The sequence below is a fragment of the Symphalangus syndactylus genome, chromosome 12, assembly GCF_028878055.3.
Source record: "Symphalangus syndactylus isolate Jambi chromosome 12, NHGRI_mSymSyn1-v2.1_pri, whole genome shotgun sequence".
Lineage (NCBI taxonomy): Eukaryota > Metazoa > Chordata > Mammalia > Primates > Hylobatidae > Symphalangus > Symphalangus syndactylus.
In genome coordinates, this window is record NC_072441.2 from 67,720,737 (window position 1) to 67,792,825 (window position 72,089).

General features: G+C 43.1%; 1 protein-coding gene across 4 annotated transcripts; it reads right to left on the reverse strand.

Moving 5' to 3' along the window:
- Positions 1-697: 697 nt before the first annotated feature.
- TSPAN2 (tetraspanin 2) lies at positions 698-44,331 on the reverse strand. 4 transcript variants are annotated; one of them, XM_063624640.1, is made up of 8 exons: positions 44,179-44,331; positions 27,691-27,793; positions 17,066-17,163; positions 15,409-15,483; positions 13,822-13,920; positions 12,485-12,556; positions 6,413-6,496; positions 698-3,252 (listed from the first exon to the last, which is right to left on the reverse strand). In XM_063624640.1, exons 1-8 carry the CDS (start codon positions 44,245-44,247, stop codon positions 3,187-3,189), a joined length of 666 nt encoding a protein of 221 aa, XP_063480710.1. In that variant the 5' UTR covers positions 44,248-44,331; the 3' UTR covers positions 698-3,186. The 4 variants fall into 4 exon arrangements, with proteins under 4 accessions (XP_063480710.1, XP_063480709.1, XP_063480711.1 ...); XM_063624639.1 differs by having other exon boundaries at positions 6,421-6,496; positions 44,179-44,306; XM_063624641.1 differs by lacking the exon at positions 15,409-15,483 and having other exon boundaries at positions 44,179-44,318.
- Between the last annotated feature and the right edge of the window lie 27,758 nt (positions 44,332-72,089).

A 72,089-nucleotide genomic window follows, 5' to 3' on the forward strand; every position in this document is an offset into this window, starting at 1 on the left:
AGGAGTTATAAAAATTGATCTCATGGAGGTAGTCAATACAATGGTGATTACCAGAGGCTGGAAAGGGTAGCAGGCAGGGAGGGATGAAGAGGGGTTGATTACTGGGTACAAAGATACAGTTAGATAAAATGAATAAGTTCTAATATTTGGTAGCACAATAAGGTGACTATAGTTAACAACAATTTATTATATATTTTAAAAGGCCTAGAAGATCTGCAATGTTCCCAACACAAAGAAATGATAAATGTTTCAGGTAATAGATATCCCAATTACCCTGATGTGATTATTACACATTGTATGCTAATATCAAAATATCACATATATCCCATAAGTATGTACAACTATTATGTAAAAATAAAAAAGTAAAAATTAAAAAAATAAAGTATATGAGAGGATATGCATAGGTTATATGCAAATACTACACAATTTTATACAAGGGACTTGGATATCTGCGGATTTTGGTATCCACAGGGGGTCCTGGAACCATTCTCCTATGAGTACTGAGAGATGACTGTACATGCAGTAAGAGTCCTTAGGGTGTTGCTTTTAAGTCAACTACCAATAGTAAATTATAGAAGGGTTACCACTCTGTTTTTTTTAAAATCATATTATTTGATTGGTAGTTAGACATTTAGATAAGTTGCGTGAAGGTTTGTAGAAAGATATAATAGGACTTTAACATAAATCAAACAAACAATTTCAGTATATAGAAAATTTAATATGAAATCACTTAAAATATTTCAATATTAAGAAGTTTTAATTTGGTGCCTTGGCATGAGACATTTAAAAGCATGTTTGGGTCTAATCTCAAATTAGTTCAGGGGAACAGAAATAACTGAAAATTTATGTATATGTGTATGTATATATATATATACACATATATATACACACACATCTGTATATACATACATGTATATATTCAAATTATATATGTATAAAGATATTTGTAGATTCAAGATATATAGTATTATATATCTATATATACTATATGTGTGTCTATTTATACAGCTATATATATATATATATATTCATCTTTCTGTGTGTGTGTGTATATATATCCACACACACATATAAAATCTATTGTTGCTTAGTGGTGGAATTCTCTAATTTTACTCATACACATATTTTGGAAAGCTTAGCCCCAAAAGGGGCACATTAATCATACATGAAACAGAACCCTTCTTTTCTACTTTAATTAATTTCTTTTTAAATTTATTTCTTTCTATTCTTCCACTTTTAACTATTGTAGTCTCCTTTAAAGTTGTTAATTCAGATAGGAAACTAAACTCACTTTTGTGGAATCAGAGATGATTCTGAGTTGGAAAGAACCCGAGTATGCACTTGGGCCTGTTTCCTGTCTTCACGCAGAGAGATAAACTAAAGCTAAGAGAGATGGACTGCCTGTTCTTTGCCTAAAAGGTCACATTTCTCAACTACTGGGGTACAAACTATATTTCATGAAGTAATTTTTGTAAAACAATTTTTCTTTAGCTATAGACACAGTAAAGTAGCCATGTATAATTAAGTTTTTAGCTTGCCTCAAATATGACCTTTGTTCTTCTAGAAAAGTTTCCTCCAAAATCAGTAGCAGTAGCAAGTATGGCAGAAAGAGAAATGTGGTTCTCCATGGGAGAGAGACTATTTGAAGCAGTTATATCTTTTTAGCAAAATGTTTTGTGAGTTTTTTGGGAGTGTGACACTTTTAGTGCACACTCAAAGACTTGTGTTTTCCCATGTATAGAAGTTCACCTGGGGGTTTCCAAAGCCTTCTGTATTTTCACTGATGTATGGCCTTATAAAATGTAGTTTTTAAAAAATCTATGGTTGACTAAATGTAACACCTCAAAAATTACTGAAAAATTTGCCAATGTGAATCCTAAATGTGGGTTTACTAACTTAAAATGAAGCATTAAGACCAAAAAAAATTGCAAATTTTATTTTCACAGGGGATTTGCATAAAAAGAACATTATTTTTGTTCTGTGTATATATAAGTATTTTTGTTTCCTTAACTTGTTTCTGTTGCCCACACACAACTAGGAGAAGATGCTTTTCTTTATTTTGGTTTGGCCAAAGATGCTAATGGTTAAATTATGAAGGACTTTGTTTATGTGGTGAAAACTGTAGTTCTTAATCTATGAAGAATTCTCTAGGTGGGTATACAAGAAAAATACAAAAAGTTAGGAAAACATGTAAACGTAAGTTATGAGGTATTTCATAGATACAGTGCCCATAAAAATTCTCTTTCCCACAATTTTCAATTGCCAGATCTCTTGCTTTAGTCTTTTTTCCTTATATTTGGAGAAACAGACAAGTTTGAGATAAAAGTCCCTTTGAGGATGTGAGGATTGCAGTAGTTTACAGCAGGGTCAGAAAATGAAAGTAATAAAGCAATATTTACATGTTTTTGTATAAGAACAAAAATATTTCCTTAAAAAGTTGTTAAAAGTTTTTTAGTCCTATAAACATTCACTTTTATAGGGCACGTGATTGTCTGTGTGACTTCTCTTTCCAGAGGAAGACTTTTTTATTTTTAAATTCTAGGAAAGCATGAATTATTCAAATTAGATTTTCCATGCTATATTTACTTTTACAGATGTGTTTAGTTCTAAAACTGTGGTTTACTGTATTCTGGGGAGAGCATGTATATAAAAAAAACCCAGGAAACCCTTACACTCAATTTAGATACAGTCAGTTTTAACATTCCACTGTGATCTCTCAATTCTTACAGCTTATTGCTTCCATTAAGAAGAAATCTCTGAACTCTCTGCATCTAATTTTCAACGGCTACAGTCTGAGAAACTGATCCATTATCACTTTTTCTAAATAGCCAAGTTCTCAAAGTTTCTGAAAGCTCTTTGATCTTTTTTTTTCTGGGAGCGAAATAGGTTGTTCCTCTTATATAACAAGAATCAGGAATTCCCAGCAAACAGATTTCATTATGTATATAAAGCATATTCCAGGAACACTCAGATCACACATGAATATGCTCTCAGTCATCATAAACAGGCATTCACTCAAGGGGTAAACCAGTAATCAGCCAAACATATGTACTCATGCAAATGTACAATTGACAGCAAATTATTTTAGATCCTAATGTCACTTCAGTATTAAAAATGAGCTGGGAGACAGCTCCTGTGACATTTGGTATGAAAGCTTTAGATTGCAATTTTCATGTAGAAGTAGCTTCATATCACGTCTCGTGAGTTTCGTATCGCACAGCAGAGGACCATGCTGAATATCATGCCAAAGATCTGAAACAGAAGGAAACACTCATCAGTGACTTTGAAATGGGTACTGATTGGTAAAAAGTTCAGCAGACTTCCTGGGTATCTAACTCAAGTTAACAAATAATTATAACCAATAATTACCAGTCACAAATGACATTTTAGTATGTTACTTAAGGTTGGCTATGGGGTAAATAATTCTAGATTAACTGTTTAAATGTGTATTATTATTGTTAACAGGTAACAAGGCTCTGCTTTAAAAGAACCTACCCTGCTTCAGAATTAGAGAACCGTTCTGAATACTTGTGAAAGACAGATACAATACTGGCTTTGGAATTTTATATTTCAGGTTAATCCCAGATCTCTTTTATATGTTTATTTTGAAAATTGTGTCCATAACCACTTGTTGTTTAGATATGCTTGTGGTCTAAACAATCTTCTATTGCTGGAAAAGCTCTGATTTTTTACAACAGTGTCCATATATCAAAAAATGGAGTATCAGCTGGGTGCAGTGGCTCATGCCTGCAATCCCAGCACTTTGGGAGGCTGTGGTGGGAGGATCGCTTGAGCTCAGGAGTTCTAGACCAGCCTGGGAAACATGGTGAAACCCTGTCAGTACAAAAAATACAAAAATTAGCTGAGCATAGTGGTGTGTCCCCGCAGTCCCAGGTGCTTGGCAAGCTGAGGCGGGAGGATTGCTTGAGCCCAGGAGGTCGAGGCTGCAGTGAGCTGTGATCACACCACTTCACTCCCTGGTGACAGAGCCCCTGTCTTACAAAACAAGAGAAAAAAAAAAAAAAAAAGTGGAGCATCACTTCATTTTCGGTCCATTTTTAAGGGAGAACAATGCTTCACTGTTAAATTCAATAGTTTTAGCAAAGCATAAACTAAAGGGTTTATACTATGGTATTATTGACTTTTACCTTTTGGATAGTTCTCTGAGAAGTTAAATACTTGAGCAAAATCAATATCCACTTCCACGGTTTGAATAGAAGAATGCCAAAGATTCTTCTTGTCCGCAATTATTTCCCCTACAATTTTGTACAGCCCATGGAACCCTATCTGTGGGCACCATTCTATAAACTACTGTCAATGTTTATTTTAAAAAATGGGTACTATGACTTTCTGGTTCTCTCCTCAATTCCATCCTAAATCAGACTAGGACCTATAAGTGCTAAATTCAATAAGATATGAATGATCAGTTGTTTTGAAAAGCGAGGGGCAGAAGCAGGTAAGGGCATGGCCAGGAACAGGATTTCAAGCTTCTGGATGACAGGACTCAGTACCAGTGTGTAGCACAGGCGATACCCAATGGACATTTAGTTAACTGATTACATTGTGCAACTCTCACTTTACAGAGAAAAGAACTAACGAAGAGGCCGGGCGCAGTGGCTCACGCTTGTAATCCCAGCACTTTGGGAGGCCGAGGCGGGCGGATCACGAGGTCAGAAGATCGAGACCACGGTGAAACCCCGTCTCTACTAAAAATACAAAAAAATTAGCCGGGCGTGGTGGCGGGCGCCTGTAGTCCCAGCTACTCGGAGAGGCTGAGGCAGGAGAATGGCGTGAACCCGGGAGGCGGAGCTTGCAGTGAGCCGAGATCGCGCCACTGCACTCTAGCCTGGGCGACAGAGCAAGACTCCGTCTCAAAAACAAAACAAAACAAAACAAAACAAAAAAAAAAAATAAGAACTAACGAAGAAAGCCGGGGGTGCCGACTCAAGATAGGCTCACTATGGGCATTTCCCCTTTACCATTGCCATAAGTTTGGATGTAATCCCTACCCATCCTGGTTTCGGTGAGAATCCTTCAGTCTCAGCCTACTGCTGACACGAGTCAGGGGTGAATGCTTCTAGGCTACTCATTTGCTGAGATTGTGAAACTCTCCATTATGTAGCACACGCTCAGACCTGCCTCAGGACTGTCCTTTGGGGAGCTGCAGAACTGCAGCCAGGCTATCCGCAGAGGAGGTGGGGAGGACCTGAGAGATGTCCCTTGATTTGGAGGGCTTCAGCAGAGTATTTGCAGCCACTTCCCCACCCCTCTGTGCTTTAAATACAGAAAAGGGGAAGGCGCTTGTGTGTCCCCTGATAACTGCAAATTCATTGATTTCCTCACAATTCCCACAGCCTTTGCCTTAGTTTAGGCCATGAATTAATCTACATAGAGGGCTAGAGACTAAGTGCCATCTTAGCATTAGCTATTATCATCCAACTCCTGGACAATGGAAATCATCCTTTAAGCTGCCTCCCAAATCCAATCTTGCCTCCCTCCAACCTTTCCTCTATCCTCTACGACAGGTTCTTCCAACTCTTGGTGTCTCCCCTTTCCTTAAGGATGAAGCCCACCGTTTCAAAGGGGCATACAAAGATCTCAACGTTGTAGACCCAATACTCTCTCCATTACCATCTCTCGCAACTCCTGCCGTACCGGTCCGCTGCTATCCATTCTTTCCACACACTCTTCTTTTGTACTTTAGAAGTACAGAGCCACCTGGTGGTGGTCTGGACGCACAACGCTTAATACCTTCTATGCCATTGCCTTTGTCTGGTAGATTATGCAGAGAGCTGGCATTTGTTGAGTGCTGTATGTCCCAGACACTTTATCTGTATTAATTTGTAATACTACTTTATATGTAGCATCCCATTTAATTTTCATGGCAATCTTATAAGGTTTATATATTAACAGATGAGGAAATTGAGGTATAGAGAAATTAAGAAACTTTCCTATGATCTCAGAGCTTGCAAATGGTGGAGCCTAGAGTTAAATCCAAGCCATGTGATGCCACAGCTTGCCCTACTAATCGCTATGCTCTGCTGTCTCTTCAAATCGTAGGTGAGAGAGATTAACCTGATATGTTGCATTGAATTTGTAACAGTAGAAAGAGACCCAGAACTGAAAATCATTTATCTAGGTTATGGATGGTAGCCTTAAAATGGGAAGTTAATAGCAATGATACACTCAAGGTCATAATGAGTTAAAGTTGAAATTTCTATTATATTTTAGAGGACAAACTATTAATATATTTATGAGCTTTGTTCTTAGAACATATAATACATTGTGAACAAAGGTCTTTTTTCTTTATGAGAATTCTCTCTTAAGATACTACCACACTTGAAGAGAAATAAGATGCAAAGTTTCAAGGCTTCTTAGAGGGCAAAAAAGATAAGTTCTAGAACTTTCTCACCGTCAGACCTGCAATTCCAATACCGACAATTCCAATGAGTTGGAGCTTAACACTGATTATGGTCTCAATTTCATCGATGCAATTCTGTTTTGAGGAAAAAAAGTCAGGAATAAAAACTGATTGTATGTGTCAGTCATTACCCTGATACAATCCTTTCCATCTCTACAGTTCATTCTGTGAGAGTTAATCCATGCCAGCTTCTACTCATGTTTCAACAATTCATCTTTGATAACATCATCTTAATAAGCTTAATGCAAAAATGCAGTTTGGGGGAAAAAAATAGAAGCCTCTCCTTCGGGTGAGATTTTCATGTTTAGGCCAGTGGCTTCTTCAGAGCCCTGAAATATAACTGGAGGAAGCTATTTGTCTGGTTCCGAGGAATCTAAAAATTTGGAGCCACTTCTTACTTGTAGCAAATAAGTAAAATACCCTTAAAACAATAACTCTTTGTTTTCATATTGTCATTTACAGTTTAAAATACTTTCTATGTCTTTGATCCAATTTACTATGCAAGGTAGGCATGACCTATTAAGAAACTAAAAAGTCTTAACAGGTTCAAGTTAAACAAAGGAAATCCAAGAATTAGAAAGCCAAGTCTTGGGAGTTAGAGGACCATTCTCTTCTGTGGTGGCTGGGCTGGGCTGGGTGAGTTCCTATCCTTTCATCTGTGCCCATAAGACACCTGTGCAGCATAGATTCAAAGGGCCTTCATGGATGTGGGGAAACTTAGACAGAAAGCCAAATAGAGATCACCTGTAACTATTATTAGTTTCCCCAACTTCAAACACTCCTATTTGGAGTGCTCTTAAGTAAAGGATGCTCTCAATCCAACTGTATCCTCAGGTTGTTCAGATCTGTTCGCTTGTCACTGGTTGGTTCCTTTGATACCATCTGAGCTATATAAAACCCTCAACTTCTCTCTTTGTATTTCCTATCACACTTCATTCATTCAACAAACATTTCTTGAGCATCTACCTTGCATTAGTCATCAGAAGAGGGGTGGTAGATGCAGAGACAATAGGATATGGTTTCTCCTGCTTTCTGGGAATTTACAGTTTAGAGAAGGACACAGATCCACAAGAGATACCTATAACGCATTCTGACAAAAGTTTGAAAACTACTGTTCTATAGAGTGGCTCCCTTACTTAGTGGAAAAAATGAGAGTCAACCTATAGCAATTCTTTCACTCTTCCTCTCCTTCTCCTGTACACTTAGATGCTCCCTTCCTTCAGTGCCAGGCATTGCTGTAGGTAGCAAGCACACTCCTGACTCCTTTTTCTCTAATCAGAGCCAAAGAGGTGCCCTTCTCTGTTGAAAGTTAACCTCATGGCTGGGCGCAGTGGCTCACGCCTGTAATCCCAGCACTTTGGGAGGCCGAGGTGGGTGGATCACCTGAGGTCAGGAGATCAAGACCAGCCTGGCCAACATGGCGAAAACCCATCTCTACTAAAAATAAAAAAATTAGCCGGGCATGGTGGCACCTACCTGTAATCCCAGCTACTAGCAGGGCTGAGGCAGGAGGATCACTTGAACCTGGGAGGCAGAGGTTGCAGTGAGCCGAGATCGCGCCACTACACTCCAGCCTGGGCAACAGAGTGAGACTCTGTCTCAAAATAAATAAAATAAATAATAATAAAAGAAAGTTAAGTTCATATCCTGCTTTGGGTCTTTCTCTCAGCTCCTCAGGAAGCCTGCACTGCCGCTTACTTTTTTTCCTTCTTATACATTCAGCCTCTCCTTATCCACTGACATTTCTACTTATCCTATCACCATGCTCAGGTTCTTCAATCAAAAAAAACAAAACAACACTCTAGACTGTCCTCCTCTAGTTCTGCCATTGGGCCCTCCTTCCCTTCACTGTCAGCTTCTTTTTGTAAAAAACAAATGTACAAAAGGTATATTGGCTTTAGTCACAAAAGGAATACATGCTTCTTGTAGAAATCTGGAAGAGATTTTTTTTTTTTTTTTTTAAAAAGAAACATCTGTATTCTCACCACAAAAGGTAATAAATTTGTTGGTGATACTTACACACACAAACACACCTACATCCTTAGGTCATTCTTTATATTCAACAGTGAGCTTTTTAAACTTAATATTACAACTTTAAAAATGCCTGTTTCACTAAAAATTTCTTTGAAATCATGATGATTATTATTATTTTTTGGAGACAGAGTCTCGCTCTGTCACCCAGGTTGTAGTGCAGTGGTGTGATCTCGGCTCACTGCAACCTCTGCCTCCTGGGTTCAAGTGATTCTCCTGCCTCAGCTTTCTGAGTAGCTGGGATTACAGGCACACGCCACCACGCCTGGCTAATTTTTGTATTTTTAGTAGAGATGGGGTTTCACCATGTTGCCCAGGGTGGTCTTGAACTCCTGAGCTCAGGCAATCGGCCTGCCTCTGCCTCCCTAAGTACTAGGATTACAGGTGAAATCATGATTCTTAATGGTGGTAAAACATTTCATCATATGAATATACTACAACTTATCTAAACAATCCCCTATTGCCACATATTAAGGGTCTGTCCAGTGTTTGTTCTTATGAATAACATGTAATGAACAAGGTTTGCACAAAAGCATCTGTCTGCATTTCTGATTCTTTTTCCTTAGAATAAACTCTGAGAAGTGGAATTTCTGGATAGAAGGGCATAAACATACTTAATCCTCTAGTCTTAATAGTCATACTGACCTTTAAAACTATTTACTAATTTATCTGAAAATGCTCATCACATCACGTTTACCAGAACTGTGTATTCTTATTAAGGGAAAGGAAAAACACTTGGTCAATTTCATACGTTAAACAACAGCATCTCTTCATTTTAATTTGCTATTAATTTTAAACATTACTTTCAATTTCCTATATTTTCTATATGTTTAATGGTAATTTGGACTTTGGCTTTTGTAAACTTTCTTTTTGTGTCCTTGGCTCAAATCCAAACTTCTTGAAAGGATGCTCTCTCTCCTCACATCTCGCTCTCTGAAACCTGGGCTCTGTCCTCACTCCATCCCTCACAGCACATCAGCAGTTGGTTCCTTACATGCTAAATCCTGCCAGCTTTTCAGCAGTTATTAGTAGACCTTCTTAGGCTTTCAGTTCCCCACACAAACCATGGCATTTCTGCCTCTGTGTTGTTGCTTACACTGGTCTCTCTGCAGATAGGCCTCCCCCTCCCGCTTCCTGCCCAATGCTTGCATAATTACTTTCCATTCTTGAAGATTTAGCTGAGACATCATTACCTCCAGTCAGCCTTCCCCATCCCCCAGCCGCTGGCCTCTCCTAAGTGCGTTTCCCTCTGTGCTTTCGGAGCACAATGCACATTCCATGCATTCCTAATCACTGGACTGTATGGACTCCATGTTCATCCCTCCTATTAGACTGCAATGCAAGCTCCTTGTGAGTAGGAACTTTTGCTCCTTCCCCTTTGCATTAACAGTGCCGAACATAAGGTAGACAGCTGATCAATACTGAATTGCCCTCAACAGCAGCACCTGGGCCTGGTGACCATTCCCTCCCCTTCCCATGGTGTCTTCTCACTTGTGTCTGGCCACCCCTCCCGGTTTCCTTCTTTGGCACCTCTTCTTTTGCCCACCCTTAAATTGTTCCCCAGGGCTCTATCCTCATCCTTCTTTTCTTCCAAGTCTAATGGATCAAATCTGTATTTATAGCTTTAAGTTTCCCATCAAGTACTGACACTCAGACATCTCTCCTGAGCCACAAACCAGATCTTCCAACTGCCTACTGGATATTTCCATTTGGAAGTGCCACTGGCTCCTCAAAATCACCATGTTAAACACAAAGCTCATTTTCTTTTCTCCACAATTGGCTCCTTTTCCTCTCTCCCTCAGCTCCGTAAATGACACCATCATCTATGTAGATGGTGAAGCCAAAAACCCAGTAGTGGATTCTCCTCTCTTCTCTGGTCACCACTCCTGTAGATGTCACTTTCTAAAGGGCCCTCTTTAACATCTCTTGCTAACAACAAGGACAGCAGCCTTCCCAATGGGTATCTCAGCTCAACGCTATTCATTTTCCATCAATCCTCTATGCTGCCACTAGAGCAAATTCGGTAAAATGCAGATCCCATCCCAGATTCTACCTTCAATGGCTTCCTAAGCTAGCAGCATGAAGGCTAGACTTTTGGCCTCACAAGAGTGTCCGTGGCCCTTTGAGTATGGGTCCCTCCTTTCTGAAGTACTCATCTCCCATAGGCAACCTGGGCTTTCGGCCACTTCCACTGCTGGCACTCGCCTGAAGACAGCTACCTTTTCTCTCCTCCATGCCTTTGCTCTGTGTTTCTGCCTGAAATATCCCACTCTTTTTTGTTTGCATCAGGGAAGCCTCCTGCAGACCCAGGTTCGTCTGCTGCGCTCTGTCCTGTGTAGCCTTAACTCAGCCCACGTGCTGTCCATGGCTCCTGTGCAGGTCTCCCCTGCCAGACATGAGCACTTTGAGGGCAGGGCTGTCTTTTTCATTTCATCCAACTCAGAAGGACCCAACCAGTGTTCAATGGGCAATTCGGGATGCAAGCTGGAGCTAAAATCTCATCTACCCCATTCACAGCTGAGGGTCTAAGAACATCTATATTATTGTCTCCAAAGTCTCATAGTTCCCTCTCTCATTCCCACATTGCATTTTTCTCCGATTACTTCGCCAAAACTGTATGGCAAAAGTCATTAATGATATTCTAACCAACAAATCCAACAAATTATTTTTGGTCTTCATTTACTTGTCTTTTCCCAGCATTTGACTTCATGGGTGAACCATCTCCACCTTGGCTTCCCAGGTAGACTCTGACTCCTCCTTCCCAGTCTCTTGTGCTGGCTTCTTGGCCTCAGCCTGCCCCTGAAATGAGGGAGCCCCTCCTCCTTCTTTGTTCTGTTCACTCTCCCTGGTGCTCTCGTTCACTCCGAGGGCTTCGGCTAAGGCCAAACTGCTCAGTTTCCCACACCGTGTCTTCATCTCAGCCTACCTGTAAGTCGATAGGCACCTAAAATACAAACTTGACCAAAACCAAAGTTGTCATCTGTCTCCAGGATCTGCCCCTTTCCCTATATTCAGGGAGTGGAGCCTCTATCCACCCAGCCACCCAAGCAGAAGTCTGGAAATCTTAGCCCCCTTCCTTCCACTCACTCACCACTTATACCCACTAAGTTAGCCAGGCCTGTTGATTTTGCCTCCTGAATGTCTCTTCAACTGTCACGTCCTTTCCATCCCTACTGTTTGTGACTTGCTGTGGCCACTCATCCTCTATTATCAGGGTGACCACAAGTGCCACCTAAGTGGTCTTCCTCCATTACTCTCCAACTCTATCCTACCCTTCATACCCCAGTGGCCTGAAAATACTTTCTACAACTCAAAGCAGATTTTGCTCATTCTCTGCTAAAATCAGTGGCTTCCTCAAACTTCCAGGTGTAAAATCCTGCTTTTGCCTGCTTCTCTCAACACGTTGCCCAGTTCTCTCTGTGGGCTCCCTGTTCTCCTGCAGTCCTGGAGTTTTTCACGCAGCCGTGTCTGTGTTCCTGGTGCTTCCTGGGCCTGGAATGATCTTCCTTTGTTAGAACTCAGCTTGGGGACCCGCTCTTCTATGAATCTTTCCTAAATCTACTGCTTTAGGGCACCCTGTTCAGACTTCTTACACCGCACTATTGCCCTTGACTAAGTCTGTGAGGCCGCTGAGCACAGGGACCATGTCTTTTTCATCGCAGAGTTCCCAGAAACTGGCATAGCGTCTGACACACAGCACTGAATAAAGGATGCATTTATCAGTGCTGCGACTCCCACGGAGAGGTGTGGGGTAACATTCTTGGGCATAAACTTCAGCCCTGGTGTCCTTAATTAATACCATAAGCAGGTGGCATCACTACCAGAAGTTGGCGTACCATCTTTCCCCAGGGCATCAGGGGACTGTGACTCTGCTTTGCTTCACTTATTTCACATGGAATAAGGGCAAGCCACAGAAGTCACTGGGAGAGGGCCTCCCAGAATCCCTGAGGTAGGAACTGAGCCCCTGGCCCTACCCTGAAGGCAAAACCATCTTGTACCACAGGTAGAGTAGGAACCTTGGTAGAAGCTTACCTTGTGTCCTAGAAGCTCCTTTGGGCATGTAGGTTGGACCTGTTCGGAGCTTTCTTTTCCACAGCACTGAAACTAGAGAGTCAGAAAAGAGACTTCAGGACCAGGTGGGAGGAGTAGCAGCTACAAGTCTGGGCACCCTGCTAAGGACTGGGGTGCCAAGGCGGCAAAGCAGCTCCGAGGCCCAGTCACTACAACCCAGACTGCTATTTCTGGAAGGAGAGCGAAGAATCACATAATCATGCTGGCAAACCAAGAAAATGACTTTGCTAAAGCCATCTGAGTTTATGATGGGAAGACTCAAGGCAACCCAAACAAGGCAAGAAGCTAATTGACAGTGTCTGTGTAAATTGCTACTTTTTAGAAAGGGGTTGGGGCTTTAGATTCCTTCTTTCAGACTGGGAGTCATTTAACCTGCTAGGGAGCTCAAGTTTTATGAGCTGCAGAAGGACTCATTAGCTGGGAATAGTCTGGGAAAGAGGGGAGACGTGGCTGCAGGAAATTCCAGGGTCCAAAAGACCAGATGTGAAGATTGGCCAGCAAACAGGTGTCCTGCCTTGGGCTAGCTGGCCCTTTAAGACAAAAGAACCTGTGTGCTGCTTCAGGTCCTGGGGGCAGCTGAGGTGAAACTGTATAAATGTATAAATGGTGGCCACTTTCCAAGACATACTTGTCCTAGACAAGAACTAGGTAGCTGAAAACACCTGGCCCAGGAATTCATAGCTACTTCTTCATATCACAGTGTCTAAAAAATCAGAATAATTCTGGCCTGGCCCATCTCCTCTGTAAGCCTTCCGTGATTAACTGCATGTAACTCTGAGCACTCCACGGACAGCACAGTCCCACTGAATATTCCAGAAGGGAGTGTAGCCATCTCCCTTCATTCTACAATGAGGGAGCTGGGTGGGTATCAGGGAGGCCAAGTAACTTGATCAAGGTCACAAGTCTGTTAAGTGGCAGAGCTGCAGCTAGAAATTAGCTTTTCTGACTTAAAGGTCACACTTGTTTCTGTTACACCACAATGCTACCCTCTGACAGAGCCTGCTATTTATTTGGGCTCCTTTCTCCGTAACCTTGTTTGTGCTCTTTTGTCTCTTTGGGGCATGTGTCTTTTGGATTCATGCTCTTCTGTCTCTCTTGTGAACTCTGTGTGATAGACATCTTTCCCTTCTAGGGTTCCACACACAATGCAAACTCTGGCCCTCGAAAGGGCTAAAATAGGTGGTGCTACTTGGCTTCACTGAATTTATTTTTATTTTTAATCCTGGTGATTGGTGAGAACCTGGCTCACATATAATCTTTAGAAGCTGTGTTTTTAAGGAAGAAGTGAAGTTACTCACTGTTGAGTGGAAGGTGATGAGCGTCCCATTGCCTTTTCCCCTGTCTTTAAGGTAATCATTGTAAGCCTCTTCATACATGGTCTGAACATGTCGGATAGCCTGAAGAAATACGAGGAAAAATGAGGGACTTCTGGGTGGGAAGTTTCAAACATTCTCCTTTCATCAAGGAAAATCCCCTCTTCCACACCTTTCAAAAATACTGCCTTTCTCATAAGAATGATACAGTGGACTTTGGGGACTCGGGGGAAAGGGTAGGAGTGAGGTGAGGGATAAAAGACTGCACATTGGGTACAGTGTACACTGCTCGGGTGATGGGTGCACCAAAATCTCAGAAATCCCCACTAGGGAACTTACTCATGTAACCAAACACCACCTGTTCCCCACAAAACCTGTTGAAATAAAAAAAAAATACTGCCTTTCCATAGGTATTTTAGGATAATTCTGCAACATATGGAGAAGATTATAGTTTCTGAAGTTTCTAAGATGCTTTTGAGGATGGAAGGACAGACTAACCAGAACAGTTTTCATGGACTAGAAAGATTTCTGACAGTTCCCAAACCCAACTGGGCTTCAGCATCAACTGGGCCCCAGATTCCTGGGCTCCACCCAGGTGATTCGGATGCATAGCTAGGATCTGGACTTGTACATTCCTGTTACCCCATTGGTTAAAAGCATTCAAATCTTTTTATGACATGATTTAAAAGATATTCATCACCAAGGAAAACTTTCTACATTCAAATATCATATAAAGCTTACAGAATGCTTTTTCTAGTATAAAAACTTGTGATTTCAAATCCACAGATATCTCAACAGGTCCTAAGATCCCAGTCTACTTCTGTATGTAGCTGAATTTAAACTAACCTATGAACACAGCCAGTTACTTTAGAAAAATTCAAAAGGAGGTGACATTTACTATTCTACATGTTTACTGTTTTATAGTCTAAAATAAGTTCAGAAACATAATATTAATGACACAGGAGTTAATGTGAAATACAGCAAACCTAAGTTTCCATTCTTTCTCCTTTTCCATTCCATTCTCTTCTATCCCACAGTGTGTTTTACAGAGGAAGAAAGGCTACTTCCTCTGTGTGTCCTCCTGATAAGCTTTTCTGGACACCTAGATTTGGGCAGCAAATATAAACTGGCTTCACTAGCCCACAGCAGGGCAGGCCCTGCTCTTTGAGAATGAAATGGACCCATCCAGGCCAATCCTTAAGGACAAATGGCAGTCTGACAGGGGATGAGAATCTAGATTCTTTCTCAAGTCTGTACTCTAATTCTTACCCCATTTCACAATGGGGAAGAATCTTAAACTAGAGATACTTTTTTTTTTTTTTTGGTTTTATTATAGACCACTTCATAAGTCTAATGGAAGATATTAACTATCTCCCCAGAAAAATGTGAGCATGTATATATGCCTGCACACTCATATATGTATATGCTTAGTTCTGCACACCACTTCTAAGTTAAAAAGTTCTGTTTAAACTATAATAATGGGGATTATTTGGTTTCTTAACAATATTGTGGGTATCAATATTCTAACACTTTTAACCATCATAGAAAAACATTACAAGTAATTTTACTTACTACCCCCTTGCCTATAAAAGCAAATACTCCAGTGGTTACTTCAGCAGCAAATATCACCAGGAGGCAGGTAAAAAACTGTAGAGGAGAGAAAATACTAATTTCATTAATTTAATACCTTTTCAATTTATATATTTTGCACCTTAGTTTCCTTCTGTAATGGCTAAATCGCTTTCATGTGGTTCATTCATTCATTCATTCATTCAGCAATTGTTTATTAGGCGTTTATTCTGCACCAGGTACTGTCCTTGGTGCTGAGTATTCAGTGGTGAACAAGATAATATCCAAATGTCTCTGCTATCACCGACCTTGGATTGGACAGGGGAATATACGATAACTGTGTAAAGAAGTTAAAAAGTGAATAAGTTCAGGTAGTGATGTAAAAATCCCACCACCTAGAACACCACCTGGCACCTACGTGCTCAGTAAATACTTGATGAACACAAAAGACCTAGAAAGATATAAAATAAGGTCAGGAGAGGGAGAATCACTGATGCAGCCTGGGCATGGGGAAGGGGGTGACTTGAGACTCTGTGGTCTGGAAAGGCTTCTTTGAGGAGATGAGTTGAGGGGGTGTCCTTCTGGATGGATTTCTATGGTCTATGGATTTGCTCTGATCAAACTAAGTTCAGTGATAAACAAGACAGAAATGTGCTCAGCAGTAGGAGAAAGAGAAGGAATGAATGGCAAAGAAATAAGTTGGACATTTCACATAGCAAGAGATCAGAGGCTATGGCCAGAGTTAAAAATCCAAAGATCACAATGAGTAATGAGAAATGAGAGGCTGTGTATTAAAACTGCTGTTTCTGACTCCCCACGGAGAAATATCAACACTTTCTCTCCTTCTGCCCCTCTTCTTCCTTTCTGTTTCTCTCAGGCTACACTGACATTGAATGTATAGCAGTTAATTGAAATTATTTGATTTTTTTTTAAACAGAGGTTGCTTGTTAAAATAAGCCACAAGAGGGATTTTGGTTGTTATTGATCTCAAACATAAATGTTTCCCTTGTAGATAACAGCACTTCCCTGGCTATAGAAACCTTTCAGCTGCCTCACCCACTGTGAAATATTTTTTTTAAAGAACAATCATAGTCACCCCTTACAATTACTAAGTACTTTTACTCCCAAAACATCTTTACACCAATGACCTCATTTCTTTTCACACTTCCCATATGAGGCAGGAACAAAGATAATATTATTTTTTTCTTTTTTCTTTTTTCAAGACAAGGTTTTGCTCTGTCTCCCAGGTTGGAGTGCAGTGGTACAGTCATGGCTCACTGCAGCCTCCCAACTCCTGGTCTTAAGTGATCCTCCTGCCTCAGCCTCTTGCGTAGCTGGGACCACAGGTGTGTGCCATCACACCCGGTAGAGACTAGGTCTCCTGTGTTGCCCAAGCTAGTCTTGAACTCCTGGGCTCCAGAGATCCTCTTGCCTCAGCCTCCCAAAGTGCTGGGATTACAGGTGTGAGTCACGGCACCCGGCCCTAGGTAATATTATTCATATATAAGAGATGGAGAAACCAAGACTGAGGAAAAGTGTGTGCCAAGGGCTCAGAGAGTCCACGTAGGAGCTGGAGCCAGGGGCCAGAGGCACTGACTCCCTTCAGATGCAGGCTGCTCCCTCACCCCCACCCCACCATTTACCCCCACGCCCCACTTACTGATCCAAGCACACATTGCGACTCCCTCATGGCTCCGCAGCACCCGAAGAACCCCACGGCCATCATCAGGGCCCCGGCTCCAACCAGAACATAGAGCCCTGTGGGGAAGAGGTCAGAGGAAACCATTGAGAGCCAATCGAGTGCCTCCACGACCAACTAGGCTTAAGACTCTGGGCACTGCAGAGCATTCTAATAGTACCACAAGGAGGTGCTATTCTTACTGCCATGTTTGACATGGAGGAACTGGGCCCCAAAAGGTAAAGTGATTTGCTTAAGGTCATAGAGCTGGTGTTTGGCAGAGCCGGGAGAAAAATAGCGATGAGCCTCAAAAGCCTGCCCAACACTCCAACTCTGTCCTGCATCTCTAGTGATGGAGGCAGCCATCATTCAGGTGGGGATTTCATTTACTACTTAGGCAAGCCCCAGGTACAGTTCTTACAGAGAAAGAAAAGGGCAGAAATGCTCTGGTTCTGAGAGAACTAAGCCAAGCCTTTTTGTATTTCCTTCTGTGATCCTGAGATAAGTTAGAATACAGTATGGGACCTGGCACTTGTCTTACTTGGAATCATGTTAATGGTCTCTATTTCATTTTTTGCATTTTACTCATATGAGTCACCTGGAAACCACTCTCATTAATAGAGAGGGTGAGGGCTGGTGCCCTGCCTCTGTGGGGAACCCCTGGGCCCGGCATTCAGGGTGCTTCCTGGGGCTCCTCTGGGTTGCTGATGGTGGTTTGTGGGCAGATCTGGCAGTTTACAGACCTAGTAGGAGCCACAGGCGAGGCTGCTCTGCTTCCTGCCCCACCCGGACCTGGCCTCAGCGTTCTTTTCAGGGCCCTGAGGCCTTGTTGCTCTGCAGTCCCAAGGTGGGTATTTATTTCCTGCTGTTCCAGCTCTACCACCTCCTCCCTTTCCCTTTTCTCTAAAAGAATAATTTCATGAGGGAATGGATGTGGTAATGTGAGAAATGATATCATATTAAAAATAATGGTGTTGTTGGCCCCACTGCCTAAACACTTTATTGTTTTTAAAAATGTCTTTCACCAAAGGTCTAATATCCAGAATCTGTAAGGAACTTAAACAAATCAACAAGCAAAAGGCAAATAACTCCATTAAAAAGTGGGCAAAAGACATAAACAGACAATTCTCCAAAGAAGACATGCAAGCGAGCAACAAACATGAAATAATACTAGTCATCTCTAATCATCAGAGAAATGCAAATCAAAACCACAATGAGATACCATCTCATACCAGTCAGAATGGCTTTTGTTAAAAAGTCAAAAATAACAGATGTTGGCAAGGGTAGGAGTAAAGGCGACACTTTATACACTGTTGCAAATGTAAATCAGTACAGCCACTGCGGAGGGCAGTTTGGAGATGATTCAAACAACTGAGTTGAACTACCACTCGATCCAGCAATCCCATTGCTGGGTAAAAACCTAAAGGAAAATAAATCATTCTACCAAAAGGGTACATGTTCACTGCAGCACTATTCACAACGGCAAAGGTATGGAATCAACCCAGGTGCCCATCAATGGTAGATTGGATAAAGAAAATGTGGTACGTGTACACCATGGAATACTATGCAGGCATAAAAAGAACAAAATCATGCCCTTTGCAGCAACATGAATGCAGCTGGAGGCCATTAACCTAAGCAAACTATTACAGGAACAGAACGTCAAACACCACATGTTCTCACTTATCAGTAGGAGCTAAATATTGGGTACACATGGACATAAAGATGGGAATGATAGATACTGGGGACTATTAGAGGGGCTCAGGGGTTGAAAAACTAACTATTGGGTACTATATTCATTACCTGGGTGACAGGTTCAGTCATACCCCCAATCTCGGCATCACTCAATATACCTTTGTAACAAACCTGCCCATGTACCCCCTGATTCTAAAATGAAAGTTGAAAAAGAAAAAAAAAAGTCATTCACTGTGTTGCAATGTTTTCAAAGCTCTCACTTCCATCATCTTATTGGCTTCTCAAAACAACCTGGTTAGGTAAGCAAAGACTATTATTTCTGTTTTACAAATGGAGGTCTGAGAGGCAAGATGGCTGGCTGCAGGCAGGATGCCCTGGCCTGCAGCCCCAATTCCCATCCCACATTTCTATTTGACCACCCCACAGAAGCAAGCTGGATGCAGGGTGGCAGCAACAACACCATATTCAGTTCCTTCATGGAATGTCTCCTGGTGAACCACCTTGCTGCAGAACATGCCCATTGCCTCCCATTGCTACTGCCACAATTGCTACATGATGCCGTTTGCAGATCTATCATGAAGTCACAGCCTACAGACCAGTTTCCCCCAAAATCCTTATCCATCCTATGCTCCAGCCACCTGGGCATTCACCATGATCTGACTGTGCCCTGCTCTTTTCCATTTTGTGCTTTTGCAGGTTCTCACATTAGTCTCTCATTATAGATTTCAAGTTGACAAACCTTATTCATCCTCTCTAGAACATACCCTGCACAAGGCAGAATTCTCAGTCAGTGTGCGTTCGATGAGTAGATATGACAGAGAAAATCAAATCAGTTCCAGGCTGGCTGGCTGTCATCACCCATCTTTGCTTAGAGATATAGGCTGGAAACAGGTCTCAGCAAACATCCACAAAGCAACTACATAGCTGGGCTCTCCAAACCCAAGCACATGAGGATGGTTGCTTCACACCCCAAGAAACCCCGGAATATAAGAAAGAGGGAGGCTCCTGAGGAGGTGGGAGGCTCACTGGACAGGGGCATAGAGGTTTGAGGAGGCCAGAGTTGCTCCCCACTGTAAATGAAACTGTCTGCTCCCTCAGGCAACAATACTTATCCTTCTGAAATAATGAGCTTTTCAGGAAAATGTGCTTATTGGAACACTATTTCATTCTTAGGCTATCAGAATCCCAGAGCTCATGGCAAAAACAGCCTGAAGCTGCCCTAGCAGCTTCAACTTTGAGGCCTCTTCTCAGCCAGCTTCTGTTTTGTATGTGTGGGCCTGTGACTCAGCCCAGCTCCAAATGAACATTGCTTGCTGGAGCTGAAGGGAAAAGCAGAAGAAATTCTACAAGAGGAAAGGTTCCCTGGGCGTGCTGGATCCAGTTCCAAATCTAGCTCTAATACTCTGCATGCCATAAGGCCACCTGTGGCTTCCAAGGATACTTTATCCTTCTTATGGTCTGTCCCTCAAAAAATAGCTGCTGAATGTAATTAATTAATTTACAGCCACATTTTAAATTCCAAGATGGTTACTGTGGAGCCTTCTCCTTCCCACAGGAGCAGGTGTGACAAACGTACGACCTACTTCCCAAATCCCTCGTGCTTTCTGAGTCCTATTGCCTTTGATTTGAAAAATAGAAAACACTTTGAAATTACATTTTCATCATGAATAGCTGGGCTTTGGGATGCCAGTGATCTTGTGACATGCTACCACAAGTACTTTCCCTGGGACACCCTCTTTTTTAAAAATTAAAAAGTATTTAAAATTATTTATTAATATCTTAGTGATATATAATAGTTGTACATATTTTGGGGGTACATATGCTATTTCAATGCATGTATACAATGTGTAAGGATCAAATCAGTGTCACTGAGATATCCATCACCTCAAACATTTATCTTTGTGTTGGGAAGTTACAATTCTTCTCATCTGGCTACTTCTTCAGTTCCCACGTGAGTGAGATCATGTGATACCTGTTCTTCCTGTGCTTGGCTTGTTTCACTTAACATAATGGCCTCTAGTTCCATCCATGCTGCTACAAATGACAGGATTTCATTCTTTTTATGGCTTTCATTCTTTTTATGGCTTTCATTCTTTTTATGGCTGAGTAATACTCCATTGTGTATATGTACCACATTTTCTTCATCCATCCATCTGCTGATGGACACTTAGGTTGTCTCCATATGTTGGCTATTGTGAAAAGTGCTGCAATAAACATGGGAGTGCAGATGTCTCTTTAATTTACTGATTTCCTTTCTTTTGGATATATACCCAGTGGTGGGAATGCTGGATGATAGCTCTGTATTTATGTTTTGAGGAACTGCCATACTGTTCTCCATAGTGGCTGTACTACTTTATATTCCCACCAATAGTGTACGAGACTTCCCCTTTCTCCAGATCCTCGCCAGCATTTGTTATTCTTTCTCCCTTTGATAACAGTCATTCTAGCTGGGGTAAGATCTGGAACATGTTCCCAGGCAATTCCATCACTCTTTTCTTAGGTTTCAGAGTCTTCTTTTAAGCTAGAAACATCATTTTAGTTAACATAAAAATGAGAGAGAGCCTCCTAATGGCCTACTGGGATAAACTCATTTAAAAATCGTTCCCCCCTTTTAGGGACTGGATGTGGTCATCAATTTTAATGGCTTTCTAGCAGCAGATGGTTTTACATAGTCTGCTAATTACCATTTTTTTTTCTAAAATTTTTTATGTCCCTACATTTATGTCCCTTCACTCTCCCTTCCAGTATCCCCTGAATGCATATAATAATGCAAATATCTAGAATATTGAATACAACTTAGTTTTGGGGAAGGGCAAGTGTTTCAGATTTAGGATGTTTTCACATTTTGGAATGTTTGCATTACACTGGTCGAGCATTCCTAATCCGAAAATCCAAAATCTGAAATTATCCAAAGAGCATTTCCTTTGAGAGTCAGGATAGTGCTCAAAAGCTTTTGGATGTGGGGGAATTTTGGATTTTGGATTTTCAGATTAGGGATGCTCGATCTGTAATAATAATAGCCAATATTTACTGAGGGCTCACCACAAAACAGATACTATGCTTAAATATGTTCATATTTCACAGCTGAAGAATCTGAGACACCAAGAAATTAAATAATTTATGTAAGATTGCATAGCTAGTGAGGGGAAAAATTGGAACTGAACCTAGGGGAGCGTACTCTAAAGTGCACCCCCTGAACCCCTATGCTTTCATTTTAGCAGTAACTCTGAAGAACAATAATGCTCTTAGCTAGAAATTGGTTCATTTTGCAATTTATAAATGGCAGTAGAGTTATTGTTCTTCTTCCTTGAGAAAAGTACTTGAGATGTCTAGAATTGATGATTCCTGGTTTTTCCTCTGAAAGTACATGGCTGGGAGCCAGAAATCCAGGCCTGCCAACTATGGCTTTAGGTAAGTCTTCCTATTCTTCAGTTTTGTTAGCTGCAATATGGAAATGATTGTCTATTCCAACTTCTTACAAAAATGCTCTGGAGAAATTATCTCAACAATGTAAGCTACAACACCTCTCTGGTATCCAGCTACCATGGATGTCAGGTACAAGTGAAAACCAAGTGGAAAAATATGACCAGCGTGAGTCAGAGTTTTTAACAAGCCAAGCCACCCCCTTGGTGTTCGGCACTGGAATGCTTTCCTTATACATAACATCCAGCCACAATCAGAGCCAGGCTTGGAGACTCTGAGTTCCACAGGGAGAGACAGCTGCAGTCGGGCTGCGATCCTGGAGAGCTGTGGCTCCTGTGTGTGTGGGCAACCCCTTCTTGGAGAAAACCTGTTAATATCCTCTGCTCACAGACATGACTTCATGCACCAAGCACACAGTCTCTCCAGTTTTCCAAGGGCTGAGGGGCTCGCTCCTACTCTGTAACTGTAGAAAGAAGACCCCTGGGGTGTCTGCCCACTCCAGAGAGAGACTGTAACAGGAAGTCAGATGCGCAGGTTGCTGGAATTTGGAAGACACAGGGGTTTCTCCCGAGTGCCCTGAAAGAGACTAGCGTGGACAAGGTCTAGGAAACACGGAGCAACCCAAGCCCTCCTCTGCCAGCGTCACTCCTGCCAGGTCCTCTCTTCTACCCTTAGCAACCAGTGGACACAGAGACTTTGGAAGGGCCTCCAGGCCTTGGCCTGGATGCAGAGGGCCCTGAGAAGAGACACAGGTGGCAGTCAGTCTGACTATCCTCTCGCCCTGTCCTCATTTCCCACAGCTGGATCCTCCTGCCCTGCCCTGCCCTGGGATTGACCACACCTCTGGCTTGGAGGTTATGTCCGATCTTTATCACAGGAAGAAAAACTCGCTCCATCCCCAAGGAAAGAGAACCAAGGATGCCAGAAAGGAAAGCTTCCCCCAGAAGATGGGACAATTCCCTTACAAAGTCTGGCAGTCATCTACCCTGAAGCAGGGACCTAGACTGTCTTCCTGGGGTTCCTCTCAGAGAGGAGAGTCAAGGCTGGAAGGGCTTATTTCTTTAAGAAGCATTTGAATGTGCCATGCCTGTTTAGGACACTCTTTAACAAAGGGGTGATAAGAGTTTAATAGGCTGATCTATCTGGAACCTATTCTGGAAAGGAAATACCCAGATCAGTGAATGGTGCCCTGTGACAATGGAGTGAGATTTTCCAAACACTGGGCCTGCTTGTTTCCTAAAGTGCTATCACCTCATACTGTATGTTGTGTAAATCCATAAACAGTATCCTAGTGTATTTTTCTTCTTGTTTTATTGCTGGAGAGCAGGTATCTTTCTTATGTGGAAAATTATTTACTGAGGAAAAAATGCCAATTTCTACAAATATGTCTATTGCTCTTTCTATTTATATTATAAGACATACTTGAAGGGGAAAAAAGGTACCTGACTTCACAAGGACTTCTTGATGCCACTATCCAGAGAGGCAGCACCGGGAGACAGAGCAAGCACAGACCTGGCTGTCTGCAAACCTGGGTTCCAGGCCGAGCCCCACCAGGAGGAGCTGGGAAGCCCTGGCTGACTGCCAGCCCCAGGTGCTTATCCACGGCCTGTAGTTTCCTTATTCTGCGTGATGCTAAGTTTCTACGACGACCCACTTCTCTGAACTTTGAGCATGGATCGTGAGTGCCTTTACCACCAACCACTCTGGGCTGCCTTAGGGAAGGGAGATGTGGTGGACGAGAAACGAAGGGTAGGTAAACCCATATCATGCCCTGTGACACCAAGAGCAAGCAGGAGGATTCAGGCCCTGCTGTGGCCTGCTGTTTTCCCTGCCCAGAATCCACTTCTTTTCTCTATTAGGTAAAGGGAACTCCTCCATTCTCAGCCCATGTGGTTTGAGAGGGCTGACTCACCTCCAGCTCCATGGTGGGCATGAAGCCCAGGCATATGCCCACAAGCAGCTGTCCACAATGACAAGTTCGAGGATGAGCACGAGGTCCAATATTGCCAACGAGAGTTAGGCCTGGGGCGTTAGATGGATCTGTTCGAATGAAAAAAGCATGTTCTACTTCTGGAGTCACTCTGGAGGTGGAGCCTAGAGCCACTGACAGCCGTTTTATCACATGGAGAAGAAACCTGCCTAAGAATGGAGCCCAAGGAAAGCAGGGCCAAGAGATGGCTCCAGACTGGACTCTGGTCACATTGTCTGAGTCCCTGAGACCAGTATTAACCCTTGACCTTTCAAGTATGTGAGTCAATAAAGGTCTGTGTTGCTTCAGTCAATTTGAGTAGGTGTCTGTGATTTGCAATACGAAGAGTCCTGATAGACAAGTCCATAAAGATATGACATAATGAAGAATTCCTCATATCTCAGGCAGTGTGCGTATTGTTTGGTTTAGATTAGAAACAAAAGCAGGAATGTGTGTGTAGAGCCAGTTCAGCCTCCGGCTCAACACAGGAATCTCCTGAATGAAACACACAATTCTGATTCTTGTCACGATAGTGGTTAAATACGACATGAAAGAGAGCTCACTTTCATCTGTGGAAGTCTACTCAACCTTTTGATGTATCTAATCATAAAGGTTTTTATGTGGAACTGACATCTAGAGCTGTGAAATTGTTATCAGCCTTTTGTTTCTGGAGAAACACAGACTGAGGCTGCTCCCAGGGAAGTCTTCCATCTGTAGCGCCACACAACGGCCCCTCCCTCTGATGGAGCGGGGGCCCCTTACTTAGACCTGTAACTCAGGTTTCCATCAGAAAGTCATGAATTATTACTGAGAGGTTTGACTCTGCCTCTCACTCATCTCTTTTGCCATTTTGATTTCTTCTGTCCCTGAGTTTGATTAGGCAGGTTTAAAAATGTTTAATAATGTTTCTTATCTTTCTGTTTCTTTCCTCTTAATTCCTTCTGCAGTCACTGTGGGTTATACCCTAATTTGTCAGGCCTGATTATATCAATAATCTGCCATTTTTTTTTTTTTCTGTCCTGGGATTCCCCTTTCATTCTACTTCTGCTATAATAATCTCTTTAAAATGCAGTGCAGATCATACCCTACCCCCGGCCCCAAATCATTCTTCTACTGTTTACCAACTTAACCCTGACATTCAAAGGCCTCTATACTTGTCCCCTCTCCCTCCCCAACATTCCGAATCCTACTGCCCACCATGCCTCAGTCCTCAGACTCCAACAGAGCCCCCGGCCCACCCGGCTTGCTAATCCTTCCCCACAGCCATTCTTTGTGCATGCCTTCCCCTCAGCCTTTCCAGTCCCCATTTTTCCTCTTCTCCATTGATTACAGCCTGGTCTTTAAAACCTAACTGAAATCCTTCTTTCCTTACCACTTTAGAATGACCTCTAATGCACCCATTGCAAATACCACTTAGCTGGCATTTAGTCACATGCTAATTTTTATTGTGATTTAAATTGTGAAGTCTGTGAGTCTTTTCATTTAGATTACAAGTTACATGGGGGCAGTTACAGAATTCTTACACATTTTTGTGTGACGGCAGAGCCCAGGACTGTGAATGCTGGCCAATGGATTATATTTAGGTTATACTGATCGGTTATATTTTTTTGTCTCAAATATCCTTGTCCTGTGCATACTTCCTGGAAACCATGTGGGTAGAAAGGAGCATTTCAGTTTTATGTCTACGGCAGATTCCTCTGCTTTTTCCTTGTCACAAAATCCCAATCTCGTCAAAGTGTCACAGGTCCTGTGGGGGGCCCAGGCCCCTCTCCAGGCCCAGGGGAGGGTATGAGGGTGTGAATATTAATTAGTCAGAGATCCAATCATAGTAATTAGCTTCTTGGCTATGATTGGTTTAGGCATGAATACAGAATGCAATTTTGACTAATAAGCTGCAAGGGGAAATGTGTTGGGAGATTCTGAAAAAGGTTTTACTCATTCAGAAAAGGGACCATATGAAGCGAAATTTGCTTTGTTCTCTTTTGGATGTTGCTGTATGAGAACATGATGCCTGGAGCCATTGCAGCTATCTTTTAAGGGGAGATGTCTAAGGACACTGAGGACAGCAGAGAGGGGGAAAGAACCTGGGCCCTTGATGACTTTGTTCAGCTCTGAACGAATTCTGGAAAGTCCCCATCTCCAGACTTCTTTTACTATATTTCATCACTGTCTAGCTGATTTATTTTTTGGTATATTTTAACAATGCTGAAATTAGAATGCATCTTTTATGGTATGTCATAGCTAAACTGGTAGCATTTTTTCCTTTCTTAGTGGAACCTAAAATAATTGAGTGTTTTACAAAGAGCCACATCTAAGATTTCCTGAAATGTGGAATGTCCTTATTGTTATCCATCTTTAGTAGGTTTTCTGCTACTCTCCTCTAAAAGTATCCTAACTGACACAGCTCTTTTCCCCGCAGGAGGATGCTGTGTGGGAAGAGTGTTTGGAACAAGAGGCAGCACAGCTGCAGGCTGGCCCTTCGGGAGGATGTCCCTGCTCTGAGTGGGGCCTGTGCTCTCTCTCTCCTGGAAGACATTCTACTCTTCTTGTGATTTAGAGCAAATGACCCGTGCAGGATGCTCCTCCTCCCTGCCACAGAGGTCACCACAGCAACTGAAGCTTACTCTATGGCTAGTACAGATCCTAAAACAGCCAGTATATGGGGGTGCCACCTCTAATGACAATTGTCTTGGGCTTTTTGAAATCTAGAGTCTTAGTCCACTCAGCTGGGGAATGAGAAAAGGCCACAGGAAATGCTAGAAGTAGGTCAACTAATCCCAGGGCAACAATGCTCAGCCCCTACTAAGAGCACTGCCTTGGGGGTGGAGGCTGCACCCCACCCCACACTCCTCACCCCTTCCTACTGTGGCAGGGGCACAGCTATTGCCCCTTCCCGCTGGAGCCTCTTCCCAGGGGCAGCCCTCCATCTCCTCTCCCTCCATCCCTCCTTTCCCTCATTCTTCTCTCTCCTCCCCTCCTCTCTGCAGTCCCTAGTCATGGAGAGACTGAGATTAGCACCTTCTAACCTGTATTTTGAGTTATGTTTTTTCCTAGACAATTTAAAATATAAGATCACAAAATAAAATCCTACAGGGGTCCTGTGTCACCCCAGATGGACTAGTGAATGACACACTTGTGGTGTTCCCACTTTACTCCAGGGGCAATAGGGAGTTTTCTCATTCTTTGAAATAAATTTTAGCTGCATTTCCTTGAGACTTCTTTCCTTGAAACGAAGCACAACAGGCTGCTCTTACTGGCCCCAGACTCCCTTGATTTTGGAGGGCGGAGGAACAGACCATGTGAGGGCAAGGGGAAGGGGTCGCAACAGCCTCTCTACCTGCCTCTAGCAGACAACCCGGAGGGCTACACCAGTGCACAGGGGCTCAGGGGTGGCTCCTTTCAGCCTCTTTCCCTGCCTCTCTGCCCTCCCCCTCCCACCAAAGTTCAAGTGCAGCTTCTGCTCTAAGCCTTTGCACAGCCCCATCTACTCTGAGCTGGAGCTTAGGAAGCTGGAGTCACTCACCCACATAGAAATACTCTGGGGACTTGTCCTCTGATGATAACTCCTTTATGGCACCTCCGAACCGAAACCATAGTCCAAAAGCAATGACGGCCGATCCAGCCAGCTGGAAGGCAAATTACACTGTGTTTACAGTGGAAGGGGAAAGAGCATGCACAGATCCGAGAGCAGGCTCTAGGCACAGGACGCTGATGAGGTCACCCCTTTAGAAATCACTTAGACCACTCTTCCCATTTTACAGGGGAGAAAATGAAGGCTCAGAGAGGTGAGGTGATGTGCACGAAGCCCCTCAGGCCCCTGATGTGACATTGGACTGGGTTTTTCTGATTCTGAAAGCAGGGTTTTTCCATGATGCCAGGCTGCCCTGTGGTTATGGGGCACACACAGCACAGCCAGGGAGGTGTCTCAAAAGCAATGTTCCAATAACATTCCCTCTGGAAGGCATCTGCCCGCTGCCTTTTTGTCCCTTGCTGGGCATATCGGATCTCTTCACCCACACCACAATGAGAAGTGACTACGTCTCAGCTGCCAGGTCACCAAGAGCAAGATGAACTCCAAGACCTGGGGGAAACCCACCTTTCTAAATGGGAAGAAAATACAGCAACCTCAACCTCAGAACCCACCCACACCTCGTGAGTGCACAGTCCCCAAATAGAAAGCGGTTTTAGGGGCATCTGTAACCCTCTCCCCCCATCCTATATGGTCACTGCCTTGCCTGGGGATGGTTTTGCTGGCAGGGAGATAGCCCAGTCTTTTTTTTTTTTTTTTTTTTTTTGGTTGCTATTTTGAGTTTCCATGGAAAGTGAGAAAGGAAAAAATAATTTTCTGAAAAAGCGTGGTCTGTGTGCTGTGTGGCTCACGGAGAGGCTGAGTGGCTGCCGCAGGCAGTGGCTGGGCAGGCTGGCGGCTGGTAGAGTCATCACCCGGCTTCCTTTCCTTCCCTACTCTGAAGGCTTTTGTGAGGCTCAGCATGGAAGTTGGAAGCCCTTTCTGCCATCTCAGGACTGTCACTGCTGCGTGCCAGCAGGCTCTAGCCACGGTGTTTTCTCTCCACAAACACCACTCTGGAATTTCACTGTATCAATCCATCAACAGATATTTACTGGGCACCTTCTGGGCCCAGGGCACCATGGGAAAGTAAGCAGAGATATAAAAATAGCCTCCTAATTCTGCTGGCCCATCTAGTTGCTGTTGGGCTCCCCTGGCCTACCACTGAATGAACACTTTAGAGGCTTCCCCTGCCCAAATACAGCAGAGCACACACAGATGCTGGGAACAGGAGCATAGAGGATGGAAATCAGAGGAGCAGAGGTCTAAAAGGAAAAATCGCACCAGAGACAGCATAGTCCTTTTTATACAGGAGACTTCTATCTTGCCAGGCAGCTTATAAAGGACCCGGAACTAGCCTTCTGGACGATCTGGCTGGATTTCTATGAGGACTTTATCCCTCTTCTCCTTCTGTCTCCCAAGGCCAATCCCCTTTGTGGCCAGCTTCTTCAGAAAAGAGGTGTGACCTCAGTGAGGAGGAGTCAGAGGGGCAGAATTCTACCAGCTGGACTCTCCCTTGTGGAGTAACTAAAAGTTTCCAGTACTTAGAGGAAAGCACTAATTGGATAATGTGAGGGGCAGCTAAAGGAACCGGGATCAATCAGCTTTTGAAAGACGTCTGCATTAAAAAAAGGGTGGCATGGCATGGAAACATATTGAAAGGAGTCTTGCTAAAACATTATCTATGAAGGGCAGGATTCCAGGTGACTTTTTTTCCTTCTCAGTATATTTTCTAAGTTCTCTGCATTTAGCATGTATTTCTCTTGCAACTTAAAAAATATATTTTTAAAGTGTTACATGGTAGTTTCTATGTGCAATCCAGAAAAGGTGAGGAGAGTCTTCTTGGGCCATGCTTTAACTTGGGAGGACACCAGCTTTGAGGTCCTCGCTGTTCCTGTGTAGGAAAGAGAGCAATGCCCTTGGTCAATAACCTAGGTTCCTCCTAGGAGCATTTGGAGGCTGCCTGGGACAAGTATGCCCAGCAAAGCCTCACAGGCAACCCTGCACGCCCTCATCTCTGTGGCGACTCAGTGGAAAGACAGAGTTTCCAAATACAAAGCAAGACCTATTGACAGAGGCATCAGGCCAAAGCCAGCAGCCACCGAGCAGACTATGGAGGAGGTGACTGGTCCCAGGGACACCCTACCACGAGGCCACATTTTTGGAATCTCTGTACACAAACTCTAATTTATAGCTGTCTGGGGTTATCCTCCCAGACGGAATACATTTGTCCAGTTCTGGCACAGATGTGTTTGATGCATAACGGAAAATTAAAAGAGAGGTTGCAATTTAAAGCCATCGGGCAATAGGAAAAAATCTGCGCTTGCTCATCCGTGCCCCTAACCCCAAACCACACGGGTTTCCTCCTGGGTCAAAGAAACTGTGGCTTAGCTGAATGTCATCACTGTTTGGAAGGGAATCCTCCCAGCAGGCTGCTGCCGGCTGTGTCGGGGATGCTGTGGATAAGGACCTGGCCAGGGCTGATGCTGCTTGTGACAAGAGACAGGGTGATCACTGCTTTGGAAAGTGGCATTGGCACAGACCACACAGCACTTTAGTCCTTTTTAACTCACCATTCCTGTAAGATTCATGGAATGCTCTGTGTTCACTGGGCTTTGGTTTGTCTATCACACACTAGAAGTTGCTTGAAAAAAATTCACACCAGTTCCACTCCAGTCAGGAAAAAGTGAGCATGTCAGTGTCACTAAGTTCTCAACATTCCCTGTATTCCATAGAGCTGGAGGAAATGGTCTCCCCAAAGACCTGAAGGAAGTTTTCAAACTCTCTAATCCTAAATTTTAACCCAATGAGGCCAAAACTGCCTCATGCCCACATTCTCTCTTCTCCCTTTAATCTCAACCCCTCTTTTGCATTCAGACGTAACATTACACCTCAGCCAATGTTAAAACAAATAAGAAATGGGAGGCTACCATTTTTTTTTAACCTTTCCTTCTTCTGCCCCCAGCCACATCTCCCTTCCCTGTCTTTCTTCTTTGAATGTTTATTAAGAATAAACTACGGTCCAGGCCAGGTTCTGTGCTCAGTGTCAGGGAAACGATGATGAAAAAGACATGGTTCATAGTCTAATGTGGTAGACAGTCACATAAAGTACTAAGTGCACTATAATGCAGGAAGTGTGCTGAGGAGGAACAGCGTGCACACTGCCAAGGGACTGGAGCAAACTGTAGCCACTGGCATGCAGGAGGAGTCATTAAATTTTGATTTACATCTTGAAGAATGAGTGAGAAGTCACTGGGCAAGGAAGGACTGGCAGCAGAGGCGAATTCCAGGCAGAAATGGCAGTACAGAGGTTCATTTCCTTACCTCGATGCTGTGTTTGTTAAGGAGAGTCTGGGGGAGGTCGGAGGTTGGGGCTTGACAGAGTGTGGGACAGACCATGACTCGGCTTCTACTTTGCTTGCTACCATCTTGGAAAGCCCATAGCAAGGTCTGCCTGCGGGGAGGAGGGACAGAAGCCCATACTTTGATGGAAACCATCAGGAGCATGAATGTTACCTGGAGGTCAGACATAGCAAGGAGGCAAAGGGAAAGGCTTGAATGGCTGAGGACCAGAGACAGGACACCAGGGGAGTGGACTTGGAGAGCTGTGAGAACTACGAAGTCACTGGACTCACTGAAGAACTTTGCTGAGGGCTGCCCTGCTTCCAGGACCAGCGCCAATCCCTGTGCCTTTGGAACAATTACAACCAGAAACATTGTTGTTTTTCTGGAAATGGACTTTTTCATACAGAAGCAAAAGGTGGACTTTGATGTTAATCCTTTAAAATACACTTATTGAGCAACTATTATGAGTCAGAAGCCGAGGTTTCAGAGATGAGGAAAGTCCAGTCCTTCTTCTGGGGCTCAAGGAGACGCTAATCCCCACTGGGTGGCCCAGGAGGGAATCCAACCCTGCGGGAAGTCAGTCCAGAGGCAGCCCACCAGAATGCACATGAGAAATTGCCAGAAGGCACCATTTTTTGAGTCCTCCTTCCTTTTTTTTTTTTTTTTTGACAAGGTCTCACTCTGTCACCCAGGCTGGAGTACAGTGGTACCATCACAGCTCACTGCAGCCTCAACTTCCTGGGCTCTAGTGATCCACCACCTCAGCCCTCCAAGTAGCTGGGAATACAGGCACACAGCATCACACCAGCTAATTTTTGTATTTTTTGTAGAGACGGCATTTCACAATGTTGCCTAAGCTAGTGTCCAACTCCTGGACTCAAGTGATCTGCCCTCCTCAGCCTCTCAAAGTACTAGGATTACAGGTATGAGCCACCACGCCCAGCCTCATCATTCCTTTTCTGAGGACCAGTTGTATGTGAAGTACTCAGAGAATGTGATAAAATAGTATTTAAGGGCAAGAGTGTGCCAACTGTTAAAAAGAGGACAAGAAAAATACTTAAAAAAAAAGAGATAAGAATGCAGGGAAAGGAACAGATAGTGACAATAATTCCAAGTCATTAAATGGGGGATCATCACATATGGTTATAGTATGTATTGTCATGGGCAAGTTCTTTCAGTAGCTAACCATATTCCAGAGAGTTTGGAGGACACGAAATTGCAAATTGTAAGCATATGTCTTTAGTGAAAACAATGTGTGTTCTAAAACTAAAGAAACAGAAGAAGGACTGAAAACTTGATTAGAAAGCATTTAAAGCAAAGTGGATGGACAAAAATTTTCTTTAATAATGGCTATCTGCCAAAAACAAGTCATCGTGCATGAAGCAGAGCTTGCTAATAGACTTCAATTTTATTTTACTGTACTTACTTCCATTTTCCTGGGATTGCTGATGAGATGTCCTATCTTGAGGACATATTTTTTCATTTTAAAAAAAGACAGGTTTCACGAATTGCAAACATGGTTCCTAGGGAGGCGCTGCGGTTGGAGTGGGGTGGTGCTAAGATGCAAGAATGCAGAGATCATTCCCCATTCTGGCCTCCCCAGTCTGCCCAGCTGTCCTCCTTTTCCCGGAGGTTAGCCAACCAGATCACCAAGAGCAAATACCTGCTATCCACTTTCTTCTAGTGACTAAATCCAGCAAAAAAGCCCCCTTTGGGGGTAAAAAGCATCATTTAGGGAAGTTCTAGACAGGATGTGCACTTATACCTAAGTGGGAACCACAGGTCCTGGCCCTCAGATGCTCCAGCTACAGTTTCGGATCCTTCCTGCCCCTGTGGAGGTCTCTGTTCTTGCTGTTCCCTCCTCCCCCTCCCCCTAACTGACACCCATTCACAGCTCTAACATTAATTCCTCAGGGAAGCCTACCATGACCTAGATAGGTACTTTCTTTTATATCTCACATAATGTTTTCTACTTAAATATGTCCATATTTTGTAAATTAAGGCCTAAGCTCTGTGAGGGCGGGGACAGGGTCTATATTGCTGTTTCCCAAACATAATCCCCTCTGCCCTGCAGAGTGGGCTCCCAATAGACATTTGCTAAATGAGTGAATGGAGGACCTTCAAAAAGATGCTATGGACTGAATTGTATCCCTCCAACCTGCAAAATTCACAGGTTGAGGCCTAATCCCCAGTGTGAGGATATGTGGGGATGGGGCTTTGGGAGGTAACTAGGTTTAAATGAGGTCATGAGAGTGGGGCCATCATGAGGGACTAGTGCCCTTATAAGAAGAGACACCAGAGAGCTTGCTTCTGTCTCTCCACCATATGAGGACATGGCAAGAAGGTAGCTGTCCACAAGCCCTCACCAGGGAGCCCTCACCAGAATCCAACCTCACCTCCAACCTCTAGCACCTGACCTCTGACTTCTAGTCTCCAGAACTGTGAAAAATAAATTTCTGCTTCAGCCACCCCACTCTGTGGTATTATTTTTTTAAAATGTCAGCTTGAGCTGATTAAGACAGGCTGACAGGAGCAATTGCGAACAACCTCCTTCACAAGTCTCCAAGGGAATACTTCACAAAGTGCTATTTTCAAACTCATCTGCACCTGGGAAACACTGCAGATACCTTGGAAGGCACTGTGTGAACACACTGTTGAATATGCTCAGCAAAACACATGCCCCAGAAACAGAAAACAAAACTAGAGCACATAGTATCAGTTCTGTGTTTTCCTAAGCCTGCAGGAATGTGTGTTGTGCACCGTCCACGGATACAAAAAATAAATCTACACAATGTAAATCTACACAATGTATACACGCCTTCCACTGGCAGGGGCATATGAACACAATACAATTGTAGCGCCACACACACACACACACACACACGCATGCTGCACTCAAATGAAAGAATGAACAAAATCAATTCTGTATTCTTGCTTCTCCAGGGTGAATACCAACTCATTTGCAATTCTCTTCTTTGGGATGAAGTCACAAAATTGGAAATGATGCTTCAACCCTAGAATTTTCATTAAATGCTTTTAAGCTAATACTTGCTCTTGGTGGCAATTCTCATCCCCGTTGGAATCACATAATGAGCACTTATGATTCTTGATCTGATTGTAAACCCCATTATGATACCATAAGGGTAGTGGAGTCTCACCCTCTTAGCAGGCAAAAGTCAGAAGCACATTTGCGCTGGAAGATGATCTGAATTTTCTCAAAGAGGAAAACCAGCTCCCAAGATTTTTATTCTGTTATGCAGTAAAAGCAAGGCAAGGATTCAGATGGCATTTCTTCAAAATCAAGGGTTTTATCAGAAAAAATACAAGAATTGAATGCCATACGACATCTATGTCAAATGGTCTCCGAGGGACCTCACTACCTTGGCCTTCATCAGGACCAGGTGAGTGGGAACTGAGAGGCAGGACTGTGGCAGCATGTGGCGATGAGAAGGCTGTGTTAGTTTGGAAATGCATGGCAGCTCCTTTAGGTACCAGTGTTTCTGATCTCCCCATTATTTTCCTCATACCATTTCCTAAGAAAAAGCTCACAGTAAGAAAGACTTCCTTCAGGTAAGAGTATATTTTATAATCAACCAATGCTTAATTCTCTGCACTGATGGAAGGGTGCTGCAATTCAGGACACAATAAAATCAGGAGTGTTCCATTCATCTCTGCAAAGAACACTGGGCTATACATTTGTGCCAGATGCACCTTCAGTTTGTTTAAATTGTTATAAAGTTAACTTGCATGGGTCGACCAACATTGCTGGGGGCAGTTTAGAAGTGCTGGAGAAATATAAGCTCAGGGGAAGGAAACTAACTTGGGATGAAAAGCTTGCTGCAAATGATAGAGCAGATAATTTACATATAGACAGTGGAAAGTGTGTTGTTTATTCGGTGATTATATATAATGTCTTCTCTTAAAAATATAGCGAGAAGGAGAAGGAGATTAGGGAACATCAACAATCAGGAGAAAGACGATGGCTGTGTAGTTTTCTTGCTTTTTATTTTTTTGAGACAGGGTCTTACTCTGTGGCCCAGGCTGGAGTGCAGTGGCCTGATCACAGCTCACTGCAGTCTCGACCTCCCAGGCTCAAGAGATCCTCCCACCTCCTCCTCCCACTACAGGCATGTGCAACCATATCCAGCTAATTTTTTCTATTTTTTTGTAGAGATGGGGCCTTACTTTGTTGTCCAGACTGGTCTTGAACTCCCGGGCACAACTGATCCTCTTGCCTCAGCCTTCCAAAGTGCTGGGATTACAGGTGTGAGCCACCATTCCCAGCCTATGTAGTCTTCTTTATACAGCAGAATGAATGTCATAGACTACTGGCTAAGGATTCCAGGGAGCAGATGGCTTTCTCAAATGAAGATCAAATATGTACAGAACTAAAATCCAGTCTACCAAGTCACAGAAGTGAACTGAACTCAGTGTCTGCCTTGCTTACCTCATCAAGGCCATAAGCCCAGAGAGGAAAAAAATGGTCTTTTCTAGGTTCAGTGGACCTCCTCCTTGGAGCACCCAGCTGGTTCTCATCCTAGGCCTGCCCTCTGCATATATAATCACTTATCTTGGAGGCCACAATGACTACTGTCACATCTCATCTATATAGAGCTTTACATAAGCAAAGACAACACATTAAACAATATTTATTTATAGAGGTTGGGAGAACTACTTTGGAGCAGATAAACAATTCTTAATTATTGATCAATAAATAATGATCTTCCTCCAGTTTTAGTTGTTACAGAATGACAGTGGTTAAAAAAATATTTCAAATGGAGCTAAGGCTAGATTAGAAAAGCTAAAACAATTTGTTTAGAAAGAAGTTAGCATGGGAGGAATCTGGCAGAAATTGTGAAAGTCTAGCTTGGTGCTCTATAGAGATTTTTCTTAAAAGCCATTTTACCAGGACCTGTTTGAGGTCAGGAAGGTGCAGCACTGGTCCGTTCACAGAAGGCTAGATAGACTCTGGCGTGAGCAGGGAGACAAAGTCGGCTTCCTGGATGAGTGACAGCAGCTTCCAATGCACCCCTGGCTCTGCTCAGCCTTGCTCTGCCACCCCTGTTAATAAGCTGACTCTTTCCCAATCACCATTATGATGTGGACGACAGAGCTTGGTACACATCCTGGAATATCTGCCAACTGTTCTTCTAGAAATTCACCTCTTCTGGGTGTTCAGAATACATAATGATGCTCTTAGGGTAATAAACACATGCGTGCATACAGTACTTAGGTGTAAAGGAGTTGTAGTGGCTAAAAATGGGGGTTCTAGGCATTTGGGTTTGAATCAGACTCTGGCACTTACTGGTCGTATAATCTTGGGTAAGACATTTAACCTTTCTAACCCCAGCTTCCTCATCTGCAAAGTGAAGGTAATAATAGTGCCTCCTAAAGAGACTAAATGAGTTCATGTTACACATTGAGAACAGTGAGTGCCTCACACTTTGTGCTATTATGTTGGTAGACTTGCTAATGTTACCTTCAAACCGAAAGCTTAATCTTCAAGATAGGAAACATCGCTCCCATGGTTCCAATAATGCGGTTTGCTGCAGTCGTCCTCTACTAATTTTTATTTTAGATCCACACTCCCTCTTTCCATGACAGCTGGAATTCCTTTCGGTTTTCTAAATCTTCTATACTAGAAAGTCAGTGGCCTTTTTTGGAAACTATGTCTCCTCTCTTTAATGTTTTTAAGACCCCATAAGAGAAAAATATGAATAGATGTATTTATGAGTGAAAGAATAACTATATTTAGGCTAGGGCTGTCAAGAAGACCTTTCTCCAGTGATGTAAATGTCCTATATCTGTGCTGTCCAGCGTTGTGGCCACTAGGCACCTATGGCTATGGAGCTCTGAAATGTAGCTAGTAGGACTGAGAAAATGAAGGTTACATTTCATTTAGTTTTAATAAATTTAAATAGCTACATGTGATCAGTAGCATAGTCCCCACATTGGACAGCGCAGGTCTAGAATTCACAATCTTGTCAGAGCTTCAACCTTCCTCTCTGATAGTCTGTAGACTTGGAGTGGTTATGAGTACAGACTCTGGGGACACACATAAAGACACAGCTCTGCCACTGGCCAGCTCTGAGACCTGGGCAAGTCTCTTCAATGCTTCAGACTTCTGTTTTCTCATATGTAAACTGGGGATGATAACTGCTACTATTTCATAGGGTTGTTGTGAGGATTAAATTAGTTAATAAATGTGCTTAGGAAAGCAGCTGGCGCATAGTGTACATTTATATAGTGCTTACTATTTTTCAAGTTTTTGTTCCTGAAATTAATTTTTTAAACTGTCTCTTGATATATACCCTTTCTCAATTTCCATCTTGCTTTTCCTCTGCCTGAAACTGATCAGCTGTGTTCCCAACCTCTCTCCTGCTTCTTCTCCCATATGCCTTAGTATTTTTAGGCATCTCTTTGTACCTGTTTCTGGAATGCATTAAGACTAAATCTGACACTGGATATAATCTCCCTGATCACAGGCTTCACATTTTCCAAGTTAGTAGCATTTATTATACCTTATATTCTACATGTTCCAATAAATTAAAACAATGAAAAGAGCATGGGGATTAAAGTCAGAAGACCTGGGACATACCACCTACTGTGCCTGACTTTCAGCTTTCACAACTGTAAAATGGGAATAATTACACTATTTCATGAGATTGTTGTGGTTAATGATCAGGTGGGATAATGCATATGAAAGCACTTTGTAAACTGAAACATTGTATGAATGTTAATTAGCATTGTTATTTTTGTTCCCAATCGAATTCAAAGAGGATGAAAAAGGCAGGCCAAGGTAACCCGAGGTAATTCATCTGTAAGATGTGCTCCCAGCCCATCTGGTATTTCCATCTTACTGGCAGCATTCTTTCTTTAATTCCTTAGCAACCATGACATAATTTGTTTCAGTGCTCAGTATAGCTCACTTCTTTTAAGGGAGCAGCTTCACGATATTAACTGTCAACGTTGGGGGATAGAGGTTACGTTCTCTTTTGTCACACATGGTTGGAGACCCAAAGACACTTCATGGCTGATGTTCTAGAACAACACGGTGAAATGCAATGAACAATGGACAGGTGGCCTCCCGGTAATTCCAGAAATCATCAAGTATTAGCGTAAAAAAGAGACTTAATAAAGGTAAAGTGGTAACTGAAATTAAAAGAACGGCCAAAAACAAACCAAATGAGTAAGCCAAGAAGCAGGGCACACCCTGTTTCAGTCAGAAACAAGTGCCACTGCTGAATCTCTGACCTCTTCAGGCCACATCTAAAACGGGGGTTCTCAAAGCATGTTCCCAGACCAGCAACATGAGCATTACCTGGGAGCTTAGAAATGCAGACCCACTGAATCCGAATACAGCTGAGTAAGCTCCCTATGTGATCTGTACTCACCTTAAAGTTTGAGAGGCACCGATTACCAAAGGTTTTCCCATTGCTTTTCCTTGGCCTCCACTTAGTAGCACAGAAGCGGGAAAGGAAATAAACAGATCCTGCTCCAGGGTCAGTGCACACAACTCCCTTAGCTGGAGCCATGCTTAATTAACTCTATTAGGTGCTGAGGGATTGGGAGAAAGGGGATGCCAAAAGGACACAGTCCCTGCCCTCAAGGAGCAAAGACTAAACAGGGAATAAATTCTAATCAAAGGCAAAATGGAGGCTAAATAAAGGCACGAGTGCCTCAAGATCAAGGGCTGTGTCTTAATCATTTTTGAATTCCCAGCACTTGGCAGGGAATGGTAGAGGAAGTGATCTTTCCTTTTGACTCCATGCCCTTGATAAACTCCAAGCCTCTTGCCACCTTGCTTGCTTAGCTGGATGTAAAACACCTGCCTGCTTTGTTGTGCCTTTATGAACCTCTTGGATTCTAGATTCTACTTTCCCATTTGTACTTCTAGTATTTAAAAACAACTATTACCAATATGTTATTATTTACTGTATGCATGAACCATACTTACAATCTTACATATATTAACTCATTTTATCTGCACAAAGTTCATAGATATTAGTAGTTTATTATGTCCATTATACAGATGAGAAAATGGAGGCTCAAAGAGGTTAAACAACTTCCCAAAGTCCCCTAGGTAGTAAAGAGTGGAGGCAGGAATAAAGTCAGGCAGTGTGATGTCAGTATCCACTGCCCAGGTTTTGGATTCCTGGATTTGAACTGCCACACTGCACAGGTCTGTCCGAGGTCTACCAGAACCCTGGGGCCATAGCTGTGGCTTCTTCAGACTGTCCCCTCTGGTAGGCTCTCTGTTCCTCCTAGCAATGCTAGGTCCCTCTTTAGGTCCACACTAGGGGACACTGACCCCTGTTACTCTCTTTTCATCTTGACAAAAATCAGAAATGAAGATTCTCCTCCAGCGAGGCTGAGAACATTCCTATCTGCCTTATGGGCTGGTCTCGAAAGAATACTTTCTTTAGGTACCTAAACAAATGTCTCTGACAGGTGATTGCTCTGAAGTTACTGTTTGAAATAAGTTTGGGAAAGAGAGGAAGGTGACCTCTATAAGATTCATGTGAGTCAAACTTCTTTGACTCCCAAGCCTGCAAGACACTGTCTTTCTTAAATGTACCTGTTAGGCATCCCCAAGTGAAAACCCAAAGCTGTATTAATAATGGTGAGAAGGAAAGGAGGGCAACTTCAGACTTGCCATATATGGAATCTGCTTTTCAACAATTAACAGCTCTGCTTCCTGTGGGTCAGTAATGCTGAGCAGCTAGTGCAGCACAATGATAGGAAAACGTTGACCATACAACAATAAACCAAGGAATAAACAGCGCCCAGGTTTTCCTTTAAGCCAACATATGCGGCTTGGTGGGGGTGTAGTGTTTTATTTATATTGCTATGCAACATAGGAAAAAAAAAGGTGATTTCAATGAAAGGCACAGGAATATGCTCTGCTATCTGATCGCAGGTCTGAATTTAGACATGACAGATGTTGGGAGGGGTTTCACATTTGACATCAACCACGATAAGAGAAATTAATGTAGTGGGGTTAATGGCTAGGCTTTACTTTGTTTTTAAAAATTCAGTGGTGAGTACAGTCAGCGGCCCTGGGCCAGGGAATACTGTGCTGGCTCTGGCAGGATCTGGTTGTATGTTTATGAAACCAGGAGCACAGCCTAGGGAAACTTAAAGCAAGCTGCCAGAGGAGGCTGCAAATTGATCTGTTAAATCGCAGATCACCAAACAGACCCTGCCCCGCCTCTATGTTTACCTCTGGCGAGGTTCTGACTGGAAGGAAGTGCTGTCACCCAGGGAATCCCGTAACTCCGAGGGGCAGGCACGTGAGCTTCTAAGGGTGTGTGTAAATTTATACTTTAGTCACAGCTAAAGTGTGGCCTTCTAGGAAAACTATCCCCCACCCCTTTCCCAAACTTCCCACAAAGCCCTCCAACCACAAAAAAAACAACTTCAGAAACTTGAGTGGGGCTTTTCTGGAATCAGGTTCCCTCAGTTACAGTGAAGGCAGATATCTAGATACTTTATCCCACACTTTCCCTTAAGTCATGAGGTGCCTGTTTCAGTTGCCTCTTCACTCTAGTTGCTGCCTCCACCCCCACCCCCATGAAACTGGGGGAGAGGAAGGTCCTTCATGTCCTACTGCATGCCTTCTATGCTAGGCACTATTCTAGCACTGGGGATACAGCTATAAGCAAAACAGAAAAAACAAAATTCCTGCTCTCAGAGTGTTTTAAGTTCTAGTGGGGAAAGTACAAATTGACAAGATAAAGTGTAGTTATCCTCAAATGAAGACAAATTGCAAGTCACTTGGCAAACTTATATACTATTCCCCACTAAGAAAGGAATCAGGAGAAAGAGAGCTAACATTTATTGAACGCTTCCTATGTGCCGATAACAAAAATAATAATTAACATTTTTGAGCATTTACTATGTCCTAGGCTCATAGGAAGTTGAGGTCACATACTTTATATATTCCCTCTTAACCCTCTCAATATTTCTGTTACTCCAATCGTACAGATGAGAAAACAAGCCTAGAAGTAACAATAACTTGCTCAAGTACACCCTGTTTGTGCAGGCACACCCTGCTTGGGATCTCTGCACTCCAGCCTGATGGCTTCGACAGTCAGATGGTGGTGCACACTCCCCCTTGCTCTGCTCCTCTGCTGGTGGATGGTGTGTCACCCCCTCACTTTGCCCAGCTCCATTCTACCAGTCCTTCCAGGTTTAGCTTAAATAGCTCCTTCTTAAGGAGAACTTTTCTGGCTCCTCATCATGACTGTGATCCTTTCTTTAAACTCCTTGCTTAGATCACATATAGAGAAGGTCAGATCTAACCTCACTGGTTAACACATTTAGGCACTCAAAACTGCACTGCTCCTACTTCCTTTCCTTACTGTGCTTATGGTCAACAGTGTGAAACCTGTCACTTGATTCCACACTGTCTTATTTTTGTGTTGTTCCATATCCACTGGTCTCGTTTCCTCAATGAGATGAGCAGCTTAGGGAACTATGTTTATATTTATAAATTATTATTTGTTTAATCATTGTTTAACAGAATGGGTCTCAAATTTGAGCATGGATCAGAATTATGTGAATGAGTTGTTAAATTAGATTGCTGGGTCCTTCCCCCAGAGTTTCTGATTCAGCAAGTCTGGGATGAGCTGAGAATTTTTGTTTGTTTGTTTGTTTGTTTTTGAGATGGAGTTTCGCTCTTGTTGCCCAGGCTGGAGTGCAGTGTGGCACCATCTCAGCTCACTGCAACCTCTGCCTCCTGGGTTCAAGAGATTCTTCTGCTTCAGCCTCCCAAGTAGCTGGGATTACAGGCACCCACCACCAAGCCTGGCTAATTTTTGTACTTTAGTAGAGATGAGGTTTCATCATGTTGGCCAGGCTGGTCTTGAACTCCTGACCTCAGGTGATCCGCCTGCCTTGGCCTCCTAAAGTGCTGGGATTACAGGCATGAGCCACAGTGCCCGGCCTGAGAATGTGTATTTCTGACAAATTCCCAGGATATACTGATGCTGCTGGCCCAGGAACCACTTTTGAGAACCACTGGTGAATTGAATGTACCACAGTGCTTAAGAGAAGGTAGGCGGCCAGGTGCGGTGGCTCACGCCTGTAATCTCAGCACTTTGGGAGGCTGAGGCGGGCAGATCACGAGGTCAGAAGATCGAGACCATCCTGGCTAACACAGTAAAACCCCATCTGTACTAAAAATACAAAAAAATTAGCCGGGCGTGGAGGAGGGCGCTTGTAGTCCCAGCTATTTGGGAGGCTGAGGCAGGAGAATGGCTTGAATCCGGGAGGTGGAGCTTGCAGTGAGCGGAGATCGGGCCACTGTACTCCAGCCTGGGCCCCAGAGCGAGACTCCGTCTCAAAAAAAAAAAAAAAAAAGAGAAGGTAGGCTGAGTTTGAATACCATCCCTGCCACTCACTAGCTGTGTGATCTTAGGTGACCAATTTGAGCATCTGTTTCCTCATCTGTAAAAAATGGGGATAATAATAGTATATGTTCATCAGGACTCTTGTGAGGATTATGTGTAATAATGAATGTAATATGCTCAGCACTGTCCCTGACGCATTGAAAACATTCAATGAATCCTTCCAACTATCACTGGAAAGGCTGGTACAATATCAGGCACTCAATAAGCACTGAACCCAGCTTAAGAATTCCTCCTCAGGCTTAAAACTTCTTTTGAATTCATAAGCAGTGAGAATGAAGGTTGTCACTGTGGCGTGACATCTATAATTAACAGCTTCTGAAATTAAGCCAGATTCCTAAAAAATACAACATAAAGGGTCTTCAGAAACGCCTCTCCCTATAGTATGCTTGATGCAAATCCCCACGTGTACAAAGGCAGTGTGTCTCTTTAAAGTTCAGGGGATGTCGGGGAGGTAACTCCTTCAAACCTTCCACTGCTGAAGGATACTGAAGAGCTTGGAGTTGCTGAAGTCACCCAGGCATCTGGGCTAATGGATTGACAGACAAAAGAGGAGCCCATCATTCAATAATTAATTAGTTGCAATCATGGGAAGACAACTTCCCCCAGAGCAGATAGGACAGCCACCACCTCCAGCCTGGTAGTTTCAAAGCACCCAGGCCCTGGCTGCTCTCAAACCTCTTTATCCAATGTCTTCCCTCAGGGTCTAGCTGAGCAGTTACACTGTCTGACATTCTCTTAAGAAAGCCCAAGAGGAAATGTGCAGAAAAGACAATTTTCAGACCTTGTCTCACAGTCGTCCACGGCCTGGGACAGGGTATCCAGGGATGTAGGTTTGGTCTAGCTGTATCCCTGTCTCGATAATATAGGAGACAAGGGTCAAGATCCTATCTCTCTGTGAACCATCAATCCTGGGAATGCTGTCAGTTCAATCAAACCCTGCAAAGTTGAATGAGATCATCTCTAGGAGAATTAGTATTTAGCAGAGGCTGCGGCTGGGGGTTGTGGAGAGATGCTGCTGCCCTTTAGAAGCCCTTCCATTCCCCATCCCCTTCTCAGAAGAGAACCCACCACCTCCTCTCACCCAGGGGTACCCTTACCCTGATGCCCAGAAAAAGGACGACCCCACTCCCACCACCACAATTTTCACTCCTATCTCCAATTTCCTAAACAAAACCATCTCAGCCAGGTACAGTGTCCACACACTCGAATGGAGCAGCACCCCAGGCAGCCCCAGGGCAGGGGTTTCTCTCCCAACACCCTGGCCAGGCCCTGGTTCCAGGGGGTAGGCAGAGTGAAAAGGGGGTGTGTGCACGGGAGGCTGGAGGGGAACAGGGACCGCCAGGGCCCCAAGTCCTCCGGAGGTGAGGAGAGGCTGGGTCCCCGCACCTGGGGTCACCAGCTGGGAGATAAAAACCAAGGCAGGTGGGGGTTCCTTCCAGGAAAGAGCCACACGTTGTCTCTCCCCTTCTCACCATTTCTCATTGATCAACCTTCTGTCTTCCCGTTCTCTCTCTTCCATCCCTCACGTCCCTCTTTGTTTGCCTTCTCCTCGCCTCCGCGTTTGAGCACCCTGCCCTCCCCACGAGCGCGACTCGGACGCCGCAGTCAGCAGCTCGGGGACCCCGGCCCCGCGCCCGCCACCCGGCCCCCTGCCCTGCCCGGCCCTCCCGGCTCCTGGTCTCACCCAGAAGAGCAGGTTGAAACCGAGCAGCAGGTACTTGATGCACCGCAGGCCCCCGCGGAAGCGCCCCATGCTGCGGCCCGGCGGCGGGATCCCCAGTCCCCAGGCCCGCGCTGCGAGCGCCGGGAGCGGCAGGCGCCGGCGGGGATGGGGCGGAGCGGGGAGGACCGGGGCGGGGCCTCCTGGGGGCGGGGCGGGGCGCGGCGGGGAGGGGCGCGTGGACCCCAAGCGGCGTGGCTGGCGACGGGTGGGGGCGCCAGGGGGTGGAGATCGAGCGGCCCGAGGGAGCATGTTTGCTCTTCTCCCGGACCCAGGGACCACCTTCCTTCCCTCCCGTGGGCGCACCGCCGCCGGCGGCTATCCGAGCACCTGCAGGGCGGGAGCGCCCACCGGGGACTGGGGACCCATTTAATCAGCGCCCTGTGCGGAGACCGGTTTGAGGCCCGGGCGATGCTTGAGGGATAGGCACTTGGTCTCGTGGCTATGGAAATCTAGGAAGGTGACCTCGGGTAGAAGAGCTAAGGGGGGTCCGAGGTTGCCCCGAAGCTGGCAGGACCCGTCGCGGGGCACCCCGCTGAGTGTCCAGGGCTGCGGCTCTGCGGCGCGGAGCAAGCGCACAGGCCGCTTCTAGGGGACCCTCCCTCCGGCCCCTCCCCCCTCCTCGGGGGACTCTTACCTTAATAGGCAAGAACTGGGAGAGGGTGCGGGAGGCGGCGCCCTGCGTCCTGAGGGCTGCCCTCAACCCGGCCGGCCGGCGGAGGGAGTCTGACTTCTCACGTCCTGCCGGGTTCCACTGATCTGAGGGCTTGGAAGGATCCCAAATTTTCGGGATCTTAATTATGATGTGGAGATGGGAGAAAGGGGAAAGGGGGCGGTTTTTGTTTTGCGTTGTTTTTATTAAGTTAGGCTGTTGGCAGGAAAATCAGACTCCCACTTCCATTGACTAAGTGTCTACAATATGTGGTGTCAGACAGTATGGGGGAGACAAGAAAGTAAAATTCGGAGAGCTTATGCATAAATTCAGCAAAACTTTGAGTGCCTATTATAGGCCAGACATAGTAGCAAGCCCCAGGGACTCAATAATGAGGAGACAGCCAGTTCCAGAACCACAGTCTCTGGTGGTGGAGACAGATCTGTAAGCAAATAAGGTGAGGAGAGAAGGGCTGGGTGCTAGACGGGTGTGCCTGGCCTAACTGCCTTAACCAGAAAAGGTATTGCTAAGGAGAGGGGCCTGATCTGGTGTAGAAGAGGGAGCCCAGGCGGAAAAGATCAGTCCAGGAAGACAGCATGTGTAAAAGCACAGGGCTGGAGGGAACAAGGCCTCCAAGGGAGTTCTGAGAACCGCAGTTAGCCCGAGTGAAGCCTGGTGGGGGTGAAGTGAGTTAGGAAGGCAGGAGGCCAAATCATAGCTTTCAGTCGGCTGACCAATGTGCCAAACTGTCCTTGGCCCCGAGTGTCCCCACGTGCAACATGGAGATAATAGTACTCCCCTCATAGAGTTGTGAAGATAAATAAGTTAGTATTTGTGAATTGCCTAGAACAGTGCCTGGCACAGATTAAGTACTGCATAAGGGTTAGTATTATTGTATCACACTCTTATCACTCAACCATTCAGTTTCTACCATGTTGCCATCTTTGCCTACCTCTGTGTCTTTGGGCATTTGTTTGAATATCGACTCATTTATAAAAACGAGTCAAAGATAGAAAAATGAAAGTGCTGATTCTAGTAATAAACATGTCTCCAACAATGAAATAAAGACAAAGATGGAAGTCATTAGGTAGGCAGAGAGAAGTGAATCATTAGCTTCAATCAAACACTTATAGTTCTATATCTGTCACCTCTGTTTTAGTATAAAGGAAAAGAACTAAGTTAAAGAGTAGTATCTGGTACATAGAAGGCATTCAATAAATCAACTGAATGAACAATGATATTATACTTTAAATATATTGTTGAATTTTACATCTCTAAGACAAAATATGTCTAGAGATTATATAGAGGGAAGAGACCCCTATTGTAACATATACATCTATTGTTTGTTTTTTTCATGCTACAATTTTAGCACACATGTAGTAGGGACAGATGGTGGCTGCCTGTCCAACGTAACAGTTTCAGATCTTTAGTATAGACTTGCCCAGTCGCCCTTTCACAAAGTTGTATGTCTTAAGGGAAGCTGACCCTTGACAGGAGTAGGCTAAGGTAATCCCATTTCCCTTGTAGTTAGTTCAGGAAACAAATTGACAAGCATTCTGACTAATGAGATGGGAGTGGTGTCTACCGAGGGGCCAGATGGTCTTCTTCCTTTTGAAGCTGTTGGATCTGGATGGTATACAGAGAGTTGCTATATCCATCTTCGTATCAGCCTGAGGACAGATCCAACATTGAAAACAGCAAAGCAGGAAGTTGAAAAAACCAGAGTCATAGGTGATATTACCCCACAACTGAGTTAGCCATTTCTGAAGCCAATTGAGGTTTAGGTTTTTGTGTTCCTGTATGTGTGTGTGTGTGGACGCATGTGTGTTAGTCCATTCTTGTGTTGCCATAAAGAAGTACCTGAGACTGGGTAATCTCTAAAGAAAAGAGATTTAATTGGCTCACAGTTATGCAGGCTGTACAGGAAGCATAGTGCTGACATCTGCTTCTGGTGAGGCATCAGGAAGCTTTCAGTTGTGGTGGAAGGTCACAGGGAGCCAATGTATACATAGCGAGAGTGGGAGCAAAAGAAGTGGGGAGTTCCACACTCTTTTAAACAACCAGATATCACATGTGAACTCAGAGCAAGAACTCACTCGTTATAGGGAGGATGGCATCCAGCCATTCATGAAGGATCCACTCCAATCCAATACCTCGCACTAGGTCCCACTTCCAACATTAGGAATTGCCATTATCAACATATATGTATGTATTGTGCCTCAAAGGCATCCCATACATTTTCAAGGGTATATTACTATAAGAAAGTACAGGGCTACGTTAAGTGACATAATAAGGAAGTTAGCCTTTAAACAGTCACTGGCATTGCTCCCTTTTCTTTTTTTCCTGTCTTGAACTCAGACACGATGCTTGAAGTGCTAGAACATTTTGTGACCAAGAAAAAAGGGCAAGACAATTGCAGACCTTCCAGCTAGGACATTGTGGAACCACTGAACCAATACCAGCAGCCACCTAACTCCAGATTTCTTATTATATAGGAAAAATAACCCTCTTTTTGTTTGACTTTGTGTTGTTACGTGTAGCTAAAGATATTCCTGACTGGTAGAGGGAAGACAATACATTCGTTTTTGGATCTGCTGATTTTTAGATATGGTGGGAAATCCAGATGATGTGGAAATATGATTGGATTCTGGAGAAAGGTTTGGATGATAAGTTTAGGGTTAAGATTCTTCAGCAAATGGTGATAAATAGAAGCCAGTGGTGTTTAAACTTTTGTCCACACATGCCCTAAAATAGTTACAAAAATATTTTCTCTTGCATTTTTTCCCCAATGTTTTATTATGAATATTTTCAAACGTACAAAAAATTTGAAATAGTTGGGCAAGGAGCACCATATACTCACCATCTAGATTCTACAATAAACATGTTGCTTTGGTTGCATTACTTATTTATACATCTGTCCATTTCTCAATCTATCTTTTTTTTATTCATTTCCAAATAAATTGTAGGCTATATGTTTCACTCCTAAACTCTTGAGCATGCATAATGTTACCTAGAGTTCAAATATTTATTTACTATTTTTCTAAAATTTACCTCAATGAAATGTACACATTTTAAGTATATTATTTAATAATTCTTGACAAATGCTTTTGCCTTTCTAACCCCGAATCCTATTAAGATATAGAATATTACTGTCACCCCAGGAAGCTTTCATGCTTTCATATAACCCTTCCCAGTCAATCTATGCCCACATCCCTCCTAAAGGCAAACACTGTTCTGATTTTCTTTCACCATAGATTACATTTGCCTGTTCTAAACCTTCATATAAATGGCATTGTATGGTATTACCCTCACACATTTTTAAGTTACAGATAAAATTATTTATTGTAAGTTTGAATATTTTCAGGGATGGCATTTCTGGTGTGTCTTAAATACGAACTTTTAAAATCAAATGGCCACATTATTCATTTTAATACATCCAGTAGAAACTGAATGCCAGTATGATCTGCTACCTATTATCATCCATTAAAAAATACATGAACAAGGCCAGGAATGGTGGCTCACGCCTGTAATCTCAGCACTTTGAGAGGCCAAGGCAGGAGAATCACTTGAGTCCAGGAGTTTGAGACCACCTGAACAACACAGTGAGACTCTATCTCTACAAAACAAATGAGAAAATTAGCCGGGTGTGGTGGTGCTTGCTGTAGTCCCAGCTACTCCAGAGGCTGAAGAGGGAGGATCACTTGAGCATGGGAGGTCTAGGCTGCTGTGAGCTGAGACTGCACCGTTGCACTCCATCTTAGGTGGCAGAATGAGACCATGTCTCAAAAAAAAAAAAAAAAAAAGACATGAGGAAGCTCCTCTTTAATAGGGTGAAAATTTTAATCTTTTCCTTTTGCTCCTTGAACTTGTATTTCCATTTTACAAAATGTCATCCTAAATTAATGCATGTTTATGCTTGAAAGATTTTTCTTGAATGTCCTTTTATACTTGTCTGAACAAATTTACTATGTTTATTAAAAGAAATTAAACTTTTCCGCTGAGACCATAAGGCTGTAAGTGTTAACTAATTTCTTCTAGATCAGGGTGTCCAATCTTTTGGCTTCCTTGGGCCACATTAGAAGAAGAATAATTGTCTTGGGGCACACATAAAATACACTAACACTAATGATAGCTGATGAGATAAAAAAAATCGCAAAATACTCATAATATTTTAAGAAAGTTTATGCATTTGTGTTGGGCGGCATTCAAAACCATCCTGGGCCGCATGCAGCCCATGGGCCATGGGTTGGACAAACTTGTTCTAGATTAAGTTACTGTTAAAATTATTTTTGGTATACAAGTGGTTAAAATTGTATACTACATTTAAAATATAGTTTTAAATAAACGATCACTAAACTTAAAGGTAAAATATTGCTGGAAATGCATCTCTTAATGATATTGATGGGGTTGGTATTTTTTTTCTACTGGTTCATGTATCCGTGAATGAATATTATTGCTAGAACCACAAAGCTCACCACAAATTCCCTTAATATTTTTCATTGTTTTGATACTAATGTTGAAAAACTCTGTTTAGACAAAAAGTAGATAAAGATGGAAGATGTTTTTATAGCAATGCCAATCAATTCTTTAAACCCCTTCTGAATTATGTGCCCCAATTCACACACTGATACATGCCGATATGGTAATTCCCAGTGTTGGAGGAGGGACCTAGTGGGAGGTATTGGATCACGGGAGTGGATCCTTCATGAATGGCTGGATGGCATTCTCCCTATAACGAGTGAGTTTTTGCTGTGAGTTCACGTGTGAGATCTGGTTGATTAAAAGAACATGGCACCTCCCGCCCTTGCTCCTACTCTTGCTGTTAATTTTATTTCTTCAATTTTATTTTTTTATTATAATATTTTTTTTTTTTTTGAGAAAGAGTCACTCTCTGTTACCCAGGCTGGAGTGCAGTGGCATGACAAAACTCACTGCAACCTCTCTGCCTCCCAGGCTTAAGTGATCCTCCCACCTCAGCCTCCCAAGTAGCTGGGAGCCATGTACCACCACACTTGGCTAATTTTTGTATTTTTTTGGTAGAAATGGCGTCTCACCATGTTCCCTAGGCTGGTTTCAAGTGATTCCCCTGTCTCAGCCTCCCAAAGTGCTGGGATTACAGGTGTGAGCCACCTCATCTGGCCCTTTCTTCAATTTTATTGAAAGCATAGAGTTGGAAACCTTCTAACTTACAAAGGCATTTATTACCCATATTATAGTTATCTACTTTCTCAGCACCTACAGCAAGTTTGCAAGACCAAGAGATTTCTACAACCTGGGGAAATATACCCGATTCAGAATGGGTGAGCGGTAGCTTGTGGAAGATATCTTGATTGTAGGCATATTCCCAGGCAGATTGACTCTAGGAAGGAATACACCTGGAAATTAACGAGTGGGAAACTGATTCTCTTAAAACTGTTCGTGTTGGAGCACCTCTGGAAAGAGTTCTTGTATCTCCAGGACATGCATGCCTCAGAGATATATGGCTGTCTTAAGCCATGAGAATGGCTGATATGCCCGGGAAGAGTGTGAAAAGGGTTGAGAACAGAAACTTTAGAACAACATTTTAAGATGTGGGCAGAAGAGATGTGACACTTAAAGGAGACTGGTAAGAAATGACCAGAGACATATGAGAAAAATCAGAAAGAAGTGGCGTCACAGAAGTTGAGTGAGGAGTTTCTCGATGGAGGCAGTGTCCACAGTGCAAAATGCCTCAGCAGCAGGAGGTGAGAGAAAAGAGCATTGCATGTGGTGACCTAGTACCTTAGGACACTGACAACCTCAGTAACAGCCACTGCAGAAGAGTGGGGATGGTCTGGGTAAGCTGGGCCACAACTTAGGAGGGAATGAGCGGTGAGGAAGTCATAACAATTTCTCTCTTTTTTAAGTGAGGAATGTGCTTTTTTTTAACTTTTATTTTAAGTTCATGGGTACACGTGCAGGTTTGTGATACAGGTAAACTTGTGCCTTGGGTTTATTTGTACAGATTGTTTTGTCACCCAGGTATTAAGCCCAGTATCCATTAGTTATTTTTCCTGATCCTCTCCCTCCTCCCACCTTCCACCTTCCTATAGGTCCCAGAGTGTGTTTTTCTCCCCTGTGTGTCCGTGTGTTCTCATCATTTAGCTTATAATTGAGAACATGCAGTATTTGGTTTCCTCTTCCTGCATTAGTTTGCTAAGGATAATGCCCTCCAGCTCCATCCATGTCCCTGCAAGGGACATAGTCTTGTTCTCTCTTATGGCTGCATAGTATTCCATGGTGTGTATGTACCACATTTTCTTTATCCAGTCCACCACTGATGGACATTTAGGTTGATTCCATGTCTTTGCTATTGTGAAGAGTGCTACAATGAACATACGCTTGCATGTGTCTTTATAATAGAATGATTTATATTCCCTCAGGATATACCCAGTAATGAGATTGCTGGGTCAAATGATATTTCTGTTTTTAGTTCTTTGAAGAATCACCACATTGCCTTCCGTAATGGTTGAACTAATTTACACTCCCACTGACAGTACATAAATGTTCCTTTTTCTCTGCAACCTTGCCAGCATGCGTTATTTTTTGAATTCTTAATAATAACCATTCTGACTGGTGTGAGATGGAATGTCATTGTGGTTTTGGTTTGCACTTCTCTCATGATCAGTGATGTTGAGTATTTTTTCATATGCTTGTTGGCTGCATGTATGTCTTCTTTTGAAAACTGTCTGTTCATGTCCTTTACTCACTTTTTAATGGGGTTGTTTGTTTTTTTCTTGTAAATTTGTTTAAGTTCTTTATAGATGCTGGATATGAGACCTTTGTCAGATACATAGTTTGCAAACATTTTCTCCCACTCTGTAGGTATTGAAACTGGATATTGAAGGAACATACCTCCAAATAATAACAGCCATCTATGACAAACCCACAGCCAACATCCTACTGATGGGGAAAAGCTGGAAGCATTCCTCTTGAAAACTGGCACAAGACAAGGATGCCCTCTCTCACCACTTCTATTCAACATAGTATTGGAGGTCCTGGCCAGAGCAATCAGGCAAGAGGAAAAAAAATAAAGGGCATTTAGATAGGAAGAGAAGAAGTCAAACTATTCCTGTTTGCAGACAACATTATCCTATATGTACAAAATCCCATTGTCTCAGCCCAAAAGCTCCTTAAGCTGATAAACTACTTCAGCCAAGTCTCAGGATACAAAATCAATATGCAGAAATCACTAACTTTTCTTTTATTTACTATTGTTATTTTTTTTTAGATGGAATCTCACTCTGTCACCCAGGCTGGAGTGCAATGGCATGACCTCGGCTCACTGCAACCTCCACCTCCCAGGTTCAAGCAATTCTCCTCCCTCAGGCTCCCAAGCAGCTGGGACTACAGGCACGCGCCACCATGCATGGCTAATTTTTTTTTTTTTGTATTTTTAGTAGAGATGAGATTTCACCATGTTGGTCAGGCTTGTCTCAAACTCCTGACCTCGTGATCCGCCCGCCTTGGCTTCCCAAAGTGCTGGGACTACAGGCATGAGCCACCACACCCGGGCAAAAATCACTAACTTTTCTATAAACCGACAATAGTCAAGCCAAATCAGAAATGCAGTCCTGTTCACAATTGCCACACAAAAATAAAATACCTAGGAATACAGCTAACAAAGGAGGTGAAAGATCTCTATAAGAACTATAAAACACTGCTCAAAGAAATCAGAGATGACATAAATGAATAGAAAACATTCCATGCTCATGGACGGGAAGAGTCAACCTTGTTAAAATGGCCATACTGCCCAAAACAACTTATAGATTCAGTGCTATTCCTATTAAACTACCATTGACATTCTCCACAGGACTATAAAAATTATTTTAAAATTCATACAGAACCAAAAAAGAGCCCAAATAGTCAAGACAATCCTAAGCAAAAATAACAAAGCTGGAGACATCACATTACTGGGCTTCCAAATACAGTGTAGGGCTACAGTAACCAAAACAGCACAGTATTGGTACAAAAGTAGACACATAGACAAATGGAACAGAATAGAGAACCCAGAAATAAGGCTGTACACCTGCAACTATCTGATCTTTGACAAACCTGACAAAAACAAGCAATAGGGAAAAGACTCCCTATTCAATAAATGGTGCTGGGACAATTGGCTAGCCATATGAAGATTGAAACTGGACCCCTTCCTTACAACATATACAAAAATCAACTCAAGATGGATTAAATACTTACATGTAAAACCCCAAATTATAGAAACCCTGGAAGACAACCTAGGCAATACCATTCTGAGCAGTTGCTCTTTCAAGAGGCTTAGTTGTGAGTGGTACAGCAAGATGGGTGGAAGCAAGCTTCCTTTACTTTTTTCTTTTCTTACTTTGTTTCTTAATGGGGAAGATTTAAATGTGTTCATAGTCCTGGGGGAAGGTGCCTGGGGAGAGAGAGGTTGAAGGAGAAGAAAAGCAAGAGCAGTGTTTCTGAAGAAATAGAAAGGGACTGAGAACCAGACACTGATGGGGGCTCGCATTTGGAAACAAGGAAAATAAGCAAGGGTGGAATTGTAGAACCATTTTGTATTATGTATCTCATAACCCTAGTATCTGAACTCTCTGTGATCTGACTTTGCTGCCTGTGGACTTTTGTACGTATTGATTTTAGTGTCTTGTTCCTTGTGTATTATGTGATTTTTTTAAAGCTGTAAACTGCTTACTTTCCTTGGAAATTTGTGGGAATTCTTTGAGTCCTTAGTTGAGATTTTATTCCTCCAGAGAGAATTTTCTTTGCCTTCTGCAAATCATCTCAAGGCAATACCATGGTGTTAATTCAGACAACAAATCCATTTGAAGGCTGGCTTGTGGTTACAAGATCTCAGGGGAGATTTTCCCCACCCAATACCAAGATCAAAACATACACATTTCTTCGTCATCTTTTGCATGATGGGTTTATTTCTTATCTAGTCTTCGTTTGAGGGTGTATCCTTTGGGAGGAGGTGCCAGGTTTGGGTGGGGTCTCCTAATACACTGTCTATATTAGTGGCATTTGAGGCTTTACTTCACAAACCCCAAGCCATTGCAGCTGTCGAAACAGAAACCCAGGGCAAAAGGTGGCTTTGGTGCCTGCTTACTTTGAGTTCTTGCTTTCACTTCATTTTGGCCTTTGTAGATTCTCATCCTTTTGTGCTAGGTCAGCAATGTGATTTTATTTTTACATTCTTACATATTTTATCCAGTGTCTTAGTTTCAGTCGAGAAGGTAGTTCAGGATATCAAATCTGCCCTACTGCTAGAAAAGGAAGCCTGGTGTGCCTGCTATCATAACTTTGGTTTTGATAAGCAAACATGAGCAGTTTTTGACTGCTGGGCTTACAGCATACGAACCCTGTTGCTATGCAGCTGTTGTTGGAAAATAGTCTGTGGGCTCAGAGTTTCTAAACCAACCATCTATTGGATGCCCAGAGAAGGAAGGAAAGCGAGGGCCCTGGCTTGCTGATTACAAACCATCTCCATGGTCACAGGTTGCCGGGTGCTCCTTTTACAATGTTTTCCCAGCAGCACGCGGGCAGCAGTAGCTTCCTTTGATCATTTTTCAGTTTCTGTTATTTGCTAGTGAGAGAAAGTTTATACCTGCTTGTGGGGACAGGAGTGAAGAAAGAGAGGGGACTTTGAAACAGGAGAAGAGAGCAAACTCAAAAGGTAACTGATTGTTTTCATAGGACCCTATGGGAACAACTAGCCCATTTTTGTTTTCACTCGTGCAGCCATTTGGGGGAAGGAGAGGAACATAACTCATCCAGGTCTGAGGTCTAAGTCTGAATATTTATTGTGCCTCACAGATGATCCCCATTTGAATCATCCAAATTAGGAAAGAGTTTAAACAATTACTGAGTAATAGTCTGGCAGAATTTTTATGTGACTTTTTTTGTTGACTTTAAGGTTGAACAGAGGCCCCAAAGGCTGAGAGCAAAATTGCAGGTACTAATAGTGGGGTTCTGGTCTGAATGCTGTCAGGCTCCGGACCCAAGGAGAGCTGATGTTTCAGTTCAAGTCCAAAAACAGGAAAAGATCTATGTCCCAGGTCAAGGACTCAGGAAGGAGTTCCTTTTTACTTGCAAAAGGGTCAACCTTTTTGTCCTATTCAGGCCTTCAGCTGAGCAGATGAGAGCTGCCCTTTACGAATGGCAATCTGCTTTACTTGGTATACCAATTTAAATGTAAATCTCATCCAAAAACACCCTCACAGGCATACCCAGAATAATGTTTGACCAAATATTTGGGGCCCCCATGGCCTAGTCAAGTTGACATATAAAATTAACCATCAAGGAGAACAAAAGAAATGTAAAACAGGTAGGCTAAATTGAAAACATACAATGAGATGGTAAATTTATACCCAAATATATCAGTAACTTCTGTTGAAAATAATCAAGAAAAAGAGAGATTGCGCAAATAACCAATGTCAGGAATAAAAAAAGATTAATAACTCCAGATCTGCAGAGATTTAGATAATAATAAGAGGATAATATAAACAACTGCAAATAAATTTGAAAGCTAGGTAAAATGGACTGATTCCTTTGAAAAGTAACATCAGAATGGACTCAATGAAAATTAGAAGTTTGAATAGTCTTGTAAGCATTAAAAAATTGTATATGATCTTTTCACAAAAACAAAAAAGTCTAGCCCAGATTGTCCTTCATTGGTGTGTTCTGCCAAACGTTTAGGTATGAAATAATTCCAATCTTATGCAAACTCTTCCAGAGAATAGAAAAAGAGGGAGCATTTAAAAAATACTGGAATTATGAGACTTGTAGCATGATCTTGAAACCTAAACCTGAAAAAGACAGGACAGTAATGAAAAGGAAAATTGTAGGTCAATTTCACTTATGAATATAGATGCAAAAATCTTCAGCAAAATAATAGCCAACAAAATAGTAATATCTCACTTATTTGTGGGATCTAAAAATGAAAACAATTGAACTCATGGACCTATAGAGTAGAAGGATTGTTACCAGAGGCTGGGAAAGGGAGTGGGGAGTTGGAGGGGAAGGTAGGGATGGTTAATAAGCAGAAAAAAATATAGAAAGAATGAAGAAGACCTATTATTTGATAGTACAATAGGGTAGCTATAGTCAATAATAACTTAATTGTATATTTTAAAATAAAGAGTGTAACTGGATCGTTTCTAACTCAAAGAACAAATACTTGAGGGGATGGACACCCCCTTCTCCATGATGGGCTTATTTCACATTGCATGCCTGTATCAAAACATCTCATGTACACTGTAAATATATACACCTACTATGTACTCCCCCAAATTTAAAAAGATATGTATTAATACATAAAAAGCCTAATACATCATGACTGTATAGGGCAGGAATACAATGTTGATTTACATTTCAATCAGTATAACCTACCACATTAATAAAGGAGAAAAATTCTATGGTCATCTCAGCAGATACAGAAAAATCTTTTGATAATTCAATATTGATTTGTCGTAAAGATTCTAAGCAACTAGGTATAGATGGGAATTCATTGCTATAAGATAAAATTTTGGTGACAAGACACATTCCTGCTATCACTACTTCTACTCATCACTCTATCAGAGAGCTCAATAAGAGAAATTAAATGTATAAGGTTTAGAAAGAAAGAAAGTTGTCATTATTTGCAGATGATGTAATTGTCTGTTTATTTTGATTTTCTACATAAAATAATAGGTTACTAGAATTAATAAGAGTGCTTATTAAATTTTCTGATGATAAAAATAAATGTGAGAATATCTTTTCATTAGATCAGTAATGGATAAGAAACTAAAATTTAAAAGAACATACCTTAAAATATCATAAGAAGTGTCTATTCTCTGGAAAAGACATGTAAGGACTTTACAGGGAAAAATTAAAGTCTTTGTTGGGTAATGTCAAGGAAGCTGATAATGAATGGAGAGACACGCTATGTTTGAATTAGCAAAACTGACATTTAAAAAATGTCAATTCTCTCCAATTTGATGTATAGATTCAAAGCATTTACAATAAAAAAATCTTCACAAAGGTATTGTTTGTAGGTTTTTCATGGCAGCATGTGACAAGGTGATGCTGAAAAATTTATATGGAAATTCAAAGGATCAAGAACAGCTGAAACATCATTGAAGAAGAACAAGGTGGGCTGAACTCGCTGTACTGGATATCAAGATTTATAAGCAACTACAGTATTTAAGACAGTGTAGTATCGGCACTGGGAGAGAAAAAAAAACTAAAAGGAGAAAGAGCCCAGAGACTGACTTTTGTGTATGTGCACAGTTTGTTTATGATGAAAGTACCACTGCTATGCACTGTGGGAAAATGTCCTCAAAGAATGACACTAGGGCAATTGGGTATCCCCATGTAAAAACAATGAACCCCAACCTCATATCACACACAAAAATTAACTCCATTTGGGGTATATACTTAAATGGAAGGTAAAGCTATTAATATAAAGTTTATAGAGAATATTGTTTATTGCTTTATTGGCCCCGATTCTTCTCTCCTCCCTGTGCCCATGCCCTTTCCCAGGTGACTTTGCAGCTCCTCTCATAAAAGGGGCAGATTATGTTTTTCCTCCCTGGACTCTGTTTGGCTTAAGTCCTTTGGTGGAAGTGACAGTGTGACATTCTGGGCCTAGGCCTCAAGGGACCTTGGACATCTCTGCTTGCCCTCTTCCACTTATGCCATCCCCATGAGAAGGATATGCCTGATCCAGTTCACTGACCCTGACAGGGAGATGAGAGACACATGGGTAGAGTTCTCTGGTGAAGCTGCCCCAGCCAAACCCAGCCTGGAGCCAAGCCCAGCCAAGATAAAGTGAGCCCATCCTAGACTAGCTGACCCAGGCACCTGAATGAGAACAAAATAATTTTTGTTTTCCATCACTGAGCTTTGGGTACATTTGTTAGGCAGCAATAAACTAACATCAGAAGGTAATATAGGAAGATATCTATATGACTTCCAGATAGGCAAATGTGTTTTAAGCTAGTCACAAAAGTACCTGCTCTCCATAAAGAAAAAGAGTTTTTATGTTAAAATTAAGAATCCTCATTTATCAGAAAATACTATTAAGAGAGTAAAGAGGCTTGCTATAAAATGGAAGATGGTATTTGCAACCATTCAGCAAAAAACTAGTATCAAGAATATTTAAAAAATTCCTGCACAGAATTAAGAAAAGACAGATTATTTTACATTTTATGTAAAAGTCCATCCACCTTTCATATGCACCTGTTGCATATAAAAATGAGCAAAAAGACTTGAAAGAGTATTTTGCAAAAGAGTAAATCTAACTGGACAATAAACATATGATAATGTTCTCCATCCCAGAAACCAGGGACATGTAGATTAAAGTCAACAACAAAGTGGTAGCTTAGAGCCCAAGATTAAAACAATGTCAGTGAGAAAATACCAGTTACAGAGATAGCCAGGAACCTTTAAGAAACAAGACGCCAGATGTTACACTGAAAAATATGTGCTGAGCTGGGCTGCTCTGTAACTACCTGCCCTGTTGTGAATCTGACCCACTATGCTTGTGAGAGTGGTGTTTTCTCTGGAGGATTCAAAGGAAAGGACAGTTGCCTTCTTCCTTGCGTTGCTACAGGGCAGAGAGAATACTGCAGGATGTGAGGGGCAGAACAGAGTTTATAAACTCAACTGTAGTGTGAAAATGCTGGTTACCTCCACTGTGTCTTAGGGTGTAGCAGCCACATGTTTTGATGTGGGTAGATCCCACCCACCTTCAGGGATAAGCCCTGATTGCCCTAAGCCATTCATCATATCATTCAATCAGACTGAGGTTCTGGACTCTTGCTGAATATTAAACACATGTATGACCTGGAAGTGCTGCAGCCATTTTGCTACTACGAGGAACCCAGTCTGAAGACAAATTGTGTACAAGGGAAGGGGCAGAGCCAAGAGAATTATGGAATGAAATCCAGTTTGATTAGATCATGCCTGAAATTTTTCTAATTACTACACCTTTCAGTTATATGAACCAATGAATTTCCTTTATTGTTCAAGCCAGTTTGAGTTGGCTTTCTGCTAGTTGCAACAGAAGCATCTGTAGAAACTAGAGCAACAGGTGATGAGGAAAGATGTACCGAAATTTCCGCAGGATCTGGTGATGAGGAGAAGCACAAGTTATACCACCAAATATGGAATGGAGGCTTAATAGGTTTAAAAATAATATTAAGGGGGAAGTTTGACTGAGGAACTCTGGCAAATGACGCTTGACTGACACATATGATATCTAGTAGCTTAGTGAAGTTTAGGGATGTTTCCTTGAGAGAATCAACTAGAAAGCCTTTTAAAACTCCTTTGAAGAGAATATAAGCTCTTGAAAGGATCCCAAAGATCAATCATTTCATCAAACAGCTGGGGAAACTGAGGCCCAAAGAGGTTATATTTTAGTTAGCACTTAAGATGGGGCCAGGTCCTGGGTGTCCAGATTTCTCATGAGGGTTCTATCAACTCATGAAAGCTCATCATCTTAGATGTGTATAATGAAAAACTTTCATTTTCATCTACTCACATTGAATCTCATTGTCTGTATTTTTTCTTCCTCACCCAGCTTCTAAAGATCTTTTAGGAATTTAGCAGCAAATAGGTAACTGTCACTGAAATTTACCATCATTTGCTGATATGGGGAATTCCTGGGGTGCCCCATGTCCAGATCAGTTACATAAGCCCTGAGTGAGATTCATCTGTCACAGAGGCTTTGACTCTGCTCATTGCCTCCTTAGCTCCTGGTGGTTTGAAGCTTCCCTTGGATTTGGCATCTTGTCCTGGGTTCTTGCTCCTACTCTCCTTGGGGTTCAGTTCTCTCTCCTGGATTTTGAGCACAGTGGCACCAACTCCCTAATTCCTGGTGCAGGTGGAGCCGGCTCTGGCTGTGGTCATGGATTCTGCCATGATCTCTCCAGGTCCTACCTGAGAATTTGATAGTCCTTGACTTTTCTCTTTTTACCCCTCACATGGCTTTGTCAAGCCCTGTGATTCTATCTGATGTCTACCACATTTCTTGTCTTTAAACCACTCTTTCAATCCCCACCTCATTATCTTTTGCCTGGACCATTACAATAGTTACTAAAGGCCCTAAGCCAAAAGGATCTGAAGAAATGTGTACCTTTTCTGTGGGAATAATATAAATAAGAGAATTTACTGAGCACTTAATGCGCAGAGATCTGTTCCAATCTCATTATAGTTATTAACTCTTCAAACAACCCTATGCATTATTGCCATTTTTTAAACTGTGAAACTTAAGCACAGAGGAGTTCAGTAACTTGCCCAAGATAACAATGACAGTGGTTGGTTTTGAATCCCAGAGGTCTGGCTACAATAATGTTTGACCAAATATCTGGGCTCTCCATAGCCCAGTCAAGTTGACATATAAAATTAACCATCACAGGGAGCAGAAGAATATAAAACAAGTAGGATAAATTAAAAATATGCAATGAGATGATAAATCCATACCCAAACATATCAGTAACTTCTGTTGAAACTAATTGAGAAAAGAGAGAATGTACAAATAACCCATATCGGGAATTAAAAAATATTAATCACTCCAGATCTGCAGACATTCTCCTGAATGCTCCAAGAGCCTGCATTATTAACCCCATACTAGTAATTCACCAAACATTGGATAATTGTTATGTGTCAGGCACTGTGCTAGGCACTGAAAATATTGAGTAAATATCTGCTCCTGGGGAGCTTATGGGCTAATGGAAGTGACAGTTATAAACAAAATGTTACATCATTAACAAGTGCTTTAATAGAAGAATATATGCCATGATGTGGCAATACAGAGGAGGGACCTAGGGAGCTGTGTGAGGCTTCAGGAAGACATCTCATTTTAGCTAATGTGTGAGGACTGAGTTGGAATTTGATAGACAGTGAGGGAGTGTGTTTAATGGAATGCTGGAAGGGAGACTAACCCAAGGGTTGGTCTGTCTTATCCAGGGAGTGCCAAGGAGCTGGGTGTGGCAAGAGCATGCAGTGTGCATTTGGAGGGGCAGGTGGCTGGTGGGCAGGTGGGAAGAGGTGGGGAGCAGTGGATAAAATGGCATTTGAGGCCAAATTTAAAGCATCTTGTCTCTATAGCTGCTAAGTTGTAAAATCTTTATTTTGTGAAGAACAGGAGAATGACATGATCAGATTTATGCACTTTGTTTTGCTCTAGTTTTTGAGACAGGGTATCTCTCTGTCACCCAGGCTGGAGTGCTGTGACACGATCATGGCTCACTGTAGTCTCCGCCTCCCAGGCTCAAGTCGTTCTCCCACTTCGGCCTCCAGAGTATCTGGGACTACAGGCGTGCGCCACCACACTGGGCTAATTTTTCGCTTTTTTTTTTTTTTTTTTTTTTTGTAGAGACAGGATTTTACCATATTGCCCAGGCTGGTCTCCAACTCTTGGGCTCAGGTGATCCACCCTTCTTGGCCTCCCAAAGTGCTGGGATTACAGGTGTGTGCCACCACGTCTGGCCTCTCAGATTGATGTTTCACGAGATAGAGTACTGGACTGAGCAGAGGACACATTCATCTAATAAATAAATTTTAATTGCACAAGACCCTATGCAGATAACTAGATACTATCTCAGATCTTGAGAAGCCCACACATGTTCTGAAAAAGATGTCCATCAAAACCTCGTATTTCAAGGAGCCGAACATTGAGTCCTATGTGAGAAGTCCTGAATGCTCCAAGTGCAGTGACAGTTCAGACAGGAAAGATTTCTTCAGGCCACAGAGGGGTGGAGGAAAGTGGGGCTGGCATCAGAAGGCTGGGTCCTGAATGATTATTGTGATTTCAATATGGCTTGCCCCTTGACACACGTTCTAGCACAGCTAGGGATAGAAATGACCGTTGTGAGTGTGTGGAAAGGTGGTGTCCACATCGGCCAGAGCGCCAGTGTGTAAATCCAGATCTTGACTGACCAGCTGAAACAAGATTCCCAAAGTGCGGTACCCCTAGGCGATGTCCTAGATGATTTTTGGTGGTACATGATAGACATTTAAAGTTTTTTAGTTAGGTGTTTATATTAATATGTATTGAAAATATTTAAACAAGAAATGATAATGTTGCTTCTGACTATACAAGAAAATGAGGCAATTTAATCAATAACTGGAAGTAATATGGATGGTGCACAGATATGACAAAAATTGTTGAGGAAATATGCAAATAACTGAACATTTGGGGGAATTGGGCTAAGGAGTTTAGGAAAATTTAGGAGAGTAGGCGCCGTAAGTGTTAAAGAGTGGTGCTTCTCTAGAAAGATCAAGCTGAAAGCTAGTGTAAAATGGATTAAATTTTAAAAAGTAGAGGCCTGAGCTGGAGATACTAGTAAGGAAACTGTGGTAATGCATCAGTGGAAAGAGTTCCTTTATAAGGAATCTGTGCTACTTTTCCTTCACACGTCCCCGTACTTGCTCAAGGTCTCACTGTAAATGCATCAGCTTGCTTCACATGGAAGTGACACTTGCTATCGGAAGTGACACTTGCTATCAGAAGTGCCCACAATCTCTTCTGCTGCTTTGCTGAAAAATAGACATTTCTTGATTTTGGCAGTGGTGTTTTGATGATTTGACACATTACACATCACAGTTTCATTTCTGGACTCCTTTCCTTGGAATCAATGCCACTCTTTTTGCATCAAAAAGTTTTCATCGGAATGCAATGGAAGAAGTCTTCCAGGAAAAAAGGTAAAAATAAGACTTTCAAAAACTATCAGGCCAGTGCCTCAAAACTGCAAAGAAACCTGAGCTCTATCCCAGTGAAACGAAGCAGTGCAGAGGCAGTAAGGGCTTCTCTTCCCACCCCAATGTCCAACTCTTGTGCAATGTTTATCTTCAGTCCTTTTGCAATGTCTGCTTTCTTTGAAGAATTGTGGATTTCTTAAGATACTGTAACCCACATTTGCAATGTTCTTCCTGTGAGAAATTATGCATTAAATTAGCACATTTTGAGCAAATCTTGCCTATTCGGGAAGGAAACTATGTAGCTATTTCAACGGATGGATCTCTCGGAGCAGGAGAAGTGGCTCTGGTCCCTCTTGGATGCTTTCTGCTGGCAGATCCTATGGACTCGTTTTCTTGACATTTTGAGCATCCAGAATCTTGTCTATAGATAACACGTATCCCTTCTTTCATTCTCCCAAGGAGGGGAACACTTCAGGGTCAACCTTCATCCTTAGATGAATAGGTTTAGACATAGGCAGAATAAATACACTCCTCAGTTTCCTCTGCCACCTCTTACTACTTTTGGTGGCTTATGTATTGAGTGATGCCTTATCTCTCTGAAAGCTACAGAGGAGTCAGAGAGTGAGGCCTGGGGAAGGGTTGTATGACATGTGACCTTATTTGAGGTGCCATCTAGCAGCTTCTTTGTCTACTTCCCATCTCCCAAGCCTCCATATGGCTTGCTTCTTGACAAGATGGTGCCTGAAAGGGATACTTCCTAGGCAAAACCACAGGTAAATCCAGTTTGTCCTTGATGATCCTCCCACCTTTCCTTTGGAATCTGTAGTAGATATCTGGTGGATTTTGTTTGTTTTGCCAGGATACCTTCTCAGTTCTTTGGAAACATCACCCCAATTTCTTTGTGATTTTCCTGTGGGAACACCCCTCCCCCTCGCAAGCTGTTTTATCAAGGAACTGTCAGTTTAGGTGTGTTGTCTTCTGGCAATAAATGAGCATGTGACCCAAGTGTGGCCCATCAGAGTCTGTCTCTGTGGAACTTGAATCTTGAGAAGAGTGACACAAGGCTCAAGAATGGCTGGAGCACATTTGTCCTGAGGTGGTGTGTCTCAGTCCCCACCACCTGGATCTGCAGCACCTTTTTTCTTCCTGTCCATCTCAAGGCCCAGTTGTTCAGCCTTTCCTTTGATGCTACAACATCTTCTTGAAGTAAATTAGTTTTTTTTTTTTCTGAAGTAAACCAGACTCTGTTACTGTTGCTTATAATCAAAGAAACTTGAAAAATCCATCCTCTACTCATTTTCTTAGTCCCTTTCTAGGCTTCTTCCCAACTTAAAGCTCTTTAGTGGTGTCTTAGTCATTTGGGCTGCTATAAAAAATACCATACAGTCAGTGCCTTATAAAAAACAGAAATTTATTTCTCATGGTTCTAGAGGCTGGAAAGTCCAAAATCAAGGTGCTGGCAGATTTACTGCATAGTGAGGGCCCACCTCCTGGTTCATTGATGACGGTCTTTTTGCTGTGTCCTCACGTGGAGGAAGGGGCAGAGGAGCCCTCCAGGCCTCTTTTTAAAAGGGCACTAATCTCATCACAACCCAGAACACTCATGACCTAATCAACTCCCATAAACCTCCCTCCAAATACCATCACATTGAGATTAGGTTTCAGTATGTGAATTCTGAGGGGACACAAACATTCAGATGACAGAAAATGGCTTCACATTTCTATTAGAATAAGACCCAAGTATAAACCACAATCTGTAAGGCCCAGCCCTGTCTGGCTGTCTGGCCCATGGGGACCGCTCTGCCCACCGTCCCACCCTGACTTCTCCTTTGCTCCCTCTTCCGCCCCACTCACCTTCTCTCATTTCTTTGGGTGCTCCCTGCTCTCTCACCACAGGGATTTCACAGCCACTCCCCTCTGCCTGCAGTGCTCTTGAGTCTGCCTTCCCATGCCCTCCACATGCCCTTGGCAGGGTTGATTAGGTTAGGGGCTTTCTTAATGCACCCAGTACTTCTGCATCATGGCACTCACCTCAATTTGTAATTGGATATCTATATGTTGATTATTTGATTATTGCTTATCTCCCTCAATAGACTATAAGCTTCATGAGGACATGATTTTGTCCATGATTATATTCTGGTGTTTGACATAGATGTACATAGGAAAAGCCCAAAACATCTTTTAAATTTCTTTTTTTTTTTTTTAAGACGGGGTCTCACTCTGTTGTCAGACTTGAGTGCAGTGGCACTATCTCTGCTCACTGCAAGCTCCACCTACTGGGTTTGAGGGTTTCTCCTCCCTCAGCCTCCAGAGTAGCTGGGATTACAGGTGCGTGCTACCACGCTGAGCTAATTTTTGTATTTTTGTAGAGACGGGGTTTCACCATGTTGGCCAGGATGGTTTTGATCTCTTGACCTCGTGATCTGCCCACCTCGGCCTCCCAAAGTGCTGGGATTACAGGTGTGAGCCACTGTGCCCAGCCTAAATTTCTTTATTATAGGTTAAGGGGTACATATGCAGGTTTGTTACATGGATATATTGTGTGATAGCGAGATTTGGGCTTCAACTGAGCTTGTCATCCAAATAGTGAACACAGTACCCAATAGGTAGTTTTTAGACCCTTGCCCCCTGCCTCCCTCGTTTTTAAAGTCCTCAGTATCTGTTGTTCTCATCTTTATGTCCATGTGTACCCAATGCCAAAACATTTTTGTGGAATGAATACATTTTAAAAAGTGAAGTCTGACCTTGTCAGACCACCTGAGAGATGAACCTGTGTTCCTAGCCTTCTTCTCACAATATGATTTCTGAGCTTCCTCTGCTCCCTTTAGGGCTCTGGTCTGCACTAGCATTTGATGGCTGGAATAGTTTAACAGAACACATAAGCATGGTTTTTGCTAAAATGCTTTCCTAAAGTTCTTCTTTCTCTGGCTTTCTATTGTACTCCTGTCTAATGTTGACCTCCTACCACTTGATTATATTCTCCTACTGAGGCCTATTTTGTGATAGAATGGTTACATTCTTGAAAGCAGGAACTAGGGGGATAAAGGCTAACTCTTTTCCTGGTGCTGCCCCTTTGTAGCTGGCTGGACACTAGCTAATTCATTTAATTTCACTGAAACTTAATTTACTCATTTTAAAAATGGGGATGATATCTGTTCCACCAAATATAGCTGTTCCTTGATGTCCATGGTGGAGCAGCTACAGGACTGCCTGTAGATACCCCAATCCACGGATGCTCAAGTCCCTTATGTAAAATGGTGTAGTATGTGCATATAACTTACACACATCTTCCCGTACACTTCAAATACTCTTTAGATTACTTAAAGTACCTAATACAATGTAAATGTTATGTAAATAATTGTTATGCTGTATTGTTTAGGAAATGACAACAAGAAAAAATGTTCAGTATAGACACATCCATTTTTTAAAAGAAAATATTTTAGATCCACAGTTGGTTGAACCTGTGAATGCAAAGAGATAATCAATGTCAAGGCACTTCAGAAAGTTGCTAAATTAATATATAATGTAAGAAGTATTTATTATTACTTTATACCTGAATGTTTGTTCCTCCCCTCCGCCAAATTCATATGTTAAAATCTAAACCCCAGAGTTGATAGTATTAGGAGATGGGGCCTTTGGGAGGTTATTAGGTTATGGGGTGGGGCCTTCATGAATGGGATGAGTGCCCACATAAGAGAGGTCTGAAAGACCTTCCCCTTCCTCTTCCACTGTGTGAGGACACAGAAGTCACCATCCATGAACCAGAAAGCAGGCCCTCACCAGACATCGAACCTGCCAGCACCTTGATCTTGCACTTTCCGACCTCCAGGACTTCGAGAAATAAATTTCTGTTGTTTAAAATCTATACAGTTTACGGTATTTTGTTGTGAGCCAGAGTGTCCTGAGAGGATACCTTTCTGATATTCATCATAAGATTTGGTTTCTGGTAGGCACTCTCCAAATGCTATAGTGCTTTATTGTAGCTGCCCTTATTTCAGGTAGTGAGTGAAATAAGATGTGCTACTAGTTACCCTGAGTATATACCAAGAGCCAGGCACAGAGCTAAGGGCTTCGCATGTGATGCTTCCATGGATCCTTGCAATATTATAAAACTGACATTAGTTTTTCTCATTTGACTGAGGACAAAATGAGGCTAGAAGAGGTTATTCAAGGCCACACAGCTTACAAATTGGGGAGCTGGGATTCAAGTACAAGCCACTGACTCCAAGGGCAGTGCTGTTCACCAGGGTCCACACGACTGCCCTTACCCTGCACATCCTTTCCGGGGCGGACCAAAGGTTATACTTTACTGAGGGCCTCCTATGTTCTGGGCACTAAGCAGGCTGATACACGTACTTCCCCTCACTTAATGTTTACGTATTATCATCATTTCACAAATGAGGAAACAGAAGCTTAGAGCGAAAACCTGCACTGTTGCCCCTGGGTAGGATACAGAAAGCTGCAAGAGGCCGCCACTGCTACTATTGCAGTAATAGAGAAAAGCGGATCAATTGTGAAAATCCCATATTTAAAGACAATGGAGAGCAGTGGAAGCAATGAGCGGGACAACTGAACTAGAGAAGGAAGCGTCCTTCCTAGGCCGTCATCCCACCTCACTTTCTTCCCTCTGGGCATTTGCCTTTTCCGAGCTTGGGTGAGGGCTTGACCTAAGCCAGCGAGACTCTGAGGAGGGAGAGAGGAAACAGAGGTTGTAACAGTCTCTCGGGGCAGGCACGACAGACTAGAAACCAGAGGAGCCCTAAAGGTAAGACAGGTTTTCCCCAAGGGACATTTGCTGAACTCTGGGATGCCGATAAGGAGGCTCAGTAACATGGGATCTAACACTCACTAAATCTGGGGCTGAGTGCCCGCACCACAAGACAGTTTTGTTTTGAATTTCTTTCCTGGGGCCTGTCAAGCCCAAGGGATCAAATTTGCCCACCTTTTCCCTGGAACCTTTACATTCCTCAGCACCAATTGTCTGGATTTTTTGCGGCAGGTAGATTTTCCCCAGACATTGGCGCCCCCTGCTGTCAGACGGCAGCTTTACAGGGACTTGGAGCCTGGCTCACAAACCATCCTAATGCTGATGGGGACAGAAAATACAAGGGTCGCTCGATGTCCGCAGGGTACTGCTGAGCCTGGTGGGCTGCCCAGGAAAGCACAGGTCATCTGGAACGCCTCAGACTGCCCCAGCCCCACGCTGCTGCTGGCTGCTTCCAGGTGCGGGTGGCAGAGTCTGGGACCCTGGGAGCCTTTTACCGTGCTCCCAAGAATCAGGGATTTAACCCCAATGGACGATGACTTCCAAAGTCTGAGATGGGCTAGTCTCACTGGTTTCTACCAGTGAGACTTGTCCTGAGTGTTAACTCTACCTGACTTGTCCTGAGTGTTAACTGTCCAGACTGGTAGATACCTGTGGCTCCAAGTCCCTGTCTGTAAAATGAAGTCAACGGTGCCCACTGCACAGGGCTGTTTGTGCGTTAAATGAGACAGTGTGTATGGAGTGCTTAGCATTGCCTGACATACAGTTAGAGCTGGGTTACTAGTGAGAATAGCAGTAGTAATTCTTGTTGTTAGGGCCGCCCCCCCTAATCCTCCTCAAGCTCCTCAAAGCGAGCTGCACTGGCCACCTCTTAGAAGTGGTGAGAGCTGGCTGAATGTTCTGGGCCGTTCGGACATTCTCAGCCTTCCTTACAATAGGACAGCAGGGGTAGGAGCCTGGTACTCAGGGCTGAGGAAGAGGAAGACCTGGGCCTGGGAGAGGAGGCACCAGACAGTTCCCTGGACTTTAGCCTCCTTTCTGTGACTGGCTAGCATTAGCCGTTCTCAAACCTCAGGCCTGTGGAAGCTGAGTCGTCTTCCTAAGTAAGTTGCTAAAACTGTCTCTGGAAAACTGCCTTCGTGAAGGCTGCATCTCAGTCTCACATTCAAGGATGAAACTCTGACTGCCCTAAATGGAGGAGTTGATGGAGCTAATGGAGAGCAGTGGTTAGATGACACAAGATTGTTCTTGACTTGGAGAACTGCTCTTCTGGCTGCTTTGTGTGGGCGTCACATGCTGGGTGCTAGGGAATCCATGGATGTGGGGGTGAAATGCTGTCTGGGGACTTTTTGGTGCCAGACTTCTGGGATGAGACAGCCTGGATCGGGGCCTCGGTCCTCCAGTTTCCTGGGGAGCTGAGACCTTTGGAATATGGGGCTTCATCTCTGGATTGCACCCATTTCCTGTTTTGTAGTTTCCCTAGCTCTCAGGTCACCCAGTCACCAGCACCCTTAGCGGCAGTCTCACAGAGGTTTATTTCCTGGCAAGAAAGAAAACTTCTCATCACTCTATTCTGAAAGCACGCACCGTTCCTTGGGTGCCCATCTGCCCTCCCAGGTCTTGGCACTCACTCCCTCATGGGCCCTGCTGTGATCCTGTCCCGCAGTGGGCCTTGCCTCACCTCCGGCTGGAGAGGTTGCAGCTGGTTGCCAAGCCCCTGGAATGCCCTCCCAGGGTCCCAGACTCTGCTACCCACACAGAGATGGAGCCAGCAGCAGTGTGAGGCTGGGGCCTAGTCTGAGGCCTTCCAGGCAACCTGTGCTTTCCTGGGCAGCCTGCCAGGCCCCAGCAGTACTCTGCAGACGTTGAGTGAGCCTTTATTTCCTGTCCCCATCAGCATTATGACTCAGTTTGTGACTTTTTTTACCTGCTCACCTATGTTACCTTAGGTTTGGACCTTGTGACTTTGTTTTGTCCTAGGGTTGCCAGATAAAATGCAAGATGTCCAGTTAAATTTGAATTTCAGATAGATAAAGAATCATTTTTTTAAAGTTTAAGTATGTCCCAATATTGCATGAGTTATCCTCATCCTAAAAAATGATTCCTTGTTTATCTGAAGTTCAAATTTAACTGAGTGTCCTATATTTTTATTCGCTAAATTTCTATTCACAGTTAACTGGGCGTCCTGTATTTTTATTCAGTAAACTTGGCAACCCTGTTCTCATCTCCACCATCAGAGGGGGACTTCCTGAACTCAGGAACTTTCTGAACTTTCTTGGGGAGGCTTCCAGCCTGACTGCAGGGACTTAACTCCACTGTTTAGAAGAATCATAATGGATGATTTCTTCGTCAGACTGGGAGATCCTTGAAGGTAGGACTTGTGTCCCCCTCCCACTGTCACACCTTAGATGCTCGAACTAGGGCCAAGGGGCTCAGCACCTTGTGAACAATGTAGGTCCCATTGGGGCTAAAACCACAGGGACCTTGGTGCTGTTTGCTTGCTCAAGGGACCATATTTCCTGAAATGGCACAGGGCTGGTGAGCGGCAGGGAGCCTTGAGAGGAGATTCCCTGGGATCACATGTCCCATGACAGCTGCTGGGCTGGGGAATGTGCTCCGAGCTAAGTGGGCTTCCTGTGGGCGCCTCATGTCATTTTACCAGATACAGAAGTGCGTTTTACCCTTTCTGCCGCATATGGTATGAGATTGTGGGCAGGCCTGGACGCTGTTTTCTCTGCCCAATGGCCTATCAATTTCTTGCCTCATCTCAGAACAAAGGGCTAACTCCTTATATAGACGAGGGGAAATGATTTGCCCAGACACCCATCAAATTAAGGGAAGAATTGGGACCAGGATAAGTTCTTTTGGTTCTCAGTCCAGTGCTCAGCACAAGGTTGTCTTTCTGTGGGTAGCAAGGACTTGAGGCAGGACGTTTACTGGAGCCCTGAGCCCTGGCAGCAGCAACTGGTTATTGCTTCTGTTCTCAGCTGTGATGACAGAGAGTGTCAAAACCGAATATTCACTGGAGGCAGAGTCCGAACACTTCAAATAAGATGTGGTGAATCATGTGGTTGAAGGGAAATCCTTGCAGGTTATACACTGATAGCCTAGCTAATTTTAGGGAGGTAGACAGGGAGAGCTTCTGGTGTTTATGTTTTGAAATTTCCCTTTTTTTCTCCATAAAGGAAAAATAAACTTTGTCCTTGGGTGGTGAAGCTGAGGAGGCCTCTGGAAGCTGTGCTCAGTTAGTGACAATGCCGAGTCTGAACACTGCTGTAGATTGCTCCTGGGCTCACAGGATCCATTGCCTTCCCCTCCCCTGTCCTTAGCTCTTCAACCATTTCTAGAAACCCTTGCAATGCGCACGGGCCATTCCAGATGTTACTGTGTTAGAGGCATAGAGGTTACTGGGTCCTACCTGCAAGGGTGTCTCTTTCTCAAAAGGGCAGACTTTTCTGCTTTTGCCTGAGCTCTCCTTAGTATATTACCTTTCCCCCACCCACATCATTATCATCCTTTTTGCTACATATCAACCCCCCAAGGGGCCCCTTAGAATCCTCTGTTGGGACTTGCCCACGGTCTCTGATGGGAAAGGGGTACTTCTGCAGTTGGGATTTTTAAACTGGAGCCCTTTTCCCTTGGGCAAACTCTTCCCCCCACCTCTTGTCCACCTGGCAGCTCTTAGGAGTGATGAATGGAGTAGTCTCTCATTACATTGCTAGAGGGGAGAAGGTGAGGAGGCTGAATGAAAAGGAGAGGGCCCTGGGTCTTGGGTGGGTGGGCTTGTCTCTCTGGAGGGGCCCGGAGGTCCTTTTAATACCTGGGATTTCATGCACAGATTCCTCTGTGGTCAATAAATTATATTTTAAAATGTTTTAACTAAAATGAAAGTTTTAGAAAGGACTGTCTCTCCAGCCTTGATGCTTTGACACAAGAAGAATAGTTTATTCTTAAACAAGGCACACGCAAAATATTTACCATAACATTGATTATATTACAATAAATAATTTGTTTATTTGACATCGGAAAGACAAGTTGCATATTAAGAGAAAATATTTGGGATGCATGTAAGTTGCAAAGGTTCAGTTCCTATTATATATAAGAACTACCATAATTGAATAAAAAGAGATCGAACAACTCAATAAGGAAATGGATAAATGACATAAACAAGGGTTTCACAGAAAAGGAAATATATATGGTGAATAAATACCTGAAGAGATATTCAACCTCATTAGTTATCAAGGAAAAATAAAGACAATAGTGAATTAACATATATCTATTCAATTAGCAAATATTACAGCTTGTTAACATAGGGAATTGGAAACAATTAGACAGTCACTTACATATTTAATAAAAATGTATTGAGCCCTACTTTGCATTTGTAAACCAAAAATAAAATTCTAAGGCCCCAGCCACCCATCTGAATGGACTCCTTCTCTTGGCCAAGGACATTACAAAGTTAGCCTGAAAAACGAGTTTTAGGCCATGGTAGGAAGGGGGAGCCAGACATGCCTCATTACACCGTCCTCTCTTTTGGAATTACTGATAGAACAGACTCTTTAAGTCCGATACAAGTTATTCTCTCTGAAACTTGCTACCTGGAGGCATCATCTGCATGATAAAACCTTGATCTCCACAACCCCTTATTATAACCCAGATGTTCCTTTTCATTGATAGTAACTCAACCAATGGCCAGTCAGAAAATCTTTGAATCTGCCTGTTACTTGGAAGCCCCCCACATCCAGTTGTCCCACCTTTCTAGAACAAACCAGTGTATAT

What these genes read in the sequence shown, in the direction of transcription:
- TSPAN2 (XM_063624639.1), bottom strand. Translation starts at nt 44,247, where the DNA reads ATGGGGCGCTTCCGCGGGGGCCTGCGGTGCATCAAGTACCTGCTGCTC. An exon ending in TCATCACCTTCCACTCAACA is followed by an intron (nt 12,557 to 13,821) that starts GTGAGTAACTTC and finishes CTGACTCTCTAG; the next exon opens with TTTCAGTGCTGTGGAAAAGA. An exon ending in AGGAGCTTCTAGGACACAAG is followed by an intron (nt 6,497 to 12,484) that starts GTAAGCTTCTAC and finishes TCCTCAAAACAG; the next exon opens with AATTGCATCGATGAAATTGA.